This window comes from Haemaphysalis longicornis, unplaced genomic scaffold (assembly GCF_048455015.1).
Source record: "Haemaphysalis longicornis isolate Haplotype H1 unplaced genomic scaffold, Haemaphysalis longicornis Haplotype H1 scaffold_7, whole genome shotgun sequence".
In the NCBI taxonomy this organism is placed as follows: Eukaryota; Metazoa; Arthropoda; class Arachnida; order Ixodida; family Ixodidae; genus Haemaphysalis; species Haemaphysalis longicornis.
Window position 1 is genome coordinate 166,203,108 of NW_027526422.1, and position 72,089 is coordinate 166,275,196.

The 72,089-nt window shown below is 48.2% G+C and overlaps 2 protein-coding genes across 2 annotated transcripts in view; both read right to left on the reverse strand.

Moving 5' to 3' along the window:
* Positions 1-879: 879 nt before the first annotated feature.
* Positions 880-40,946, reverse strand: LOC144146644 (glycoprotein-N-acetylgalactosamine 3-beta-galactosyltransferase 1-like). Its single transcript, XM_077678581.1, has 5 exons — positions 40,828-40,946; positions 7,527-7,705; positions 6,624-6,942; positions 3,449-3,806; positions 880-1,002 (listed from the first exon to the last, which is right to left on the reverse strand). The coding sequence occupies exons 1-5, from the start codon at positions 40,944-40,946 to the stop codon at positions 880-882; spliced, it is 1,098 nt and encodes a 365-aa protein (XP_077534707.1).
* Positions 40,947-46,175: 5,229 nt separating this feature from the next.
* LOC144146645 (glycoprotein-N-acetylgalactosamine 3-beta-galactosyltransferase 1-like) overlaps positions 46,176-72,089 on the reverse strand; it is a 26,963-nt gene continuing 1,049 nt past the window's right edge. Inside the window, exons 2-6 of the mRNA XM_077678582.1 lie at positions 66,559-66,747; positions 64,796-65,114; positions 60,964-61,321; positions 47,852-47,938; positions 46,176-46,199 (exon numbers count right to left, since the gene is read on the reverse strand). Of these exons, the coding sequence (XP_077534708.1) occupies positions 46,176-46,199; positions 47,852-47,938; positions 60,964-61,321; positions 64,796-65,114; positions 66,559-66,747 (977 nt within the window). The remainder of the gene's footprint in view (positions 46,200-47,851; positions 47,939-60,963; positions 61,322-64,795; positions 65,115-66,558; positions 66,748-72,089) is intronic.

Here is a 72,089-nt window from a genome sequence, read left to right on the forward strand (position 1 = left end):
AAATCTAAATGTGCCTACCATAAAAACCAAAATCTTCTGAATAATTTTTGGCGCTTCTCCCTTTCTCAGTAGATAAATTTAAGAAACATTCAGCAAGATTTACCTCCGAGGCCACCATTGAAATGTACTTGTAAAATTTGAAGTTTCTACAACCAGTACTTTGGCTTGGTGTTCACATCAAACATTAGGCCTTTTCAGGCCGTCATGGGTGAAAACTTCAAGAAGTCTATTTCGCCCTCTTAGCAGCATCGGAGGGCAACACCCTTAAAACATCAATTGAGCATTTCTATGTGGAACTTTGATTAGCAAATCCCAGTGGATAAATCAATCACTAAATATTTATTGGAGAACTTTGTAACACCCATTATGTGACAAAATGCGAAATCGCTCCACTAGTGTTGGTTAGGGCCAAACTAAAAATATATTTTAAACATTGTTGTGGGTTACAGATATACGCAAAGAGTACTTCGATATGTGATCGGGTGAGCGAGATAATCACGAATTTATGAACACACCGAATCCCCCCTTTTCCTCGGTAAGGAGTACAATCTCGACAAATCCCGGCTTAGTGAGAACCTAAGCCGTGACACAACTGTACTCCCAAAATTTCAAGTCGTTATATCTAGCAATTTTGACTGGGCATTGATCAGTCAGTGAGTCAGTCAGTCAGTCAGTCAGTCAGTCAGTCAGTCAGTCAGTCAGTCGGGCACTTTTCTTTGTAGTATACATTTATAGTAAAAAATATTGCCTATTGAAATGAAAGCCAATGTCATATACAGAGGAAGATAATAAAGTCATTGAGTATCAGGAGCTGGTGGGCACCATCGTTGAAAACAATCGTCCTGGAGCTATAGCTCTTGCGGGGGCAAATCATCTTCATTAGAAATGCTGATTGGTCGCACCCAGAACTCGTACATGGTACACGAAAAACTCGTAGACGTACATTCTGCCCGGCTTGATGTAGTGGAAGCTTGCAGCGGTGTCGCTGCAGCAGTTGCGACCCTGCAGAAACAGCGTTCATAAATCAGCCGACGCGACTATAAACCGCACTAGGCATTTTCAGAAACTTCATAGACTGTAAAGAGCACTGTACAAAAAATTGATACCATCAAATCATGTTACAAAACCTTTGTTATAACCATATATTCCACGGAAGACATTTGACACAGATCTGCCTAGTTGGGAAGTTACGAGTGAGCAATCTAACTACAGACTCCAACCAAATGTACATTTAATTGAGAACCAGTCGCTTCGCGACCTACGTGGTTGCTTCCTCAGGGGTGTCTTGGGCCGCGCTGCAGCAGCATCTTGTATTCCCCTACAGTGGTCGTAATCACAGAAACCTATTGCCCTGGGGAGCAACCTATGCGTGTCAAAAGACAGAAGAGTTCCAAAGGGCGACTGAAGTTCTGTCAGGTTCAATAAATCTGGCATTGCTTAGGTGGAAGCCTCTTTCACCAGTTTGTTTTGTTTTTGAGAACTAAACAAACAGGGAAAACGTAGGACCGTAAGATGGCGGTTTGGGCAAAATATTTCGGAGTTTTATGAATTCAGGTGGATGGTAGGTACGGTATTCAGTAAACAAAATGAAATAAAAAGCGGTGGAGTGCCTAGATGTTTACAGCGACCAAGGTTTCAGTGTAACAAACGGACTGTCGCTCACCAGCTGGAATTTTTTTACGAATTGTGGAGAAGGCTGCTGTTGAACTAAACTTTTCAGCAGCGTATTTTTGTGTATTTCTGATCAAAGCTCTTATATGTACGCGAATGCTCTTCTTAGAATAAACAACGTAATTTCTAAAACACGATATAGATTAGTTGTCACCTTAAGGTCCTTTTTTTGGTTTGTTGCATTCCTTTGAATTTTGTTTTCATGCTTTCTTTTTAGTGAACAGTATTTAGTACTATGCCTCTTGCTGTGACCCCCTGTTCCGAGTTATAAATTAAGAATATCATAAGTGCTTTCAAATCCTGACGTCTGGCTTTTTATTGGTTTTTTCGGAGGCCTTTTAAGTTGCTAGCAATACCTCAGTAATTTTACGAATTCTGAGAAAGGTTCCGGACAAATTGTTGTTAGCCAGACAGATAAATTCCAACCTTTATCTGCACTTGTGATGTAAAATACACTACGCCTGTTTATTTTGTGAAACTTTTTTTTTCAAGAAACGAACAGTTATAATCGCATCTATACGAAATCTCTCCCTAATGGCTTCAGGTGAATATATTTGTGTTACTGCGTGCAGGCATGTGCCGGCTGTCTCCGAGTCTCTCCACTCCTCAGCGCCAGAGCTGCACGGAGCGCGGCAGCCACGTGCTCATCGGTTCCCATTACAGTGATCGCACTGTACGTTTTCATCCTAAAATACTTTTGAGGTAGTTTTACGAGAAAATTGCGGCAATTCAATATTTCAATGCCAACTTTTTCAAAAGTACTGCTGCATTACTAACAATCATAGTTGGAATCTATTCATCAGTTGTTAAACATGCATTGGGCCCATTGTTGTTCAAATACACGTGTTGTATTTTATTTATTCATGGAAGCTTATTGTTTGTCCACTTGTCTGCATTTGTGCACGTTTATCGCTTTCATGTGATTCTGCCTGGTTGCTGATAAATACTACTATTGATATGATTGCTGTTAGTATCAATACTTACACTTCACTGTGCCTATTTCGGTACGATGTGCAGACTCTTATTTCAAAGTCAGTATACCCCTTTCTGTAAAACATCATGTCACCGACGTTTACGCTATTCTGCTGGTGTTACGTAGCGATTAGTAGGTTTCTCGGTTGCGCATTGTTTTTCAATTTGCTCCTTTCTACAACCAAAGAACGCAGCAGTATCAAAACATCTTGGGAATTTCTCGTCAGGACACTGAATTAGTTGAAATGTTTTTTTCTAGTGGGTGTTGAAATTGGTACTGTTGTGTGCATAACTTGAAAGCCGGATGTGTGTGTTTATTAGCATAGCAGAACCACCATCTACATACCACCAAGAAAACAGAAGACACTGATCTCATAGAGACGACATCTACCATGAAAGAGATACTTGCGTTCTTGATCCGTTGTTGCGCAGCAAACAACCAAAAATGCCTTGTTGTTGTAGACCTACAATAGTTGGCTCTAAATGCGAGCGTCACAGTTTACAGCCTGTTGGATATCCCAACTGATACAGGCAACAAAATATTGGTTCAATTCGAGTATGAGAAACTTGTATGCGTAGGAAAAAATCGGGTGGAATCGTGTGTCTGCGGGAACTCAAGTGCTTTAATTATAATCCATTCAGATGGTGAAAGCATCGCGCTTATCGCATTGTTTTCGCGGTCTAGTGTCTCCACATTTTCTATTGCAATCGCTAATTTTCATAGCAGTAACTGTTATTCTGAACGAACCGGAATACTTAATATTCTGGATTTTAATAGAAGGAGGCTCCTTACGCAATCACGTACCGGCCTTATCGGGTGAGTGGAGTACCACCACAGCCAGAATTTTGGATGCAGAAGACCGGGTACCAGGAAACTCTCGAGGCGCACTGGGAAGAATCGGTGGCGGCCGAGCGCGTCACGAGTGTCTTCCGGCTGGATGCCAATGGGGCTCAGGCAGCGAGCTATCTCGACATCCTCAGAACCTTTACTGTCGGCACGACAGCGGCCGTACAGTGTCAGACCTTCCTGTATGATGAGTCTGAGCGCCTCCCGACTTAGCACGTACCCCGACCCTCCGCTCACGTAACCCCCTTTCACAAGTACGCGGAAAGGGTAGCCGAAGTATGCGGGCTTCGAAGGGTCCTTGTCCAAGAGGAAGAACCTGCATAAGGTATTGAAATTGTTTTTTTTGAGGCAGTCCATTGTAATAAATATTCAAGGGACAAACACTAAGCAGCCTGACGCACAACGTGAATTGTGCACGACAGCCCAAGTTCACCTTCTTGGCCATCAGTGGATCACAAAATTTCATAAGGTGATGTCTCAGTGACCATTGTTTTATAGATACCCTGGATTGTATTAAAAATACTGAAATAAATTCAATAAACACCCGCATGAGAGAGCTGGCAGATGAACCGTGTCCTTTGTAGCGGTCGCTTTAAGATGAAAGTTGTCTGTCCGACAAGTAGCCTGTTATACCTGGCCCTTTTCGACAGGTTGACTTACAGCAGTTTCACTTTCATGTGTTATACTGTTAAACGTTATTGTAAGATTGAAGGTGGAAGTTGAAACTACCCCTCATGCAATAACGCAACGCAACTTTTGGAGCCCTTTGTTAACATCCATTACGGGTAATCATCAGCGATTCAAATTTACCCTCACAAATGGGAAAACATGACGTGTAACACAGAAGCCTTTTGTGCACTGCAACATTTTCGCAACTGAGCATCATATTCAAGTAAATGCAACCTTATACCGAACCAGCTTCAAAGCAAGTGGGTGTTCGGGGTAAAAACGACGTTGTTACACCATTGCCGTTAGATACAGGCCTTCAATTCGGTTTAGGATTTTTCGTAGCATATTTTCAACCGACCTCTTGATTTTATCGCACCAGGCTGACATTTGCTGCCACATCTTATTACCATCCGTTTGGCAACTCTACAAAAAATCGGGTATATGACCTGCCTACCTTGTTTTTATTTAGATTAATGTTCATCAATCGACATTTCAATCGGAAGCACACTTTCGAAAGGCATATGATGACAAAAAAAGTCCTTCATACCCCGAATGCATAATTGGTGACGGCACTGTGGCACTCTTTCGAACGCCAGACGCAATTCAAAATTCTGAACGGTTTTCGTTGAAACCTTGAAAATACGGTAGCGCTAACAGACGCCATCGTTGTTGAGAAAACGGGCATTAACAGTTTAAGCTAAAACAGTTTGTACTCACATATCGACCCTCTTTATATTATATCACCATGACAGTATTTCACAATGGTTATGCACAAATTAATGCTTAACTCCCACGCGTTCACCCCGTGTCCGGCGCTCAAGGACCAATGTGCAACCGAAATTCAAGAACATTTGTTTAGCCCTGGCACGCAAAGTTCAGCAACACATTGCCAGGTATATCTGGGCTCTTCTTTGGAAGATAGATGTGAGATTACACATGAATCAGTATAAAATGTCTTGGAATGGCTAGGAAAGTTGTAAGAGGCGTGTCTGCCATGATGCACCAAACTTAAGAAGTTCGCCGCAGTTTATCCGCATGCGGCATACCAAACTTTGGGGAGCCTTTGTCAACAGCGCAGCATTCTGCCGTTTGTAGAGGTTTTCGCTAACGCACGTATGTGTGACTGCAAGAATGATTAGGATGTATTGCAGATTTCCTCTGTTCTCTGTAAGTTTTTGTTGCTGGTTGTCCTATTTTCGCACTAATGTTCATATTTTGTACTGTACACTAAGCATTTTCGTCTTTGTGGCACGCCATGTCAGTAATTCTATAATTTTTTTGCTAAGGTCTAAAGCGAGACAACAAAAGCTTGTAGCATCTGCTAAACAGCAACTATGGCAGATAGACATTGCTTCCACTTCACGCTCTGTGAAAATGGTGTCTTTTTCCGATTTTCTCGGGTGTTTCAAATTTTTTCCATTTATACACAGCACTATCCTCTTTCACGTAATTTCTTGTGTAATTTCATGTTTTTTTCCAGCCACCTCAGGCTTAAAACATGAATGCCCTGCTAGCGTGGAAGTGTTATTTGTGATCCTTATTCTGCCTAGAGTTCTATACAATACTCCGGTATTCATTTTGATTCTTTCTGACAACTGTGACTGCTTTCTGATTTTAAATTGAACTCCCTTGGTATACATTTTTGGTCACTATTTTAAACTAGCTTCCACACTGCTTCCTGCCACCACTTTTTCACCTTCACACAACGAAAGGGGTTCAATGGACACGATTAACGGAACACAAATCGCATCCCGAAGGATGTTCCTGGTTGTGCCACAGCGCTGGTGGTATTGGAAATTGGTCAGTGGGACCATCCAGGAATAATACAACATATTCCAGCAAAAACGGGTGTTTTATTATTCCGTGGACCGTTAACGAGCTCCTGAAGTGCCGGTGTCTTTGGGTTTTGCAATATTTTATTTCAAAGGTTACCGGTAACGTGTCATGCTGTCTTAATTTTCATGCCCAAAGAAATTGAATAACGAGGTGCTTAGAGCTGCGCTGCTCTGTCTATGAGCGTGTCGAAAAAAATTCAGTAAGGCAGCAATATTAGGAATACAATATTTGCAATATTAGCAGTTGTAACAATACAGCGTAGGAAGTGTTTTCAGTTAACTGCAGCAAAAACTTTCTTTAGGGTAGCATACTGAAGTGTGCCTCAATTTGGCATGCCATGTGAAACGTTTAGCATAATAAATGTGTGGAATATGAAGCTCTACAGCCTATAAAACTATAACCTGTATCCTATACAACTATGAAATTCTGCACCGTAATCTGTTAATGTGCCAACATGCTTGTTTTCTGAAGGCACTTCTAAGAAAACACAAAGCTACAACTTCATGCACAGTGGTCAGAAATGCCCGCTGTGATACCCGATGAATTTATTAGGACGTCGCACCATTACTCTATACGTATCAGCGAGTATGTATGAGTACCGATAGAACCATAGCAGTGTAGCACACACCTGAGATTCTCCATCACGACGTAGGTGTCGTCGTCCGCCTTGAGGAACCAGTCGTAGTCGTGGTAATGCTTGTTGTACAGCTCGACCAGTGAGGCTTTCGTCTTTGCCCAGAGGGCGTTGCGGTTCTCACTGACGCTCAGTTCGAGCGCTGACGAAAGTCCCTTGTCGGACTTTGTACTCATAAAGAAAACCTTGGTACATCGGCGTCCCCATGTGGCCGCTACATGGCGAGCCTTGAGCCGGATGTTGTTTGGATGCGTTAACACCCAGCAGAGCACGCGTACACGGGAGTGTAGAAGCTTGGCCACCCAGTCCGAAGCTGCGAGCAAAGTAGAGATACAAGAAACAAGCTCAATTCACAAGTCAGAGGTCCAACTGACTGACCAGGACGCCATCCTCCGGAAGGTGAAACAGTGGATTGCAGAGCGATGGCCGTCTTCCCTCCCGCAGGGTCACGAACACCTCCGTCCGTACTTTAACCGGAGAACGGAGCTAACCACTAGCCACAATTGGGTGTATTGGTGACATCGCATTCTTCTTCCCATGGCTGTGGCAGAACGCATGTTGCGTCTGCTGCATGAGACATACCCAGGAGCTGCGGCGCGATGCTCAGGAAGGGGAGCGACACGACGTGATACGATGACGCTTTAGTGAAAACTAGAAGAAGTGGCGCGAGCCAACGCAGCCACGAGAGCATGCGGCAGCTCGTGAAGAGCATGATGAAAATGATGATGATCAACGTCGTCTGCTAGAAGGGGTGAAGACGATGAAGTCACAACAGTCTCCCCCGCCGACAGATGACGCTAGGTTACTATTGACTCGTTAAACTACCTCTGGAGCTGCCAAGAGGAATCAAATCGAACCATCTCCACCTGCAGATACACTTGCCAATATAATACCCACCAATGTACAGGGCCGTGTTGTTCAAATCGTCGAAAATGGGGACGTGTGGCACTCGCGGAGGCACAATCTTCGGTACAGCGGTGGCGGGGCGAGGCTGCTGTTGTGGCAGTAGGAGGTCCACCAGCACAGAGGACAGCGCCAGGCCGAAAGCGATGCCTATGCCGTACACCACGTAGTCGCTGCATTCAGCGGAAAGGACGCGGCGGAGCCGTCGAAGCCATCTACTGTGTAGAACCAGGGGCAGCCCAGGGAACCGGGATCTCCTGTTGTGAGCCATGGGTTGATCGAGCATAGCGGAGGATAGAACGTGTAGTAGCAGACCTGCAATGCAGCCAAAGAAGATGTGTTTGTCGTAGATGGGTTAGAAGGGGTAAAGCCTTTTATATGGACGTGTCTTACGATGAACCGTGTTTTTATGTTGGTTTTATAGGCGAGATCCATTTTTGAGATGCTTTCACATGCAAATTTTGCCTGTATGTCTGTATATATATTCGTCTGTCTGTCCCTTCATGTAACGTTCTGTCCGAAACGAAATAAGTCCTAAAAAAGTCCGCATAAAGACAACCGTTTCAAACTGCTGACAGTGCTGGGTAACCAGGCATGTATCTTATTTTGTGCGGAGGAATTTTGTGCAGATTTGAGTCAAATTGTAAGCATACCAAGCGGCAAAACAGGCCAGGGGCCCTATTGTCGTTTGAAAAAACTCCCGGGGAAAAAAAAACTCCCGCTTCCAGATACCCGTCTATCTGCCACACTCCATTCCAACGAACTCAAAAGTGGTTGGAAATGACGCATACTTCGCTCCTAGTCGCACCAAGCTCGCTCGCCTCCGCGCTTCACCATTTCTTTCGAGGCTTCTCGTCTCCCGGATGAAGCATGAGGCCAGCCAGCAGTGTTTGAGGCGCGTAGTGTGCGACGGGGTCAACCACAGTGGAACTACTGTTCCCTAATCTTTCCTCGCCTTTCTAATATTTACTTTTCTCTTTTCTGTCCTAGCAACCCTTCAAATGTCGCTGCTCTTATTCATATCTGTGGACGCCATGGCCGACACGATGGATACGAAATGCTCGAGGGCAAGTGGGGTGCCAGCGCCGAGAATCGGGTTGAAACACAGCAGACGATGCACGCAGGCATTTATTTTTCTGCAAAGTGCGGGGGCATCGTGCATGCACCTGAATCGAATCCATGGTCAAGGGGGTTTTCAGTGTTGCCAAAAGAAGAAACCACCCTCTAAACTTATCAGTGAATCCCACCTTTAGAGTCCCACTACAATACCCTACATGACGCTACTGGATCCGCCAAAGCGGAATGAGGACCAACCTTTTGCCTGCTCGTTATTCAGAAATGTAATATTCCAATACCAACCGCAGCCATTAGCAGAGCCTAGAATGGCCCGCAAGAAAAGCACTGCATGGCTGGTATAGCATCTGTCTACTGCGTTGCCCTACATATATAAGGCCAGATTTGGTTTGTATTGGTCGGCCTCGAATGTAGACAGCCGTACAGGTATAAGAAAATTTCAGCAGCAAGGAACCAATGCCATTTTAACAGAGAGAGAGAAAAAACTTTTATTGCCCCTAGGGCTAATTCAGGGGTGACCGAAAAAGGAAGGTCCCTGGTGACTGTGGCAGCCCGAACGACGACGGCTACTTGCAACGCGTAATCAAAACTGCCCAAAACCCTCGCCAATTGCTCGCCATCTCGATATGGGGGGAATTGGTTGTGGGGGCATTGCCAGATGAGGTTATTCATGGTTTGGATCGCCCCAGAAACGGGGCAGTGGGATGAGCAGTACAAAGCGCGGTTCAACATGCGGTGCAGGCGGGAGATTCAACGGAGATCCGTGTACGTATGCACTAAGCACAATATGTGTACATCGGCAGGATAGAGCGTCGGGTGTGCAGAGGGGAGTAGACGGCGGGAGAGGCGGTAATGAGACTTAATCTCACGAAAGCAAAGGAGCCGACCTCAAGCTGACAGAGTTCCGTGGAAGGGATCAAGGCTAAGACCCGCTTGGAAAGCACAAGAACTCTCTGAAGGTCCTGTTGCTAATGTGTGGCCAAAACGATCGTGACATGGAGTGCTGCTTGGATATCGCCCCAACAAGTAATTGACTAAACAAAAATGGGCCCGCCCATCAATAATGCAGCAACCGAGTATCTTGACCGTCTGTTTATCCCTATTCCAAGAACGTGGGTGGAGTCCGGACCCCGGAGCATGCATTTTTGATGGAGGATAAAAGCTAAAACTACCCTGTGTGTATAATTAGGCGCACATAGGGAACCCCAGGTGGTCCAAATTAATCAGAAGCCCTCCACTACAACACGCCTGATCGTTCAGCTATAGCTTCAACGCGTTAAACGCCACACGCCTCAATAACTAATCATCTTTATCTTTTTCGAGCTACTGAGCCATCGCGGGTAAAGAATGACACTTTATTTATTTACTCATTTATTTTTTATTTTATTTATTTCTTTATTTTTTTATTTTTTTGTTTATGTATTTATTTACTCACAAATATGTAAGCCCGGTCGGGCTGTTACAGAGAAGGAACTACATCATACAATGACAATTATAATTTAACAACGAAAGATTCAACTGTGTAAACATTTTGAAAAAAATCTGCGGCAAGGCAGTTCCAGTCGACAACCGTCCTGAGATGAAAAGAGTATTTAAATGTGTCAGTTCTGGGTGTGTAGGGCATAATAACGTGTGGGTGATTGATTCGTGACGATGCTCTTCCTAGGGGACGCAAATAGAGATTATGGTTTAAATTAAGCTTATTCTTGTAAAGCAGATACAAAAATTTTAGTCGAGCAATTTTTCGGCGAATGGCAAGTTGAGGGAGTTTAACCTCGGTAAACAGGGGTGTTATTGACTGCCTCTTCCCATAAACAGAAAAAATAAATCGCACTTCGGGAGAAGGAGCAGCAGAGAAATTTTTTTCGGTCTCGCCGATGAAGGTCAAGGTGGCCTGTCCACCACCTTCAACGCTAGCCCCTTTTGGAGGGCGATTCTTCGAATCCTCCAATGTTCCCTTGGAGTATAACTCCTGCGTTTTTAAGCACGGGAGCCATGCCTCTGTCACGTGGCCCTTTGTAATTCGAGCCGTGGTAGCGCCTTGGCGTACGAGCTTTCGCGTGTTGATTATTCCAGTGCGCTTCTAGCTACTCAGAAACGGAATAGCGCGTTGGTCCGGTGAAACTACGCTGGAGGCTCCAAGAGCGATAAACATATCCAGCTTTCTCGCTCAAAACTCCGACATCAGGAACCTAGCAAAACCACTTCAGGGAATTGATATTTGGCACAAAGCAACTCAAAGTCAGCGTGAAGATTATAACACTGACAACTTTCAGCGGTTTCAAATACTGTTTATGTAATTCGCTGTCAAATCTTACTCCCCATGCAATTCTATGAGATAGTTTCCATGGCTCCGGAACTTAGTTGCGCAACTTGGGAGACTTTGAACTGAGCACAAAGCAAGTTTGAAGCCCCAATATTAGCCTCGCAAAAAACTTTACATTTCGCTGAATCACTACTAGGTAATCACTGTTGAAAGGACTGTCATGAGCGGGAAAGCTGCACATAAGTGAGCCACTTTCGCTTGCAGCTACACTTTACAAGAGAACACCCACCGTTGTACAGGGCCGTGCTGCTGAGGTCATAGGACCACGGGACGTGCGCCTTCGGAAGCAGCACAATCTTTGGTTCAGCGATGGCGGGAGGCACCGGCTGTTGTGGATGTAGCAGGTTCAGTACCCTAAAGCAGGCAGCCAGGCCGCACGCAAGGCCTATGCTGAACAGTGCCGCGTTATGGCACCCAGCGGGCAGGACGCGGCGGAGGTGGCGAAAGTGGCGGCTGCGCGGAACCAGGTACAGTCCCGGAACCCGGGATCCTCTGCTATGGACCATGCATTTTCTCGACCACAGCGGAGAACAGAGCGCGCAGTAGAACAGCTGCAACGCAACGAAAGTTGGCGACGACCTCTAAGACTTTTCGAAGCTTACATGTTTAAAGGAGCCGTCAAGACAATACACAAGTTTGGTTCTTTCAAAAGATTGCCTCATTAGACTCTTGTTTACACCACTTTTAACGCAAACTTGGCTCAACCAAGCTGTATTATTAGGAAAAAATGGAAAGGGGATGCGACCCATTGGCTCATTTCCCGCAACAGAACTTACGACATCATACCAGCCAGCTCTGCGATTGGCGGAGGCCGGGATAACCAAACCCAAATTAGGCAGAACTTACAAGCGTGTCGGACGAGCTATTTGCGCTTAAATTTAGGGCACATTGTTTTTATGTCAGTAAGAATCGCGGGATAAACAATTGATGTTACGTAACCACACGTAGACATAGCAGTACCGATGTGCACCGCTGTTGGTACTGCGCAAACTATTCTTGGTTTAGCTGCACACGACTGCGGGACTTTGGGGTTGGTTTAGGCGACACTGCCCGATTGACGCAAGCAACGGTGTCTTACGTGGCAATATTTGTCGAGCGATCACTCTGTTTCACGAAACGATTATTCTCACCCTGAATAAAAACAAGTCATGTTCAAATACGGTCAAGAACAAACCAGAGGCAGAAAACAGCTTGCCACAGTATGGTGGCGTCATCTTGGTTGACTAACAGTAAACAAGGCTTTCCAATGGGCTGCAGAGTGGTCGCTCCCTGGGATGTCACTGCAGGCCATTAAAAACACGATTTATGGAGAAAATCATCATTTTAACGTAAATTTATTCATTTCTAAGTGACTAAAACAACGTTTTCATCCAGACAAGCGCTAGGGACACTATAAAACACGAAATCTTTCGAACAAAACAAACTTGTATTTTGTCTTCGTGGCTCTATTATTATCTTGATGTTAATATTTTATTATTTTAGACAATGATACAGTGCCTAATTAGGCTCGAGCAAATGTAATTACACAATCTTGATCCTAGAAGCAACACAAAGAGGCAAAGACCAAAAATTACCGCGCGGAAAAAGCTGCTCAATTAATACATACAGATTTGGCGAATGTAAACACAGTGGCCGAAGACTGTGGCAAGATGTATTTCGCGAAAAAATATAAAAATTTATAAGTGCTTGTTCAGGCGAAGGAGGGGGTAAATTTAAAAGGGTGGCATTGTCTGGTAGGCGAGGACAAAGAGGGGTGAGAAATATTGAGGGATCAATTAAGGTGCTGTTTGCGGTTCCAAACATTCAAAAGAAATTTTAATCTCTCGCTTGTTCTTCGAGAAGCTTCTAGTGTCGGAATGTAGTTATTATGCATGAGTGTCGTGGGGGAATCGTGTCTTTGAAAGCAGTTGTAAATGAACCGAATATGTTGCCTTTCAATTTGCTCGAGTTTGACAATATTTTTTATGCGGCTCCCAGACTACTTAAGCGTACTCAAGGCACGATCGGATATAAGTGTTGTAAGCCAAATATTTCATTTTAGGTGGCGAGTTTTTAGTTTGTGTTTCAACACAAGGTGAAGCACAAATACAAGGAAAGTAGTTGAATCTTCTGAAGCTTTTTTAACACTGCTATGTGTCACAAAAAATTGGTGGTTGTATTTTTCACTCTGAAACATACGACCCTGCTGTGGAAAGCGGAGTGTGTTGTTTGTCTTTTATTTTTGGTTGTTGCATGCCCCCCCCCCCCCCGGAACGTGCACATGGTCGTCACGGCGACGCTGCTACTTGGGTAGGCAGAGACGTGCAACACATATTCTTGCCACTCCATTTCCGAGACACATGCGGCCCGTGGGGTAAAGCGTCGTACGTCGTGGTCCGCATCAAACATCAGCACCATGGCAGTAGGCAGGCCCGATGCCGTAGAACGGTAAAGTCCTATTACATCTCCTGGAGATAACTATCAGCCTTATTTGCTTCTGCATCGCGTTTGCATATCTTTTCTTTCGTTTCTTCATTGCTTACAGGAAACTTCTTCGACAAGCAGACTGCGGAATTTGTATCACACATCCATCGCAGGATCAGTGCTCCCCGTGACTGTAGAGCACTTGCTGTACTCACTCGTGCCGTCACATTCACCTGTCACACGGTATGACGTCAGCAGCAAACTCACTAGCTAACTCCTGTTCCCCCTGTTGAACCATGCAGAGATAGCGGTGCGGTAACCAAAGGTAACTCCCTCGTCTCCTGTACCGGTGACCGGGGCTTCAAGACAACACAAGCGCAAATGCGTTTTAACGGCAGAGCTGTTTATGCTTTTAGTTACGCCGTATTACGTTAACAGGAAAAAATACAAAGAAAAATATCGAAGGCACGTGAGCGTGCGACTCGTGAAGAGCGCCTGGCGTCAGCAAGCTCTACCTTCCAGAGGAGGAGGAGGAAACAACTTTTATTGTCAGACAGAGCGCGTTAAGCGCCCGATGGGGTGGCTCCCTCTTCACGGGTTCCATATGCTTCCAGGGCCGCCTGGCCCCTGTGGATCAGTCGGAGCTGGTCTTCCAGGGCGGGGCTGGATAGCAAGATCTCCCATCGCTCGTCAACGGTGAGGATAGTAGTCGAATTACTTATGGGTATAGGTGGGGGGCGGTCTTTGGAGAAATTGCACTCTCCTATGACGTGCTGGAGAGTGCCTAGCAGATTGCAGTGAGGGCATCTGTTCTTGTAGATTTCAGGGTACATTTTATTCTGGAGGCAGGGGTGAGGAAAGGAGCCTGCCTGTATTTGCCTGTATATTGCTACCTTCCAGAACACACTGCCCAGAGTTTGTGGTGTGATCTCTCGCGTGCTCTTGCAGCCAATTCACGTGAGTTCATGCCTTAAGTGGGCATCAGAGACTCGGACTTAACGTTACAGACGCCGAGGTCGCGAAGCCGGTTGCCGCAGGTTGTAGCTCGTGCTAACACGGCCCACTTTGGGAGAGATGTGAAAGGCTGGGGAGAAGACAATCCGGGCTTGCCAGTAATACAGAACTTTCAACGGAAAGTTTGGACATTCATGTGAGGTTGAACAGCCAGCTCTTTGGCGAAGGTAGAGGGGCCGCCAGCTGAGCGGTTCTTCCAGCCTTTCATCCCTATGCAAGCTGCGCGAACTTTACTTTAACCCGTCCAGCGACCGCCATTTTGTCTGTCGGATAACGAAACCGGTGTTTCGGCCATGTGCACTTAAATCTCTCGCTGTAACCCCCGTATTCAGAAAGCATACTTAACTTATGCCATAAGGACGCCTTTCGTAAGTGTCGGAAAAGGACCAGAATGAGGAAAGGCCGCTTTGTGTTTCACAAACCTTCCTTAAGGCGCACTTATCAAAGGCGCCCTTTACGAGGCACGCTAGGCTCCTGCGAACGAGGCTAGCGCGCGATGCGCCAGTCCGTACACGGCGTTTTGGCGGGACTTGACATGTGCGTCAATAGCGGTGAACGCTTCGTGGCGCCAGCTTCGAAGCGCCCAGATCACCCAGCTCCGTCCGCAGCCGGTACCCGCAGGGAACTTTAGGCTTAGAATCGTGGCAGAATACTGATCGCGGCTTGCGCTACTACCGCACATTATTATATATTGCGTGAATGTTCACCTCAGCATCATCCCCTTTCTCGCATGCGTAACTTGGTTTGCGCGATTAGTTCCATTCGGGCAAGCGCCAGCAAACTGTAGCTGCACCTGCTGGCGTCGTTCGACGAGCGAAGGCAACGCCATGGTGCCGGCGCTGGCCGCATCGCACACCGGCCGGGCCGGTGGGCCGTTGTTATGCGCACGGCCGCGTAAGGGCGGCGGACGTGTGCGCGGATCGTTGTTGCTCGCGGAAAAGCTTTATTGTTTACAGCTTTCTCAATTTCTCGCGTACGGCGCGCGAAATCGAACACCTCAGCCAAGCTATCGTAGTATTCTGCAATGTTGGTCGGGTAAAGGCTCACTTAAGTTATGTCGGGAGCTAACTTAAGTAGCACCGACCTAACTTAAGTAGAGGACCTAACTTAAGAATACTAGAGGATATCTACAATGGGTCTACAGCTACGATCATCCTCCATAGGGAGAGCAGTAACATACCTATAAGGAACGGTGTCATACAAGGAGACAATCTCTCCAATGCTATTCACAGAATGTTTACAAGAAGTATTCAGAACGTTGGATTGAGAACAGGTGGGAGTAAGGGTTAATAGAGAATACCTCAGTAACCTCAGATTTGCTGATGACGTTGCCTTGCTAAGTAACTCGGGGGACGAATTGCAAAGCATGCTTTCCGCACTGGGCGAACAGAGTAGAACCAAGGGCCTGAAAATTAATATGCAGAAAACTTAAGTAATGATCAATAACATGGGGACAGCACAGCGGTTTGAGATAGGTGGCGAGGCAGTGGAAGTGGTAAGCGAATATATCTACTTAGGCCAAGTTGTGACCCCAGATCCCAACCATGAGGCAGAGATAATTAGAAGGATCAGAATGGGGTGGGGTGCATATGGCAGACATTCTCAGGTAATGAATAGCAGCCTACCATTGTCTATGAAGAAGAAAGTGTATGACAGCTGCATCTTACCGGGCAGAAACTTGGAGGCTCACTAAGAGGGTTCAACTTAAATTGAGGACGACACAGCGGGCAATGGAGCGGAAAATGATAGGTGTAACATTAAGGGACAAGAAGAGAGCGGAGTGGGTCAGGGAGCAAACTGGTGTTAAAGACATATTAGTAGAAATTAAGAAGAAGAAATGGATGTGGGCAGGGCATGTAATGCGAAGGCAAGATAACTGCTGGTCATTAAGGGTAACAGAGTGGATCCCTAGAGAAGGCAAGCGTTGCAGGGGGCGGCAGAAAGTTAGATGGGCAGATGAGATCAAGAAGTTTGCGGGGATAAATTGGTCACAGTTGGCACATGACCGAGGCAATTGGAGAATAATGGGAGAGGCCTTTGCCCTGCAGTGGGCGTAGATAGGCTGGTGGTGGTGATGATGATGATGATGATGATGAACTTAAGTAGCGCGAAAGGCGCCCTTTGAGCATAAGTTTGGTTCTTGAAACGCGTTGAGGAGCCGAAAAGTGACCGAAGGGAAAAGTTCTACTTAAGTTAGGTTTGTGAATACGGGGGTAAAAGACTGAACGCGCAAGAGCGAACTCGAACGAAGCGCCCTCTCCACCCCCCCCCCACCCCCCCTTCCCTCCAGACACTGCATCCGCGTCCTTCTTCAAAAGCGTTGACGAGCCGGCGAGCTGTAGCGAGTGGCCCGATCGGCCGCGTCTTGATAGGCCGAGTGATCCTGGGCTGTGGTAGAGCCCCGCTTTGTGATAGCCTCTTCTGAACAACTGCTCCGCAACTTCAGCATATTTGAGACAAGGTCTGTGTTTTCTGGTCTACTTGATCCATAATGTACGCCCGCCGGCAAAATGGCATGCGAGCACGTGGCACAATGCATCGCCGCGCCATCTGACGTTGTATTTCTAGTGTCGAGACATCCATTTGCGCCGGCATATCCAACCACGCTCGCTATCCCGTCTCTTCGTTCGCTTCAAGCGGGAAAGCTGGCCACAATCGGCGTTTGGCGATAGGGGTCATTTTCTCTGCAAACATGCCTCGCTCGCACACGCGTCTTCGGCGGCAAACGGCACCGGGTGAAGTGCGCTTTCCTCGCTCTGCCCCGATCCGACAGATAGCATATACTGCATCGCTTCTTGGTATTTTTTTTAACTAGCCGTTGGTTGCTAACAAAGAACGCCCATGCGAAAACAAAACGGAATTGAGGCGAGAAATAGTTTATTTGAATACGGCGTGATGAGAGGGCGTCTCGCACACGTAGTAAACACGTATTGACTGGTGAAAACGCGAGTACACATCTGCGCATTCTTGGGTTGACGAAAAGAACACAAATAAAGAATCGCTTGCAATACGCCTTGCAAAACCCGAATACAGGACTAACCTTTTTTATGATTGTTTTGTAACCAGAACCGGCAGGGATTGGAACCACCTTCCGTCGTCTGTTGTCTCAATCACAGATCATTCAACTTTCCCTTTTGAAAATGCACTTCTTGGCAGTATTACCTGAGATTGTTTGCCATTTTCATTCATTCCTTCCTTGTAACTTAATTATTATTATTTTTGCAGTTTGTACCCTGTCCTCTCTCAAACGCCTGAGCGGCCCTGAGAGTATGTATGTACATAAGTAAATAAATAACTAAATAAATAAATAAATAAATGACTGACAAAGACACACCAAATTTACTTTTATAGAGTGAAAGAAACGCTGTCGCGCCTAAAACTAGGACATCACAATATCGTTGCAATGCGTCCTTTGTCACATTCAAGCAAATAGAGCAAAGCAGGCTTCACCCTCGCCGTCCGCAGCCGAAGCGCGTGCCGCGAGATGTGTTGACCATAAAAAGTGACACCTAGCGACAACAAGCCCTCTGTGCTACCAGCATTGCCGTTTGAAGCGAAACAAAAGACAGGGTAGTATACCAAGGTGGACACGCACCCGCACATCGTTGTGTTGGATTCAAAAGGGCAACGTCTGATGGCGCGGCATATTCATTTTGCCACGCGCTCGCGTGCCCTGGCTTATTTTGCAGCCGCGTGTACACTGCTGTTGTTGCGTTCCAAACAACGAGTATCTCTCGTACGTGGAGCTCAAATCGTGTTGTACTACCCTAATTTATTTTCGAAGGGCCATCCCCCTACTGGCGATCAAGTGTTCTAAACCGGCACTAGAAATCTGTATTGTCAATTTGGCATCATGAAGGCAAAGCCTCAAAGAGCTAGTGCTTTACGTCAAAGATGGTAGGTACGCCCTTTGCGTTAAAAGGCTATAAACAAATGACCGCACCAAGCTCCAGTCAGTAAAGCTACTTTGGGGTTGCATAATACAATGTATAATACAACAAATCCATAATACAACAAAAACAACTTGCCTCAGAGCTTTAGAGACTGTGCGCCGGGCTGCTGCTGCCGGTCTTCTTTCTTGTTCCGAACGGGATGATGATGATGTCTATTGCGTGCGGGGACGTGCCCTCTGACGAGCTCCAGAAAGTCCAAGTTCAAGAATTCGGCGCAAAAATTAAGGCAACGAAAATAAAGACAAATCACCACATAGTGGTATCCACAACAAGAAATAGCGCGTGCAAACGGATAAGGGAAAGAGGCGTCGGTACGTGAGGATGCAGCAAGGCTGGCTAGAACAGGGCCTGGTCTACTACTACTACCCATTATCTTCATCATCATCATCACCACCAGCGTAATCATCATCATCATCATCTCTACGCCCACTGCAGGGCAAAGGCCTCTCCCATTATTCTCTAGTTATCCCGTTCCTGTGCTAAGTGCGACCAATTTAACCCCGCAAACTTCATCTCATCTGTCCATCTAACTTTCTGCCACCCCCTGCCACACTTGCCTTCTCTAGGGATCCACTCTTTTTCCCTTCATGAATAACGCTTGTCTTCCCTTCGCATTACATGCCTTGCCCACGTCCATTTCTTCTTCTTAGTTTCCACTAATATGTGTTTAACACACGTTTGTGCCCTGACGCACTCCGATCTCTTCTGGTCCCTTAATGTTACACTTATCATCTTCCGTTCCTATTATTGCTGAGTCGTCCTCAATTTAAGTTGAACCCCCTTAGTGAGCCCCCAAGTTTCTGCCCTGTAGGTTAGTACCAGTAAAATGCAGTCACGTGGCTGTCGTTATCAACTCATTTCCCATCACGTTTAGGTATCACGCCTCGGGGACTGTGATACAGCTGCCACATTTCCAATGCATAGTTGTTTTTTAGGGACGGAGCCTCTTAGGGGCTCGGGCTGTCGGCATCTCTTGTTGTCGTCGTCGTTTTATGTAGGCACGGTACTAAAACACCGGGACACGACGCGGGCGGACATTCTGAGGCTTCATTTCCGTTCGCTATTCCGGCGGGGGAATATATCAAAATACTGCGCTTTGGCGAGCACAAGGCTGTCTAGTCAAGCAACAACGCCTCTCTGGTCGGATAGCGGGCGTATCGAGGTCACCACTACGTCTTCTTTTCTTGACATTTTTATGCTCTCGGGTACTTTTTCCGTGGGACGTATGCTTGTTTCGGAACTGTAGCACCGCAGTACAGGGCTTTCCCGAAAGGGGCATTTGACTTGTCAGACACATAAACGAGTGGACGAAACACTAATCGAGCCGATCGTCAACTGCCTGCCCAGCGGTGATACCGAAATGAGAAGTGGGGCAGGCCCGAACAAGTTCGGGAGCTATGTCAGAAACCGGAGGCAGTTAGCGTGCGTGAAGTGATAGCAAAGAATGAAGGAGTTCAACAAACTCGAACCAGAAAACGTGAGTTCCACAGCTTTCTGGATATATTCGTTCTCCCTCAGCACGTAAACGTGATCTTCATGGCTCTTTCTTGTGACTAGCGCTACGACGCTTTCATTCGGCGTTCATCTTTGCCGGTACCCTCCACACCTCAACCACATTAACCTGTTTCTCTTTTCGCCGCACGCATACGGCCTCGGTTCTTCCGCGCTGCCGACTGCATGCTTTATCCTTCCTGTGAATGCTTCCATCAGCCGGACCGTCTACTAGACGTCACGCGACGTCACCGGGCTGGGTTCGGGCATATCCGTCGTGTGAATCCCCCTGTAAGTGCGAGACACATGCACGACTAGGGCAGCGGTATAGTACACTATAGCAGCGGGTATTGCTTAGCCTTGTCTCCGCCATCGGGCGCTCTCGGGAGGACTTCGTTTCGGCGGCCTGAATTTGGATGTCGCCGCACTTTGGCACTGCTGGTGTGGGCCGTCGCATGCCACTCCCGCTTCCCAGTACCCGTCTGTCGGCCACACTTCCAGCGAAATTCGAAATTTTTCTGACACCCGATGACGTCGCTCCTCGTTAAAGCAAGCTCGCTCGCCTCGCTGCTTCAACGTTCCTTTCGAGGCTTCTCGTCCCGCGGACGCAGCATGACGCCAGCCAGCAGTGTTCGCAGCGTGTTCTGGGTGACGGGAACACCAACAGTGGAACAACTCTTCTCTTCTCATTCCTCGCCTTTCTAATCTTTACGTTTCTCTATTCTATCCTAGTATTACTACAAAATGTCGCTGCTATTGTTCCTATTTGTTCACGCCACGGCCGAGATGAGGAATGTGAAGTGCTCGAGGGCACGTATAGCACCACCGCATAATGTGAGTGCGATTAATAATATTGTAACGTGGCGGCAGATGACATGAACCATGAGGCGATGAAGTGATGTATTTACACGACTATTTACAGGCAGCCATTCCGAGCCCGGGCTTGCTGCGCCCCGCACCCATTTTCTTCTTCGTCGTCATTAGTGGTGGGCCATGCCGGCGCGGGTATTGTCCTGTCCCGTGACATCACCTCCCCGGTCGATGAGGACCGTCCCGGTCGACGACGAGGCAAATTGGCGATTGAATGCTGATGAGATGAAAAATGCAGTGACGAATCACTTGCCGCCACGGATGAGGATGACGACGTTGATGATGCCTGGCCCAGCAAAGCAATGGCGTCAGCCGTGACGAACCACCGAAGGTCCTCGAGCCACGTCGGACAGAAGGGCCGGGGAACACATCGTCGGCGCTTCTGGGTGGGCTGGTCTCGGCTGGTCTTCTTTCGGGTCTTTCGGGCTGGGGACACGGGGCGGGGGACATCGTCTTGTGCTGGTCTCGACTGGGCTGGGGCGGCCCGGCGTGGCTTCGTTGTCCTTGGCGGCTGCGTCCACGTCGATGCAATACGGTGCTGGGACCAGGATGGGGTTGACGAACCCGCACACTCCACCAAATGTAACGTGGCGGCAGATGACATGAACCATGAGGCGATGAAGTGATGTATTTACACGACTATTTACAGGCAGCCATTCCGAGCCCGGGCTTGCTGCGCCCCGCACCCATCTTCTTCTTCGTCGTCATTAGTGGTGGGCCATGCCGGCGCGGGTATTGTCCGGTCCCGTGACAATATATCTGTTGACGTCAACGCCGAAAATTGTGTGGAAACGTGGCAGACAATGCACGCTGGGGTTTTTTTCTGCTAGATGCGGGCGCAAAGCGCATGCGCAGGCACAGTAGCCATTGCCATAGCGGTTTTCAGTATTGCAAAATAAATAAATCGCCCGCTATACTTTTAATGAATACCACGCATACACTGGATGATTGGCCGATCCCCAGGTTTCACGTTAGTGGAAAAGGGGTCATTGTTTTTTGTGAGGCCACCACATTAGCTTCCAAAAGCGCCCGACTCCTGGCCAATACCCCAAGTTTCTTTTCTTGGAAAATATTCGGTCCCACCCGTCCTCCCCACCCTTTCTCCCGTCGCAAGGACTGACCCAAAACCTGACACACTACAGGCAACGTCCACTACAGCAACCTCGATTTTCGCCAGGATGAGGCACCTTCACAGGAGGGGGGAGGCAGCCGTGGCCCTATCCGCCCTCCACACTCAGCGATAACTAACCTGAAAAGCGAAAATACGGCAGCTGAAACTGGGGCCCTGAAACAAGGCTCCACTCCCTTCTGTTGCTGCACCTTCCGTTTCCCCTCTCACAGCATGCGGAGGAGCGGCTAGCTTTGTTTCAAGAACTGCGAAGGATAGCCGCTCCGCATGCCTCTTTGAACGTTTTCATTTTCCCGGAAGGCCATTGGATCACGAGGAGGGACATCTTTCGTTTGATCCTGTAATTTTTACGTGTCACATGCCTCAGCGAGTAATGGTGAATTCCAGCGCAAAGCGGTAAAAAGGTGCTGATCGGGTGAGCAATTGCCGGAATACCACGCAAGGCTAGGTCCACCCGTCAATAAACATCACCACCACCATCAGTGATGTTAACTTACTGACTCACAGTTCTCTTTGTCAACTCAAGAAAATCGTCTTCGGTGTAAAAAGTAACTATAGAATAGCTGCGGTGCAGCTCAGTTAGCCCTGTACCCCTGAATAGGTAGAGCAACAGCTAGGCTTAACCTCGTTATGCCTTTGTTTCACTTGGTTAAACTTTGGTTTAGCTGTAATTATTTTACTATTCGTCCAAAGAGTGGCTTTGTCTAAGGTTGCGGTCCTGCATTCGGTGTTTTCCGAGCCCAACGGCTCTTTGGGCGATATCCACTGGGTGGGCAGACCCCGCTTGCAGATGACGCCTCAAAGCCACCAGCTCCCTCCCAAGGCTCAGGGAATATGGCCCGCGCTCGCGCTCCTCCATCACCTGGCTATGGTGCTCACGGTGAGTCCCGTGGTCTGGTGCGAACCAGCAGCGGAGAGCGCATGCGCCAAGCCGGCAGTCGCGAACGCGGCCGTGACTGGAGTTCGGCCCAACGGGTCAAGTGTTGCGTTGCCAAGGGTACGGCGCAGCTGCTGTCAAATGAAGGTCAAATTTGCCGCGAGGTCGAAACCACTCAAAGAAATTAGTTTAAAACACATGGTTGAAACGGTGCGATTTGAACCCGTGTATCTACAGTAGCAGCCCATTGCGGACAGATGCGTTATTACCGGGTGTTTCTAATCCCAAACAAAAGTGGGTACCATTGTTTCTTTCTGTGTGGAACATACCCACTTAAGAAGTTTGCCAGAAACCAGTTGCTTACGCACCCGCTACATAAAACTTTGGAAACGTAAAAGGTCTAATGAATGCCTCGTGACACATGTGCCATGTCAGTACAACTTGTGCCCGCCAGCGGCACAACCCTGATTCCAGGGAGGCTGCGCCGTGTCCAGTCTTTGTGCCGTCGTATTTCACGTGGTGACAGGAGTATACAATACCACTGAAAAACGTGAAAACACTCAGTAGCACAGAAAAAAGACGTAGATATTATTCGCGCAAACTGAGAAAGAAATGAATTCGAAGAAAACGACGAAAATACGATGTTGCCGTAAAGTAATTGCCTATAATTAAAACTAAAGCTTTCGCCTTCAGAGCACGTTTGACGACTCCGGTGTCCCCAGATATTTTATTTTAGTGGAGAAGGGAAAGTGGAGATTCGGGCATCATCTGCTATCGTTGTTTTGTTTTACTCATTGATTGCTTAGAATTTCACTTTTAAGCTTTTAGCAGGCCCCCCCAAGCATCCCAGAAGTGGCAGTCCCCTTTCGGGTACGCTTCTGTAGAACATCACCATCATATTCCTCACCATCATTATCACTGTCACCATCATCATCATGCCTTTGGAATAAGATCAGGTCAGGTGGTCAGGTGGTCGTCCTGGGTGGTACCCAAGGGCCCTCATGTGATGACCTCGTGCTGCCTTGAGGACCGAGCATGAACCCAGGAGGTGGTCCAGGGTCGCTTCAGTGGCAGGGGTTTTACAGAAGGGGCATGTTTCTGCGGAAACCTGCGTCCTCCATGAGGCCTTCAACGCCGGGGTCAAAGCTGCGCCCACGCGGATTCTCCGAAGCGCTACCTCCTCGTGCCGGGTTAAACCGCCAGGAAGGTCCGACCCGCGCGGGGGAAGAAGGGCACGCGTGGAGCGCCGGAGAGACTCCTTGTGAATGATGAGGGTGTCACTCTCGACACATGGAGCAGGGGTAGCGGCCCAGTTACCCTCTCGGGATGGCAGGCCACGTCAGCGTCACAGTGTGCAGGTGTCGAACGTCTATTCCACAAAACTCGCACGGGACACGAAAATGAGTTCACAATGCGATGCGCATCACAGGTCAAGTCGAGCGACTTGGCGACGCGTCGGAGTTCCCGGACTGCCTGTGTGGAGTCTGTGTACAGGTGAAGGCACGACGGCGTGTTTATGCGTAATCGAGGATATAATGAGGATAACCCATCCCGGATGGCCAGAAGTTCTGCCATGATTGAAGGAAGAGGTGCCTCGGTGAGGTACGTGCAGGTCTGCTGCACTTCTGGATGAGTGGGGCACACAAGGCTGGTGTTTAGGAGATTTTGGGCCGTGCATGCATCGACGTACACTTGCATTGCATCGGCTGTGCCATTCGACTCCGAGGGTAAAGGGTTGGGCGGAAGTGACTGATTATGAAAACGGCGTAGCGGGTCAGTGGCCGGTTTTCTGTGGATTGGCTTTGGCTCCAAGGGGGAAGGTCAGGCGATTTTCGTAATATAACAGGTGATTTAGAATCGAAGTAGTAGGCCAATGCCGCAGCAACGGGAACTGTTTGAATTTTCAGACGACGTGCCCTCCTCCGCTGTTCAACAAGCTCGTTCGAGGTGTTCAGCTGGGCCTCCGCTTGTAGCATCGGAATTGGGGTCATACGAGGCAGGCCTGTGATAACTCGCATATCGTCTCGGTTTATACTTTCCAGTAGGTCCCAGTCCCTTCGTGTGAGATGCTGAAACTGAGCTTGGTATATCAGCCGGGGTTGAAAGACAGATCGAACTAGTATACGTGCCATGCGACTACAGGCACCGCCAGTCTTTTGTGAGATCCGTCGAAAGAGATAAAGCGTGTTGGAGGCTTTGCCGCGCACGCAGCGGATCCATGGAGCCGCGGACCCAGAGGCATCTGTTTCTACTCCAAGCACTCGCATTGACGATGCGGGATTGAGGGCATGGCCGTTTAAGGCCAAGGAGAGGGGTGTCTGGGAAAGACGACGTCGGCCCCACCTATTTGTGATCGACATGAAGGTCGTCTTTGCAGCCGAAACTGCCAGTCCAATCTTGGCACACCAATGCTCCGTTTTGACTAGGGCCACCTGGATGCCTGCCTGCTGTCTGTTCAAATCTGCATGTACTGACCAGACTGTAATGTCATCGGCGTAGCTTAGAAAAAAATGTCCGGAGCGGTAGCTAACTGCTACGCGAGGGGAAGGAGCGCCACATTAAACAACACTGGTGCGAACACAGCGCCCTGGGGTACTCCTCGCTCTGAGGTGAAATGCCCTACCCTTTCCTTACTGATTCGTATAGAAAATGTACGCCTGTCGGCGAAAGACCGCACCAAGTTGCAGACCATGACTGTAACTTTCAGCTGACGTAAGATGGTAGGGATCGCTGAGTGACTGACATGGTCATAAGCCTTTAGGACATCCATGGTTAGGAGCGTTCGTATGCTGCGAGCTCTGCCACCCAAAAGTACTATGTTCGAAAGATGTTCAAGGCCATCTTCTGTACCGAGGTGTTGGCGGAAGCCTATCTGAGCTGGATGATACCACAGGTAGCGCTCAAGCCTCCAGGACAGGCGAGTAGCGAGCATACGCTCCAGCAGCTTGCATATAATGCACGTCAATGCAATCGGCCTAAGGTCACTCATGCGGTCCACTGGCTTGCCTGGTTTTGGTATCGGCGCCACCTCCGCATGTTTCCAGGAATCTGGGAGCTCTCCTGAGCCCCAGATGGCGTTGAGTGAGTGAAGCATCTACTGAAGAGCTGGGCCATCAGCGTTTTTGAACACTTCATAGGTGATACTATCTGGTCCAGGAGCTGTGCGCAACTTTACCTGGTCGATGGAGACCACAAATTCCGCCATTGTAAAGGGCCCTTGTATGCTATCAATGTCCACCTGAGCTGGGCAGGCACCTGCTTCAGGAAGGTGGTAAAGTTAGCCGATTATTTGTGGTGGAGCCTGGTCGAACGCCGGGAAGAATGCTTTGGCTAACTCTGGGGCAAATTGTTTTGGCGGTTTCCCAGAGGAAAGGCGCGCACTTGTGGCAGGGTCCGGTGGTCATGCACCAGGTTCCATGCTGCTGAACGTCGGCCAGAATTGAGATGTCGTTGAGGACGGTCCAATGGACGCACACCAATCTAAGCACCTTTCTCTAGAAAGGCGCTTCTCGTGGCGGCGGGCAGCGGCTGCGGCACGACTTAAAGAAGCTCGCAATTCTGGAGATCCTGGATACCGGTTCACAGCCCGTTAAGCACGATGACGAGCTGCCCCTAATCGAAGGAGATGCACGTCAGGAACTGGCCTAGACACGTCCACCCAAGCTGTCCACGTTGTAACCTTAAGGGCGGCGCATAAAATAGGCACTGCATAGCATAGGATTCCAGGTCTAACACCCTCCTAAACAAGTCCCAGTCAGTCTTACGACAGCGGGGCCGTAGGCATCGTTGGTACCCTGGAGCTAAACCAAGACGTAGGGGATAGTGGTTACTGCCCCAACAGTGCGGCTAGGGGTCCCATGAGACCGGAGTTACGCCTGTCCACCAGGAAAGTTCCGGGCATAGGGGGGCGCGCGAGCATAATCCCAGCGATGTGTCGGTATGTGCGGAGCATTGAGTAGCACAAACTGCGGCCTTGTAAATGTGTGTCATACTGCCACACCACGCGCACTGGACGAAGGGTTACCCCATGCCTCATGAGGCGCATTAAAGTCCCCACCGACTAGCACAGGGCGTCCAGGGTACGTGCGGCGAAGGTTTGCAAGCCAGCCCATTTGCAGTCGGGGTGCACTGCCACTGTAATGACGCACGTAGCACGACACCAGGATCAGGTCTGTGCGGGGTAGGCGAACCAATACAGCAACCACTTCCTCCCACGCACTGCACCAAGACACCAACGGCACTTGAGTCTAAGGGTAACAGGTGGCTACGTACACCGCCACTTTACCAGGTGGACCAGATGCATTGCTGCAACGGCGGTCCGGAATGGTAGGTGAAGAGTACGCAGGAATCCCTTAATGCGTGGCATTGAGTTGGTCTCATGCAAGAGCAGAGCCCACGCTTGAAGTGTGCCCATGCGGAGACGAAACTGCAGCTCCCCTACCTTGGTCGCGAGACCTCTCCAGTTCCACTGAAGTACAGACTTGTGTCGTAGCGGGTTTGGGGAAGCATTCGCACCTTGAGGGGCCACTGAAGCCATCATGGACGTAGGTGCGCCACGAGAACCGTCGCCAGATGTTGCAGTTGCTCCGCTACAAAAGTGAGAAGTTCTGTGGCCGTAAGGTTAGAAGAATCAGGATGTAATTCCCGAAGCGGCGCTGAAGTGGCAGGTGGAGAAGCAGGTGCATCGTGGTGCTGTCCCCGTTGCGCAAAAGTCGCGCGACGTTGCACTGATGAGACAGTTGTCGAAAAAGGTGTTTCCTGGTGCTTCGCGCGTTGCGCTAAGGTTGCACGACGTTGCCGGATACGCTTCATTTCTGCTTCTAGCTCCGCCAAACGGTGGTCCAAAGTAGCCACGCTATCCGCGCCATCCGTAGTAAAAAACAATAGTTCCTTGTGGGTATTGCTTGGTAGTTGACGTCGCCGTTTCACCGCAGCAGCATAGGTGTGGTCACCGAGTGGTTGGCCCCCATTTGGCTCCGTAGATTCGTCACATTCGTGTTCTTCTGCTAATACTTCACACCAAAACAGCAGGTGGCCGCCCCAGAGTTTCCAATGCTCTTAGGTAAGTTCTTTTTCACAGCACATTTATGTTATACAAGAGGCAGTGAAAATGTAGGCTTACCTAGTCACTTTACTCACGGGGAGTGGGTTCGGTCACTTGCTTTTTACCTAACAACTTCGGAAACCTTCAACGCAAACCACTTGTTTAGAAAACTGATAATAGAAATTTTGTTGTGTTGTGTAATGTAGTTCTGTTCATGCCACCAGGTGGCGCACAGTGCTAAGGTGATCGAAGAGCTTGTATGGGAAGGTTGTAACAGGACCGCTGGATTGAGAAAAGGCGGAGGAATAGGTATGCTTGTAAGGCAGGGGGCTAATTGGAAGAGAGTGAAAGAAGACTGTAAAGACATGTGTGGATGGAAGGGATAGTGGAGGGTAGGGAGATGGCTTTAGGGGTGTCTTACCTGTGGACGGCTAAGAATAGCAAAGAACAAAACAAAAAAGTGGTGGCGTGTCTAAAAAAGGACGCCGAAGATGTGAAACATTCCGGGTAGGTTCTATTTGTAGGGGACATGAACGCCCAGATTGAAGATCTAGACGGGTACACATACTTCAAAGGAAATCTAATGCTAGATATGTGTGAGTACCAGAAGCTGATCATAGTAAACATGGTACAAAAATGCGAGGGTCAAATAACGTGGAAGTGTGGTAGGAGACAGTCGAGATTGACTACTGCCTTATTTCATAGGGACTTTATGAACGGTTGGATCGAATGATCATAGATGATGATGGGGGCCACAGTCTGGGCAGTGACCACAAGCACATAAACCTGTGTTTTGGGAAACTGGGGGGCGAAAAAACGGGTAGACCTGGACAGCGCACAAAGTTACACAGCAAACAAATTACGGTTATTCCCAAAAGCGTATAGGCTGACATAGAAAGAAATCCTGGAGAACAGTGGGAATATGTCAGGCTCATCAAGACTATACAGGAAAAAATAGTCAAGGCAGAGGGGGCCAATCGATGGAGAAGAAAACAAACACCAAAATCTGGTAGAACAAAGAAATCATGCCGGAGATAGAAAGGCATAAACAGGCGTCTAGAGAGCACAGGCAGGCCAAGAGGATAAGGGAGACATCAGGAGGAGGTGGACCTAAAATGGGAGCAGTATCAGCAAATGAAACAGGAAGTGCAGCACTTATTGCAGGCGAAAATTACGTGGGACAGCGAGCGATGGGTAGCGCAAATACACGGAAGGGATAGAGACGCGCCGAAAAGGTTTTGGAACCATGTGCAGGGATTAGGAAAACGTACGAGTCCCACAGAAGGCGGTACTATAGAAAACGAGCAGGGGCAGATGCTAAAGTGTGAGGAATCATTGGCATACCTACACAAAATCATCACGGAGAAGTTCAGTAAGGTGGATGAAGAAGCCCCGCAGCGACACAGCGATGCCGCGCCGGGTAGGCCGGAATGTCTGGAGATAGATGGGGACAAGCTGAAATGGAAGAGAGCAGAGGAAAAGGTCCCCAAGGATACCGCGGTAGGCACGGATGGGATACCGATGGAGTTGAGTACCCAGTTAGGGCCAAAGAGCAAGGGAAAGCTACTGCAAGCCATCAGAACAAGCACAGAAGAAAAGGCAGTGCCTGCCGCGTGGCAAATGAGCAGCATGAACTTAGTGTACAAGGTCAAAGGAGTCAGGAAAAACCCGAGCTCGTACAGGCCAGTAATCGTCACGTCAGTGCTGTACAGATTAGCAATGCAGGCAGTGAAGTTTGAACTAGAGCAGTGGGTGGAAGAAAATAGGATAATAGGGGCACTTCAAAATGGGTTTCGAAAGGACAGAAAGCTAGAGGACAACTTATACGTGGCAAGCCAATGCATAGAGGTGGCGAAGATGCAAAACGGACGTTTGTGGTTAGCCTTTCTGGACATTAACGCGGCGTATGATAATGCAGACAGGGGGCGGCTTTGGAGTATCCTGTAGAACAAGAGAGTTGGGGCAGAATTCATTAGCTTACTCAGGGAGCTATGCCGGGAGAACCACGGGCAAATAGTGTCGGAGGGGGTAACATACAATAAGCCTGCATACACCTACAAGGGTTTCAAACAAAAATGTCCTCTCTCTCCGCTGCTGTTCATGATCTACATGGCGGGGTTGGAAAGGAAGCTAGAAGTCAGCATGCTGGGGTTCGGCTTATCCTACATGAAAAACGGGTAGGTGGTGGAACAACGGGTTCCGGGACTTATGTATGCAGACGACATATTGGTGATGGCGGACAACCGGATAAGTATGCAGGGCTTGATGGATATATGCGGTGAAGAAGCGACGCACCTAGGGCTATCCTTTAGCAGAGAAAAATCGGGGATCAAGGCCTTTATAGACGGCGAGGAGCACAGAACAGTGTCAGTGCAGCAAGTAGAAATACCATTGGTGAAAGAGTATAAATATTTAGGAGTATGGCTGACCAACAGTGAAGGTTACACGCAGGCACATGAGGCTTACCTTAAGACGAAGGGAAAACGGAACGCGGCTATAATGAAGCATAGAGCCCTCTGGGGATACAGCAAATACGAGGCGGTAAGGGGAGTCTGGAAAGGGGTTATGGTACCAGGATTAACTTTCGCTAATTCGGTTCTGTGCATAAATCCAGAGACCCAAGCGGACCTAGAAATAAATCAGAGGCCGGTAGGCAGATTGCCCCTAGGGACCCACAGTAAAACTACAAATGAAGCGGTTCAAGAGGATATGGGCTGGTCGTCTTTCGAGGCGAGGGAGGCGCAGAGCAAGATAAAGTTTGAGGAGCGCCTTCGTGACATGGAGGACGACGAAAAATGGGCAGCGAAGTTGTTTGGATACCTGTATATGAGGAGCGTGGACACGCGGTGGTGACGGAGGACCAGACAACTGACCAAGCGCTACGGAAAGTGGGTAGGGGAAAGCGGGGCTTACACAACAGTTAAAAAGCAGGTAAAGGCAGCAGAGACGACGAAGCGGGCACAGAGAATGAAGCGAAAAAAACCCTGGAGACTTATAGGGCAGAGAAACGGGAAATTGAGAAGGAGGGATTCTATGGAAATACGAGAGACAGTGCGTTGCTCTGCGAGGCACGGGCAGGGTGCCTGAGAACACGGGAATACACGGGTAGCTACAGGCAGCAGGATGAAACGTGTGCATGCTGAAGCAGTGATCGGGAAACTATAGACCATATTGTCAGGAGATGCACAGAGATACGGCATTATACTGACATTCGTAGTTCTGAAATATTTTAACATTGAACATACAGGCAATCAGCGTGGGTTCTAAAAATGTTCAGAAATTTGAGAAATTTCTAAATGTGCGGTTCGTAGTAATAACATTACACTTCATTTAGAATTGCACACTTCGTGCAGCTTTGCTTGAAACAAATGTTATATTCTACACCTTCTATACTCAGAACTCTGCTATCGCGCACTGGGGTGGGGCACAAAAACGAAAATAAACAACGCCAAAGTAAATGTTCTACAAAAACGGGTGCTACGCATGTACTGCAGTTAAGATGGCTGCCCTGCAGATCTGTGAACGGCTCGGTATCTTGAGCGCTTGAGTATACTTCGAGCTGATGGGATAAATTATTTGAAGTAGTTTTCCACCGTACATAAAGTTAAAATACACATACGATAAGCGGCGTTATTTACCACTGTTCTGTTAGCGTAACACGCGACACTTTCCAAGAAAAAGGCCAAATTACGGAGAATAAACTCTCTTATATTAGTCGACCGAAATATTAAACTAAATTGCAAATTTTGTAACTTACAGCGCTTCTGAAAAATTATTTAAGAAGAAAGTTCAGCAACTACAACTATTGCTCACTGACAATGTGTGGTTAGTTGAATATCAAATACTTTTTGGTGTGTTTGTTTTCCTACTACTTACAAGTCTGTCTACACATTGATGAGCGTTTGTCCTGGGCTACTTATTACCGTGCATTTATAATAGGAGATATGCTGCCCCTCGCAGCGATTGTGAAAAGGTTCTTTTAAAGATGATAGTCTTTCTTGGGCTACTTGAACGACAAAATTTTGGTATGCCTGTATGGCTGTCTGTCTGCAACTGGATTGAGCCGCCCGGCCAAACTGAAACAAAAGTTGCACATAGGTTTACATCCCCGCAGCCAAATCCCAACGTCTTAGGGCGGTGGTAATAGTCATACGTGTCAAGATTGTTGAACAACAGAAAATTACGCCAATATGAGGCGAAAAATCCCATAAGTGCAGCGCTAGTTTATAACAACTTCATGAATGCTTTATTTTTGCGATAGCAAATGAAATACTGCATTCACTGCATAAAAATTCACTCCGTTGTCTGCTGTAGCCCACGCCCCTATAGTGTCTTGCGGCAGTTTAAGAAATTAAACCGAGTAAGGTATGATAGGTTCCACAAGATAGGTTCTACGTTCCACTTAAAGGGACACTGAAGTGATTTGTAAACAATGCGTGATTACGAGCGCAAATTGTAGTCCGGAGTCCCTAGGCCGTGTTTCGAGCACTCTGAGCACATTTGCGCGAATTTATTTTGTAGAAAAATCAATTCGAAAATGCTGTCCTCCTCTCGGCACTCTCGCCCATTTTCTGTGGCGTTTTCGTGTGACGTCAGCAGGAGAGGAGCTGGCAATTGGCTGCGCTACTGCACGGCTCGCCGACCTTCCGCGACCGAGTTAGTCGGCCCAACCTTTAGTCCGCCGGCCGCCGACGGGTCGTCGCAATTCGCTCGATCAGTTGAAACTAAGCCACAACACGTTTTGGAATGGAAGAATGTGCCTTTCTTTACTTCGTTAGTTTATACACCGTATCTAGCGCCAAGTCAAGGTCGCTTCACACAAGCGCTGCACAAGCGCACATGCGACGCTTCGCTGACTGGTACGCCAGTAGGAAAATATTAGGCCTCTTGAAAGGGGATAAGAGTCAGCGAAGACAATATAGGTACTAAGGAAATAAAATCAACTGATATTTTTACCGTACAGCGTAAACCTAGGGTGCGGGAAGCACTTTCTTGCGCTGGGCGAACAAGCACAGCGGTCAGCAGCACGACTACGCATCTGCGAACGCTTTTCCGTCTACGAAATGCAATTCCTAGACGTGAGGCATTGTGGAAACTCGGGGGACGCTTAGTGTACGAGCGCAATACAACAAATAGTCACCTAAGCTGCTTGAAATACTAAAACTAAATAAAAGTGTAAACTGGTTATACATTATATTCCTTATATTTCGGTTGTCGAGCAGCCTCCGCACGTAGCCTAGTGGTCTAGACTGCTAGGTATGTCATCGCGAGTGTTTTGCCGGTCGCAAGTTCGAATCCTCACGGATACATGCTTTTTTTTGTAGGTTAACTTTTTCATTTTTTGCCGATATTTTCTATACTTGGTTCATCTTTTTTTTTTTGCCGCAACGTTCATTGGTCCACGAACTAGTCCACAGAACTCGCGCAGGCTGGCACTGGCGCGCTAGCGAGTTCTCTTTGGCGTGCTGTTGCCGTAAGCACCGACTGCTTTCGGGCAGCGGGCACAGGCCAGAATCACAGACCCTTGGCCTGGTGCGAACACACTTTTTACGATACAGGCATGAGTGATGGAAGCACGAAATATGGGAGGAAAGCGGATGTATTTGAGCGTCTGCGGGGACGCGGAGGGCGTTCATGCACTGCGTAGGCCTCAGCTAGTGAATGCTACGATTCCAAGCCGTCCTGGGAGGCTTATCTTATGCATTTTACAGCCTACAACATGGCAGAAGCGCGGTACTACGATTACTGGGATATTGAGAATGCCCAACCAACGACGCCATCGGATGTCAAACATGTTGTTTTACAGAACTGAAACCGAAACCGAAACTTGTTTGATTGCTAACCTTGGGCATCGTCCAATCACGGTGCCGCCTCCTCTCAACGTCACAGCTTAGTTGGTGCGGGCGCCGCAAACAGCGCGTGGCAGTTTTTCTTCTTTCGCGTTGAAAAGTGTGCTAATTTGAGCCAGTCTACGCAGTGCAAGCAAAAACGGGAGCTTGACAAATTCACTTCAGTGTCTCTTTAAAAAGCACGTGGAGGGGGGCAACGTGGTTCTAGACGTTGAAGTAGGTCGCTTCTATTCACGCGTGTTTCCGCCGTACGGTAGCGCTGGCATCAAGCACCGGGCCTGCAGACGTCGAACACGGTAAGTTTAAATTGACTTGAGCATTCTTATAGCCCGTGTACCTTGGGAGGAGCGCGACGGGAGAGGAACCACAATATATTTGAGCGGGAAATGGATGGGAGGCATTTACCTGACAAATGTTGACAAAAGACAATGGCCTTTTGTCGACATTTGCTACAAAACGAGCAGATACGCGGCGGGCATATTTTTTTAGATGCATTCTTGTTTAAATATTGATGTTCTTTGCCTTGCGGATAGCGTTGGAACTTTCAATGACGATGCAGACGGTACAAGTACCGCGCGCAAAAGACGCATAGGAAGAAGACGAAGACGACCAGGCGCGGCTACAAGATGGACACTCTTTAGACGGTTCCCTGTACATAATGTAAATATATGTGCTTTCTACAGGCGACGACCTCCTCCCTTATCTCCCTGGACGTCTTCCACATGATGCCGAAACCCGGGACGTAAAGCGACACGACGAGGTGACCCATGCAGCGGAATTCAATTCTTCGACCGCCATGCTCACCCCGAAGCGAGGAGGAGGCGTCGAGACAGCGGAACCGGCTACGGATTGCCCAGAATAGCCTTCTAGAATTCAATCGGAAGCTTATTGCCGAGATATCGCCTACTCTAAAGCACAACAAAGACATGGAGGCCATAGTTTCGATAGCAAGGCTCCAGCACAGTGCCGACCCGCTTGCTGCAATCAGCGAGAAGCTGGATGCCCTTGCATGCCTAACTAGAGTCGACTGCCAACACGACGACGCTCTATAGTCGGTCAAAGCCCACAGAATCGTTGGCGCACTTCAACGAAGGCTTTACGGAGGAAATACACTTGCCCCTAAGGAGCCAAAATCTCACAAAAGAAGACAGAAAGCCACACCGACCGATAGATGAGTCCACTAGTACCAATGAAAGCAAGGGACACGGTGAGAATAACGGAACCCTTTACCCACAAATCACTTTAACGGCATCGGTGGACATTCCGATAACCGGTCTTCGACCCCAAGGATCTTCAAACGTGATTGCCTTTCCTGTACCAAAGACGGCATGCGCCTTTCTGATAGACGTGACTGAGGATTCGCTAGAGATACGCCATACAACTTTTCACCCTTCACTACGGCCTCAAGACGCCGTGATACCGCGTTCGCCCTCTCCACAACAAAGAGAAAGTCATAAAGTCTCGCAGCTAGGTGAGTCGGTCGCATCAGCGCCAGAAGAGGATATCGTGGATGACGCTCACGCTCCGGCTTCGGAAGGCATCACTGCCGACTCCTACGTGCACGAAGGGCTTGAGATCTTCCCTGCAGCGAGAATGTATTGTGCTGACTCTATGAGGAAGGACCTTTGTGAGGGGGCATTTCTGCGACTGCATGACGATGGGCTAAGCGAAAAAGTCGAGGCAACTTCAGCGGACGAGAGTACAGAGACACCACCACGAGGCAAGCCTGAAGTTGCCTCGACTCAGCAGCTACTACCACACGATGGCAGGGCCACAAGATACGAACTGCTGGAACGCGCTGCGCGTAAAGACTTATGCCCCTCGACAACCGCAAACCCTGAAAACGGATTGAGGGACCCTACTAAACACCACACTTTCGCTCCTCCAAGAAAGAGGCCAGACAAACATGCTGCCACAGTCATAATGACGTCGAACATTCACGAGGCCACTAAGCCAATTCGGAATTAGAAGAAACATGGAGGACGTTGTAATATATTGCGGAAGAAACCTGGAGGACATTGCGTTAGGCGCAAACGCACGACGTCACTGAAAGTACATTGGAAATCAGTGCCCATTCTTGACCACGCGAACTGTTGTGCCTCTGACCGATTCCTGGACGTAGCCATTATAGAAAAAAACAGATCGAACGTTCGAAGAAAGGCAAAGCGTAGAAGAAAGCGAAGACCGAAGATAAAGAAAAAAGACAAAATCAGACATCGGCTGGATACAAACGAGATACTGACTAAATATCTCCGACTAAATATCTAAACATCATATTTGTTGACAGTAGCTGCAAGACTCTGCTTCATCTCGCTTACACGAACTCTTGTGCGGCGGGAGAATGTTGGAACTTTCAATGACGATGAAGACGATGCAACTACCACGCACAAAAGACGCATGGGAAGAAGACGAAGACCACCAGGCGCGGCTACAAGATGGAAGCTCTTTAGACGGTTCCCTGTACATAATGTAAATATATGTGCCTTTTATTGACGACGGCCTCCTTTGTTGCCTCCCTGGACGTTCTTCCACAGATAGTATTTAAGACGATTTAGTAAAAAGACGCTAGTTTTTGTCAGCTGCCGAAATTTCGAATTATTTTTTCAGTATGTTTGTCTGTCTTACTGTCTGTCGATCGTTATTCGCCGGTCTTCGAAAAAAAAACATGAAATGTGTAAAAAAACACACACACGTGGTGCAACAGGCTGACATCATTCAGTCAACCTTCTCCTGTTCAGCTACGCAACGGAAGCCTGAATTGGGCCATAAAGCGGCCGCCCCACTAACAGCGATGACTAAACATAGAAATGGCAACGCCGGAGACACGTTTTCGCGCTATATGCGTAAGCACAGCACTTTCACCAGTCCAGAACCAATGTCCCTATTGCATGTAATAGTTCTGTATAAGCCATTCCATGTCCTGTCATAGAAAGCAAGACATTTGTTAAGTTTTTCAACAATTTGTGAGGTTGCCAGAATTGGTCCCTCAAATGCAGCTAACAAAGATGTTTATTTTTTTTCGGTGTTCCTATTGATTCTTGAAGCGATAAAGTGAAAATATTTCACTCATATTTACACTGGCCAATTTTTAGCTGCTCGAATGAAAGCTAGTTCAGTATTACGCAGCAGGATGTAGAATATTAATAAAACTAATCACGCAAAACCAGTAAAGAATCAGCAGTTTATATCTTAGGGAAGGGCTGGACTATGATTGAAATTCCAGTTAAACGAAATATTCAGGCGGAACGGTGGACACATTTCTCTACCAATAGCGGTGTTACCCGGGGATGCCAGGATGAGCCACTATACTAATTACACGCATGGGCGTACTACTTACTTATGGGAAGTAATATTGTGAGCGTGTGTAAGCGCAGTCAACATTACTGGACAATTATTGCGCTCTGGGACACTTACGTGCTGTGGCCAATCGCCGTCAGTCGGTAGGCCCAATCCCTCATCTGTGCATACCCATTATCATCATCATCTGTACATAATCATCGTCACGAGTGGCTGATGCCATTGAGTCACCGACGGTCTCATTAAACCTAGTCCGCTGGTACTGGTGCCGACTTGTGCCGGGTCTTCCGTCTCCTTACAAGTGGTGGAGGGTGCTTCTTTCGACCCTGACCTAGCTGCACCCCTGGAGCTCCGTTCAGGTCGCCTTGTTCAACCGCCATCCAGTCCAATGGACCGAGAAGGCGCACCGAATGCTGCCGCTCCTACCACGCCGGCATGGATGGTGACTTGCCGCCAGCGCGACCCTCCCGGCTTCGCTGGTCTTCGTGGCGAAGACGTCGAGGAGTGGCTTGATGAATTCAACCGAGTCAGCCAATTTAACAGGTGGGACGAGAAGTTCAAGCTCGATAACGTAGGTCTCTCCCTGCATGAAGTTGCAAAGACCTGGTACCGCAACAACGAACATACCATAACTGATTGGGCCTCCTTCACTGAGAAGATCCGCCAGATATTTGGCACACCGTCTGCGCGTTCAGATGAGGCAAAAAGAAAACTAGATGCCCGCTGGCAGCGTCCAGACAAGACATTTTTGTCTTATATTGAGGATGTGCTAGCTCTCTGCCGTCGGGTGAACCCAGACATGGCAGAGGCTGACAAAGTTCGCCATCTACTCAAGGCAATCGCGGAGTTCGCCTTTAACTCGCTTGCCCTACAAAATCCGTCTTCCATGGAGGACGTACGAACCTCGTGTCAGCGCCTCGACCAGCTACAAGCGATCCGCCTGCAGCCACGGCAGGAATCAGCTCGTCTTCCTCCTGAGTCGGAGCTTCGTGCTCTCATACGCGATATCATTCGTGAGGAACTCCAAAGGCAAGGCCCATCGTGCCCTCATGGTGGCCGGTGTGCTCAGCCTGCGACTGATTTGCGGGGGATTATTAAAGAGGAGCTGGCGTCGATGACGTGTAGCCCACGCTGTAGCCCCCCAGTGGCTTTCGCCGCACCCTCGTACGCGGACGCAGCTTCGCGACCCCCGGTCTCACCGATCGGAGTTCCTGCACCTCCGCCAATGTTCGAACAGCTCACAGCGATCTCCTCAGCGGCCCATGCGTCACCAACATATTCCAACTGGCGACCGCGTATGGATTTCCGGCCTAACGAACGCCCGGTCTGTTTCTATTGTGGAATCCGCGGCCACATCTCGCGGTTTTGCCGACGGCGCCAGCAAGATGAGCGGCGAGGCTACGCGCCCTACGAACGCGACGTTCGCTACAGCTATGGACCTCGACGACATGGAAATCCACCTCACGACCGCTCCCCGTCGCCTCAGTTTTCCCCAGACCGTTCGCGCCGTCAACTGGATCCCAGACGCCATTCCCCTTCGCCCGGACGTCGTTTCGTCTCGCCTCTTCGCCCCGTTTCGAACGACGCCAACCACCTTCCGGAAAACTAGATGCTGCAGTTTACGGACGGAACTGCATCGTGCGAACTGTCTACAACTCCTCCGGCGCGTCCCTCGAACATTTTGCCTGTAATTGTGGAAGGAATTGTTGTACAAGCTTTAGTGGACACTGGTGCCAGTATCTCCGTCATGCATAGTGATCTGTGTGACCGGCTACGAAAAGTGAAGACGCCCTACTCTGGACCTTCATTGTGCAGTGCCAATGGAAATGTCATACAGCCTGCCGCATCTTGCACAGCACGTGTCGTCATCGGAGACGATTGTCACCATATTGAGTTTGCCGTTTTGCAGAATGCGCCCATGAATTAATTTTTGGATGGGACTTTCTTTCTTCAGCTTCTGCGGTTATTTCCTGCGCCAACCAGCCATTCACATTTCCAGCACAGAACCTTCCCCTTCACCAAACTCACGACAGCAGAACTTAACCTTACGGACGGACTGCTTTTTGCCGCCGGGTTGTGAAAAAGTTCTTTTGGTGTCCTCGAGCAGCATTTCCGCAGGTGATGTGATAGCGTCTCCATCAAGCCGTATGCTTCCCCGAGGAATTGCGATGTCCACATGCCTCGTCCGTTTTTCACAAGGATCTGCAGCCTTGGCCGCTGGGAACACCACCACAGAGCCAATTTTGTTGCCTAAAGGCATGACCGTCGCTGCTGTGGTTGACAGAGAGCCTGTTTCTGTCCTGTCCAACGCAGTACCACCTTCGCGTGCGTGTGACCTTGCTTCTTCGGGTGGTATGTCTAGTATCGCTGCAACCATCAGCGCCGACCTTACTTCTGAGCAAACAGAACAGCTGCTCACGGTACTGGTGAAGCACCTTGCATCCTTTGACGTGGTTGCTAACACACTCAAACGGACGACTGTGACCGCTCACCGAATTGAGACAGATGGCTCAGCGATTGTACGCCGGCGACCATACCGCGTCTCTTCTCACGAAAGAAAAATTATTGAAGAGCAGGTCGCTGAGATGCTCAAGCGCGGCGTCATCCGCCCATCGTCAAGCTCTTGGTCATCGCCGGTTGTGTTAGTCGAGAAGAAGGATGGATCAGTTCGCTTTTGTGTCGACTACCGTGCACTAAATAAGATCACTCGAAAAAACGTTTATCCGCTGCCCCGCATTGACGATGCTTTGGACAGTCTTCAAGGAGCGGAGTACTTCTCGAGTCTAGATATACGCTCGGGATATTGGCAGATCCCAATGCACGAGGATGACAAAGAGAAGACGGCGTTTTCCACCCCAGACGGGCTTTTCGAGTTCAACGTGATGCCATTTGGGCTCTGTAACGTGCCTGCCACGTTTGAACGAATGATTGACACCGTGCTTCGTGGTCTTAAGTGGAAAACTTGTCTCTGCTACCTGGACGACATTGTTGTTTTCTCAGGTACATTTCACCAACACTTACGCCGTCTGGACGAAGTACTGAGTTGTCTTTCCAATGCGGGACTGCAGATAAACACAAAGAAATGCACTTTCGCCAGCAAATCTATCATAGTATTAGGCCACGTCGTGAGCAAAAAAGGAATTCAACTGGACCCCGAAAAGATTTCGGCAGTTTTAAATTTTCCCCGTCCACAACAGCAGAAGGAACTCCCCAGCTTCATCGGCCTCGCATCATACTTCCGCAGATTTATACAAAATTTCGCAACAGTTGCTTCCCCGCTACATCACCTTCTACGCCCTGGCATCCCTTTCGTTTGGACAGACGATTGCGAACGGGCTTTTCAGGCCCTCAAAGACGCCCTCACGTCGAACCCCGTCCTTTGCCATTTTAACGACAGCGCTCCCACGATCCTACACACGGACGCCAGTGGGCAAGGCATTGGTGCCGTCTTGCTTCAACTAGACGCCCAACAAAAAGAGAGAGTTGTTGCATATGCCAGTCGTTCGCTTACGGTGCCAGAAAAAAACTACAGCATAACGGAAAAGGAGTGCCTCGCCGTTGTTTGGGCAATTCAAAAGTTTCGCCCTTACTTATACGGCAGGCATTTCACTGTCGTTACCGATCACCATGCGTTGTGCTGGCTGTCGACACTCAATGTTGGAAGGAATGCCTGCCTGGCACCACGCGCATGACGACAAGGTCATGGCGCGAGGCGCGGGGCGTGAGAGCTTTATTCTCTTCACTATGCTACACGTGCGGGTGTAGCAGATTGTCCCACATCCTCCCCTCTCTAAAAAGGTCACGGTTCCAACCGCGATGGCGGAATTATGCACCGGCCACTCTTGCTGTGAGTATGGTCACTGCTTGTGCATAATGGGTTCCGCGGGACTGTCTCTTGTTGCTGCAACTCGTTGGAATGTTGAGGCATTGCGACCAGGTGAGTTCTGTTGCGGCGAACAGATCCATACTCCGTGTCGACCCAGTAGGACCTCGGCTCCTCCGCTTGCTCTGACCGTGCCAAATTTTTTAAGGTCCACGATCCATACGTCAGTGTCGGGGTCCAAGTCCGGAAGGTCTCGTGCCCCATGCCGGATATTGAAGTGGTGCTGTTGCTTTTTCCTGCTTTCAGCCTCGTATGCCCTCAGCCTGTCTCTGTCCGGGAGGCAGGGGACTAGGCTGTCCGCAGAAGCCGGCAAAGTAGTGCGGAGTCTCCTACCCATTAGGAGCTCAGCGGGAGAGTAACCATTCTTGAGTGGGCTCGTCCGGTACGCCAAAAGCGTTTTGTAGGGATCGCCCGTCTTCTCGAGGGAGCTCTTGATCACTTTTACGGCAGCTTCCGCGAGCCCGTTGCTTTGAGGGTACCGGGGACTCGATGTCACGTGTTTAAAACCGTATTCTTTGGCGAAGGCTGCAAACGGTGAGTCAGGTCCCCTTGAAAATTGTGGACCGTTGTCACTGATGACCACTTCGGGAATTCCATGCCTTGCGAAAATTGACTTGCAGTGAGTTACCACTGCCCTCGCATTCAGGCTCGTGAGTTTGGCCAACTCGGGATACCTTGAGTAGTAGTCGGTGACGATTAGCCACCATCCTCCTCCAATGAAGAACAGGTCGACGCCGACTCGCTGCCAAGGCCTGTCAGGAAATTCTGTCGGCTGCAGCGGCATCTTCCGGTTAGTCCTGTGCTGGAGGCAGGTCCGGCAAGACTTGACAAGATTCTCGATGTCGGTGTCAATCGTAGGCCACCAGACAGCATTTCTTGCTCTCGCACGGCACTTGTCGATGCCGAAATGGCCCTCGTGCAGTACGCGGAGAGCTGACTCCTGTAGCTTTTTGGGCACGACTATCCGAAAGCCATGCATCAGGATGTCGTTGACTTCGGTGATGCTGTCCTTATGTGGCCAGAATTCCTTAAGGTTTTGTTTTAGGTCTCGACGGCTCGGCCAACCCTTCTGCGTGAATGCACGGAGCTGGCGGCAAAGTTCGTCGTGTTGTTGTTCCTGTTTCAATTCGTCCAAGGAAGGTGGTGAAACTGGGAGCGTAGATAACAGCTGACCCACGTGTCCTTCAATCTCTCTCTCGAGCTCATTCGTCTCGCCGTGGCTTACGGGAGACCTCGATAGGGCATCAGCTGCGGTCAGTTCTTTGCCGGGGACGTAAACGACCTCGTAGGCGTAACGCATTAAGCGCATCCGCATCCTCTGTAGACGAGGCGTTAAGTCGTCGATGGGTTTTGAGCCAAAAAGCGCAACTAGGGGCTTGTGGTCGGTCTCAAGGCAAAACTTCATCCCAAAAACGTAGTCATGGAACTTCTCGCATGCCCAGACGAGAGAGAGACCTTCCTTTTCAATCTGAGGGTATCGACGTTCTGTTTCCGTAAGTACACGAGAGGCATAGGCGATAACAGCGAAGTGGCCGTTCTCCTGCTTTTGGCGCAATACGGCGCCGAGACCGTAGGACGACGCATCCGCTGTGATCTTCGTCGGCCTGTCGTTGCTGTACACGGCTAGAACTGGGCTGGATGAGAGCAGTTTCTTCCATTTGCCGAATGCATCCTCTTGTGCGGCCTCCCAGATGAACTCCTGCTTTGAAGACAGCATGCTGGACAAGGGCTGGAGAAGTTCGGCCATGTTCGGTACGAAACGACCGAGGTAAGTCGCCATGCCCAGTAGCCGTCGAAGTTCAGTCTTGGAAGTTGGCCTAGGCATTTCTGTGATGGCTTTGAGTTTTCTCTCATCAGGTCGAACATGGTTGTTCTCGATGACGTGCCCTAAGTACGAGATTTTCGTGACGCCAAACTGACATTTTTCCTTGTTTAGGGTGACACCAGCGCGTCGAATCCGCTCGAGAGTACTTCGGAGTCGCTCATCGTGTTCCTGCTTGGTTGAACCCCAGATGAGAATGTCGTCCATGTGACAGGCGACCCCATCGAGGCCTTGCAGAATGTCACTCATGCGTCGTTGGAAGTGTTCAGGAGCAGAGCAAATGCCGAAGGGTAGACGGTTGAAGCAAAAACGACCAAAGGGCGTTATAAAGGTCGTGATCAATTTGCTTCTCTCAGTCAGCGGGATCTGCCAAAAACCCGAGGTTGCGTCGATTTTCGAGAACCATGCGGCTCCTCGAAGCATGCCAAGGGTGTGTTCAACAGCTGGGATGGGATGCCACTCGCGGAGTACAGACTTGTTTAGTTCCGTGTAGTCTACACAAATTCGGAGTGCCCCCGAAGGCTTGAGTACGACGACCATTGTCGCGCACCATGCTGTGGGTTGCGTGACAGGAGTAATTACGCCAACTTCCTTCATTCGTTGTAGCTCTGCCCTGGTTTTTTCGTAGAGTGGAAGTGGTACCCGTCGTGGAGACGTCAGGGCAAACGGAGTTGCGTCAGGTTGGAGCACGATGTCATACTCCTGTTGCAGCTTTCCGAGCCCTTGGAAAACGTCGGGAAAATCTCTTTCTATGTTTAAATCCAAAACAGTGTTCACAGACGGGAACAAGCCAAGGTTGGTGATGGCTGGTTTGCCAAGTAGGGCTGTGCGCAGACCGGGTAAGATGTAGACGTTTTCTACGCTTTCTCGGCCATTGAGCTTGAAACGAAGCCTTGCCAGTCCCGAGATGCGCAGAGTCTTTCCATCTGGACCCTGAAGCCTCCGGTCGGGGGAAGTCAGAACGACGTGCTTGAAGAGCTGTCGGAATTGTCGCTCCGGGATAACAGTCTCATCCGCTCCCGTGTCGATTTTGAATACCAGGGTCTGGGACTCGACGAGGGGAGAGACTTCCCACCTGTATGAAGCCGTCGTCGCCATGAGGCCCAGGAAACCTGGCTCCTGCTCGGTGTTCTGAAGAGCATTTGTTGAGCGGCAGACGGTTTGGAAATGGCCCTTTTTCCCGCACTTCTGGCAGACGCAGTCTTTGGCAGGACAGATGGCCCTCACGTGACGCTCTTTGCCACACCAGCCGCATGATTTCTTGAAACGCCTCGGGTGGTGTGTGGTTGGGGGTGGCGTTGCAACTGGGTCTTTAACGGGTCTACTACGCCGTACTTTCAGAGCGTCGAGGTTGACAGCTTCCTTTGGCGTGCCCGATAAGAGTTCTGCCTGCTGCTGTTGGACTGCTTCATTCTGACGAGCGATGGTTAGCGCCTTCATTAGGTCTAAGTTGGGGTCAAGCTGCAGAGTTTGCGACAGTTTATGGTTCTTGAGGCCCACGACTAGTCTGTCTCGAATTAACTTTTCACGGAGCTCCCCGTAGTTACAAGAATCTGCTAGTGCGTGTAGGGCTGTTGCGAAATCTTCGACTGACTCACCATCCAGCTGGACTCGGGTGTTGAATTTCGCCCGCTCGTAGATGATGTTTCGCCGAGGTATGAAGTAGTCCTCGAAGCCCTTAAGCACTGCGTCGAAGTTCTTCTGTTCGTCAGTAGTCAGCTTGAAGGTATTGAAGATGTCCTCTGCCTGGGGTCCCATGAGGTAGACCAGTGCATCCACCTGGCATTCTTTGGGTCGATCGCTGAGCCCTGAAGCAGCCCGGTAGCGGAGGAAACGTCTCTTCCATTGGGGCCAGTCTGACGGTGAGAAGGTGAACGGGTCAGGTGCCGTGATCTGGAACGAGGCCGCGCTGCCGTTCTTGTTGGCCATCGAGGGTGAGTCGCTCGCGAAGGTCGCACGCAGGTCTGTAGTCGAGGGAAGGCCCGTAGACGAGGCAGAAGCGGCTTCAGAACGAGGGTTGGTTGGGTGTGCTGACGTGTCGTTCAGGCGGAGAGCAGCGGTCAGCACATCCCACTTCTGACACCATGTTGGAAGGAATGCCTGCCTGGCACCACGCGCATGACGACAAGGTCATGGCGCGAGGCGCGGGGCGTGAGAGCTTTATTCTCTTCACTATGCTACACGTGCGGGTGTAGCAGATTGTCCCACACTCAAGAACCTTTCCGGACGCCTTGGCCGTTGGGTTCTTCGTCTGCAGCAGTACAGTTTTACTGTTACTTATAAGTCCGGCAAGAAGCATTTGGATGCGGACGCCCTTCCACGTTGCCCGTTGTCCAAATCGCCAGCCCCTGTCTCCGCGTCGACGCAGCCTGTCCTGCCCATCGCACCCATTCCTTGTGCCATGGTTGAAGACACTCTCAACTTATCGGCCTTGCAACGTGGCGATTATTATTGTCGCCGAATCATAGAAAGACTTGAAGGCACCGCACGACCACCCAACAGCCGCTTACGTCGGCAGCTCAAGAACTTTCAGCTCGTTAGTGGAGTTCTTTGCCGTTACAGCCATCACCGTGCAGGCAGTCGATGGGTCACTGTTTTGCCTCGGATGCTCAGGCCAGTCATTTTAGAGGCATTCCACGATGAAGCGACCGCTGGACACCTTGGTTTTGAGAAAACGTACCACCGAATCCGCAGTCGTTTTTTCTGGCCTGGAATGTCCACAAGTGTGGCAAAATACATTTCATCATGTGCCAAATGCCAACATAGGAAACGCAGTACGTCTTCCCCAGCTGGTCCGTTACTACCAGTTCCCTGTCCCCCTTCTCCTTTTGATACGGTGGGCATTGATCTGTATGGACCAATGCCACGCACACCCACCGGCTACCGCTGGATTGCAACGGCGGTCGACCATTTGACCAGGTACGCGGAAACATCACCTCTGCGATCTGGATGCGGTCAAGAAATTGCAGATTTCGTACTTCAGAGCATCATCTTGCGCCACGGTGCACCTCGCGTGCTTTTGAGCGACCGAGGCAAGGCATTCCTTTCTCAAATTCTGGCTGAAGTGCTTCAAGCAGCAAATACTGTGCATAAAACTACCACTAGCTACCATCCTCAAACCAACGGCATCACCGAACGATTTCATCGTACCCTCTCCGACATGCTATCCATGTATATTAAGCCGGACCACACTAACTGGGATCGAATTCTTCCTTTTGTTACATTCGCCTACAATTCGGCTATCCAGCGCACCACTGGCTACTCACCTTTCTTCCTGGTTTTTGGACGCTCCCCCTTTTTCATCATTGTCACGGCTTTCTTTTCTGCCCCGGACTCCCTTTCCGCCCCGTTTTCTGACGTGTTCATCTCTCGGCTTAACCACTGTCGTCACTTGGCCCGTCTTCACACTGAACTCACACAGCAAGAACGCAAAAGCCAGTACGATTCCACTCACCGCTCCGTTCACTTCCGTCCTGGGGACGAAGTATTACTGTGGACGCCACTACGCTCCCCCGGTCTATGCGAGAAGTTTTTGCATAGGTACATTGGTCCCTACATCGTAGTTGAGCAGACATCTCCTGTAAACTATCTGGTGTCTCCGGCAGCGGCCCCTACTGACCGCCGACGGCGAGGAACTGAAATAGTGCACGTCTCTCGCATGAAACGTTACAACCAGCGTACATCGGGACTCTCGGCGACCAGGAGGCCGCTTCCAGCCGAGGGGGGGATATTGTGAGCGTGTGTAAGCGCAGTCAACATTACTGGACAATTATTGCGCTCTGGGACACTTACGTGCTGTGGCCAATCGCCGTCAGTCGGTAGGACCAATCCCTCATCTGTGCATACTCATTATCATCATCATCTGTACATAATCATCGTCACGAGTGGCTGATGCCGTTGAGTCACCGACGGTCTCATTAAACCTAGTCCGCTAGTACTGGTGCCGACTTGTGCCGGGTCTTCCGTCTCCTTACAATATGTTTAATGTGTAAAGAGTTCCCATCAGTAATACTTCTGTATACAGTAACATGCGGTCCTACGGCAGGCGTGTGGTGGCAGAAATTCCCAGCAGATGAGGGCCGCTAAGTTATGCAGCAAAATTGAACTGCTTTGAACGTCGAAGAAAGTACAAATTAGAAAAAAATGTATCGCTTACGGGTTTACATGCATCATGAGAGAAAATTGTTAGATTAGTTATTCGACAATTTTATGGGCAGCATGTGTAAGGGAAAACAACATTGATATATCAATGGGCTGTACAGTTGTCGAGAAGTCCATGAAAACAGGTAAGTTAAAGAAAGTACAAACTCTCCCAAATACATGGGAGTTAGGGAAACATTTTCAAGACCCATTTTTAAACATTTGAATTCATCACGTGTATCAAGAAAACATTGCTCGATATCTAAGTGGCACTACCATAAAAAGAAAAATGTGTGGAAACCGTTTTGGGGGCTTCTCCCTCAGTCAGTAGATCAATTTTAGAAAAATTATATTCAGCAAGATTTACTTTCGAGGCCATAATTGAAATGAGCTTTTGATATTATAAGTTTCTACAACCAGTACTTTGGCTTGGTATTCACATCAAACGTTAAGCCTTTTAGGGCCGTCGTGTGTTAAAACTAATAAACATCCTTATCGCCTTCTAAGCAGCATCAGAGGGCAAAACCCTTAAAACAGCATTTGACCATTTTTATGCGGAACGTTTTTAGCAAAACCGAGTGAATAGATAAAGCAGTAAATATTTATTGTAGAACTTTGTAACACCTGTAATGTTACAAAATGTGGAATCGCTTCAGTAGTGTTGGTTAGGGCGAAACTAAAAATACATTATAGATATTTTTATGGGTTACACATATACGCAAAAATTTCTTCGATACGTGATAGGGTAAGCGAGATAATCACGAATTTATGGAAACACCGAATCCCCTCTTTTCCTCGGTTAGGAGTACAATCTCGACAACTCCCGGCTTAGTGACAACCTAAGCCGTGACATAAATGTACTCCCGAAATTTCAAGTCTTTATATCTAGCAATTTTGACTGGGCATCGATCAGTCAGTCAGTCAGTCAGTCAGTCGGGCACTTTTCTTTGTAGTATACCTTTATAGTAAAAACCAATATCCTATTGAAATGAAAGCCAATGTCATATACTGAGGAAAATAATAAGGTCATTGAGTATCAAGAGCGAGTGGGCGCCGATGTTGAAAACCATTGTCCTGGAGCTATAGCTCTTGCGGTGGAAAATCGTCTTGGGTAGAAATGCTGATTCGTTGCACCCAGAACTCGTACATGGTACACGAAAAACTCGTAAATGTACATTCTGTCCGGGTTGCTGTAGTGGAAGCTTGCAGCGGTGTCGCTGCAGCAGTTGGGACCCTGCAGAAACAGCGTTCATGAATCACCCGACGCGACTATAAACCACACTAGGCATTTTCAGAAATTTCATAGACCGTAAAGATCACTGTAGAATCATTTGATACTATAAACTCCCGTTAAAAAACCTTTGCTCTAACCATATATTTTTTTAATGCCATTGAAATTGTCATGCACCTGGATTCGAACTATAGTTCTTCTGCACGCGAAGCGGATGCTCTACTTCTACGCCAAAAAAATTCCGCGTATTGGTGGAATTGCAGAATGGGGCTAGGGGTGCGGCCTGAACCCGGCGACCATTCCCGGTAACGCACTCCCTCACCAGAGTAGGATTGGCCACCCTGGTGTATTAACGGCCACAACCTCCCATGAATACGCCAATTAACCCACGGCCCTCAGTCTCGAGTGGCTGGGACGTAATTGACCACGGCGGTGGTCAGACCTGTGACGCAGGAGATGGTGTTAAGAATACCTGGACCCGGACAGGCCGCCTGTGGAATCGGAACCTCGCAACATTTGCAACGAGAACGTTATCTAGTTCTGCGAGTCTAGAGTTGTTGTTCGGGGAATTAAAGGGCCTTAAATGGGATGTCATAGAGCTCAGTGTGGTTAGGAGGACAGGTGAAGCCACTACGGCGTGAAAAATGAACACTTCCTATGTTACCGTGCTCTAGTGAACAGAAGAAAACTGGGAGTGGGATTTCTAGTCAATAAAAGCATAGCTGGCAACATAGAAGAATTCCATCATATGTCGGCAAGACAGAAAGAACTCACTCAAACTCAATCACAATTTTTTTCATTCACGCTGTACTCAATCAAACTCAGACTCAAAAAGCTCGCCTGTTCACAAAATCACTCCTACTCACTCATCAAATACTCATTTGTAGTCATACTCAATTGTACTCAAACTCATTTGTCCTCACGAGTATTCGTACTCAACCTGTACTCATGAGTACTTAATCTGTACTCATGAGTACCCATGAGTACCCACGTTGTACTCATGAGTACTCAATATGCACTCATGAGTACTACTCATTCTGCACTCATGAATACTCAATCTGTACTCATGAGTGCTCAATTTGTATTACTTACGAATAATCAACTTATCTGCACTGTTAGCTAGGTCGTATCTGGAATGGAAGAATAAATAGAAAAAAAACAAAAGGTTTAATTGATTATAAAAACACAGGTTACATATATATCAGGAAAGAGGAAGAAAATGTCTGACGCGGTGCACTGTCGTAGGGCGACTTACTGCGCGAAGGCACGTACATGTCAGAGAGCGAAACGGAACGTAAGCACTCGCGTTGCGTCTGGCGTCTCCTCTTATTCTCAGGAATAAAAGAACGAAGTCTGGGCCGGGTCGGGCTCAGGAGAGCTCGGGGTTTGTCGGTGCCGTCGTGGCCGTAAACTGCGGTTTTCTGCGTGTCTTCGGGTGGCAGCTTTTGTCGTCGGTTTTCGTTTCCAAGCGCGCTGATACTCTCGTAATCGGGCTCCGAATCCGATTTGTGCCTGCCCCCTGGCACAATGAAGCGTTCGCGTAGATTGACGTCCGTTTGTGTCCAGATCACTGTCTGCTCATTCACAGATGCTCGATGCTGGCGTTTGTTTTTTGTTGTTCCATGTACTAGAAACTTCGTTAAGAGGGTGTTCGTCTCGTTGAGTTTCGGTGAATTTCAAATCTGCTTGATTTTATTGTGTGTGTGCCGTAGAATTCACTTCGCCAGACCTGAACTTGACAGTGTTTATGGCGTTGCGTTATCCGCGCCGCTTCAGTCGGCGATTGTGTTCGTGTAGCTCGTCGCGTGCTTGATGCATGTGGGGGCGTAGTCGTCCGGTTTGTCCGGTAGCGAGCTGCGCTGTGTAGGGATGGCATAGTTCGGCCCGTTGAGGACGTTGCTTGAATGGACGTGTGCGTTGCTTATGGTGCCGGAGCCGTTTGGAATTTCGTTAAGTGTGCGGTAGCGTGGCGTTTTCGTAGGGTGGCATGGCTGATCGGTCAAAGTCGTTGCGGCTCCCTGCTCGCAGTCGCCGTGGTTGTTTCGGAAGTGAAACCGTTGTGGTGGAGAAGCGGGCGTAGTTCATGCCGTTCGTTCGGTCCCACATTCCTTGGCATCGCAAGCGTTATTTCATCGTTAGGGCATTCGATGCCTTCTTTTGGATCCGGTTCATTCGTTGCCGTTCTTGCCGCTTCCGTGTCGTCCCTCAGGCCCTCGTCTTTTGCCTGTCGTTTCGAAAATGCTATAATCGCTATCTCTCCCATACAAGCAGGCTCCGTTCGTCTGCACAAAATGGTGTTTGTCGTGTGAGTTTCGGTCGGAGCGCGGGTGCCGGGGATCTTGTTCGTTCTTGCTCGGACATGCCGCATGCGCTCGCCGTGTCGTTGGTCCTTGACGGACCTACCTCCACGAGTGTTATGTCGTCCGTCCACTGGACAGCGGGCTGGAGCAGCGGGTGCCGCAGAGCTCGTACGTTCCGGTAGGGTTGAACCGCGTGTGCTGGGTCTTTTGTTGCTTGTGGCCAGGTGATTTCTGCGGTTGTAACATTCGCTGGCCAAGTCCGGATAGCAGCAGTGGGAGCGGAGGATGTCGCGAAAAGCAGTTTCCTCCGTGTGTGCTGGCTTGGTGGCGTTTCGTGCGCTGTGCATTACGTTCGTCGTGGTCAGCTCCACTGGTTCAAGTTGGATGTCGTCCGTCGCCTCTGGTGCGTTTCGTGCGCTGTGCGTCTCGTTTTATCTTGGAAACGCCCCTATTATTGGTGTGCGGTCGTTCGTCGCGTACGGTGCATTTCGGCCGCCATGCGTCTTGCTTGCTTGTCGTGGCCATATCCACCAATCCGGATGTGATGTCGTTGGTTGCGTGGACCGGCGCCGGGACAGGACGTGCGAAGAATGTGCGTACTGGCTCCGTTGCGTTCCGTGCTCTCAGCGTTCCATTTGTGTACGTCTGTACCGGGAGAGCGGGTGCCAGGAACGTGGTGCCTTCTGGCTTGTGCACGCTGCGTACGTTGCGGGTCTCGTTACTTGTTGCTGGAATGACCTGCGCGTGGGCGATGTAGCAGAGCAACGTGTGTTCGTGATCTCACCAGAAATGCACTGACCTTCGATGCGTTTCCGTAATCGTGGCGATTACCTGGGAGAGGTCCAGTGTGCACGCAGTCACAATTTTGCATGCGTCGTCTCGTTCGTGTGCGTGCCGTCGTGTATTCTGCCTGTGCCCAGATCTCCTGCAGTCTAGGCACTCTTGGAAACGTGCCGCCGAGTCTCGCCAGTTGTCTCTGAAAAGTTTCTCGTTCGTCACGCAGCCTCCTGCTCTCAAACAGCGCCGCTTTCAGGTTCCTCTGCCGTTTGTTGTCGGAGGCAGCCTGAAGTAGCGTTGGCACATTCGTTCGTTTGGAGAGATGGCGACGTTCTCTGTTGTCCTCTAGAAGACGCGAGACGATGTCGTCCTTACGGCCAGAGCAGGGTAGCCCTCGTAATCTTAGTGCGCTCACCAACTGCTGTTTTTTCGCAGAGCATAGGACGTAGCGTTCCGTTGAAGGCAGCAGTGCGTCGACCACCGCTGACATGAAGATTGGTGTAAACACACATGCATCATCTGCAAAATATCAGCGGCCAATATAGCCTAGGAAAAATTTAAAATCAATTTTAAAGTGTGCGAAACGCAACCGAACAGCCAGTGGAAGACCTCCCGCAATCGACATTCCCTCGATATTTTGTAAATAAACAACATCAATACACCTAACGAGTTTGTGTTAGCCGCTTGCGCACTGCCGGCGTTTCTCGCCGACTCGCCGCTCCAATCGGAGGTCGGAGGCTCTGCTCTAGAGCAACGAATTACCCAATCGTTGGCGGCAGAGGCGCGGTGATTTTGTCGGCTCATCGAGCAGCTGGCCGCGATCTAAGTTCTACAGATTGCTTTTTATTAGACTGGACCCGAAAACACGCCGGGGACACCTAAAGCGCAGCGGGCGGATGAATGCATGTGAACATTTATTAACTGATATGTTATAAAGAGGTAGCTTTGAGGCGACGGCCACGGCTGCGAAGTGGTACAGGCCGGTGCAGGTAGCTCCAGCGATAGCTTGTTACTGCTGCACTAAATGGGACCCAAGTCCCAAACGTGGCAGCACATATGAGAAAGGAGTTAATAATTCGATGGCGCGTTGCATTAACACCCGTCGTCTGCATCGCCTACGAGAGCCGCAATCGAATATTCGCCGCCGTGCTAAGCCGAACGCATCTGTAGGCGGACCTGTAGGCAGACCGGCCGGCTGCTCCCAGCGCTATCGTCCCATCCACTGTATCGAGCGTCGCGCGTGGTTGCTAGCCGCGGCAACAATTTCCACTCGCAGAGCCTGCGTCATGTCCACGGTCGCTTTTAATTAACGGGGTCACAAGGTCAGTGCGTGGGGCCATTTGCAGAAACTGCCGGTGATGCGGATTCAACGGTGCAACGGCAGCTCTGCTCTGTGATATCTGTCCGACCGTCACTTGGTCAGCTTTGTTCACACAAAATATCGCGTTTCGCGGCGGCCGCTGAACCCAAAACTGCGACGGGCCGCATTGAAAACGCCACTAATAAACAACCCCCGCACGCTGTGAGCAAATTAGGTTTCCAAACGTGATTAGTAGGTCATTATATAGCTGCTCATCGCAAGAAAAAAACCGAGATGCAAAATTTTTGTGTCAGTGCCCTTTTTAAGGTAGCACTCGTAACACTTATTTTCGGTCGAACACCACAACAGCCCGCCACAAGCATCACACACACATATCAGCAAGGATTACCGCACAAAACATATCTTCTGTAAGAAAATACAACAACAGCCCACCAACCTCTTGCAAGCATTATTTGAGGTATACGTGCAGCTGCAAGCCCAGGATGTTCACCTCCAGCACAGCGTCCGGGCAGGGCGACGTCACAAAAATCGCAAACTGAGAAATAATTAGCTGCTTCTAGTTTGTCGAATCGAGAGACAGCTTCTCTTCCTTTATCATTAACGCACAACTTGAGGCACAACGAAGCAAGATAGAGGAATTGCGAAATGGGTCGACAAAGGGCGGCAGTACCTATCTTCACAAAGACAAGAGATCACGTCGACGTTACCCCTACTTCGCTCGTCCATTCCACTGCGTCGGAAGATGTGCTTCCAGCAGAACGCCAGCTGCGGCCGCTGGTGTTTCCCAGTCGTCTTTCAAGCGCCACCCCATAGGTGTAAAACCCCAATTATTTAATGATAAGTGACTCCGCAATTTAATATCAGTAACAACTAAGCTTGACACCCGTCACGCGCGGATTATAAGTTGCTGAAATGCAATGTGTGTATCAGCTCCGCTATGGTTTTACGTTCATTACTTGATTAGCTCTATTATAGGGCCGGTGTTGCGGTCACGCTTTGGTTTATTACGAAAGAGGAACGGGCGACTGCAATACCTTGCGCTACGCAGCGCGAAGTTTCAAGTTTCACGGCGCAGCCGCCACAAGTTCTCCCTCCCTGATGTGTTTACCTCTTGGCTAAGGCATGCGTGTTCCTAACGGGGCGCAGGGAAAGGTGTCAGGGTGGCGCGCCGCTTCTTTCTTTCCAGGTATGCAATCACGGTGCTAGGAAAGAAGCTGAGGGCAACAGCAATGGAATGCCTCTCTTTGGTCGATGGCGTGGGTTAACCGAGTTCAGAAAAACAAACAAACAAAAAAGCGGATTTTTCGCCGCCTTGTGCCGTCAATTGCACACCCTTTCTTTTTACTTTCACGCTCGCGCTCCCGGTGACGGCGCGCCAGCGAGGCGGCTCAGCGAAGAGGAAAAAAAAATAGCCCTTCTGATGCATTTTTTTATTCTTACTTTCATGACGTACGGTTTCCGTAATAGCTCGAAAGCTCGGCAACGTTTTACTAGTTGTGTGCTCCACTGTACATATAAATAATGCACTGTCGACGCCGGTAGCGTCAGAAGCTCACGGCTGTCAGCCAAGCTTGTATGGCTACGGTTCCGTGTATAATTCATGTCTGTAAATAATTACTCCCGATACTCCATGTGCCTTCGAAGCGCGCGGCGTGCTGTAGCCTGAGACTTTCACTTTCACTCTCATATCACTTTCGTATTTATGTTTGGGTTTATATATCCCTAATGTTTTATTTTTGTTGAACAACGCTCATGAATAGGAAGCATGGTACCAGCTTTAGTAGCGAGGAAATATTTTGCGATATGAAGCTCTCGATCAATGAATATTTTAACTTTTGGCTTAGCGGCTGAATCGCGGGGCAGTTGGCCAGTTGTAGAGAGGGCACATTATGTAAATAAAGCTACTTAACGGCGACCCCGGTAGCTCCTATGTATACAGGGGGGCGTGATATTAGGCTGCAATAATAAATTATCTTTATGACGGACACAGACAGACAGACTGACAAGCCAACATTGTCGCACTCAAGTGGCCAAAGAACGGCTATCGTCTTTAAAACCAGCTGGAAAGAGACGCTGCCGCATTGCGCAACCGTACCCCTCGCAACCGCCGCCAGCCCACAAAGTAAAAGATTAACAGAAAGACGAAAACCAGCTACCGCGCGAAAAGCCAAAGAGGGAGGTCCCGCCGCGAGAAAGGGACAGGACAGGGGCGCTACGCGTCGTTGTGTCTATTTCCGTTAACAGCACGGTCAAAACCCACACGGGTCTGACCTTAATCACTAATTTTTGTATTCGTGCGTGTGCGGTTAACCCAAGGAGGTTACAATTTTTTTTTAACCTCCTTGGGTTAACCAGAGCGTCCGACAGAAATTTGCTGCACCATGCGACACGCGGACGGTGGGCCCGATTCGCGCCTCGCTCATAGAGCCCGCGGCAGACTAGACGCAACTTGGCAGCACACGGCGCCGCCGAGTCTGCTGTCTTTTTCTCATCGAGACGGCCGCACCAAATCATGCCTGGGACGACCGGCCCAAAAAAGACACGCAGCGATTAGATCCTGGAGACGGCACCGCTGAGTCGCCTCCTGTTTCCTGTCGTGGCTCGGCTGACGCAATCACTTCGCCTTCAAACTGCGGCCAGTGATAGTACTGATTGGAAAGATTTGAACTTCACGCGGTTGCGGTGGAATCCCGGGGGTATAAAACCAGCCCTGAAGCAGCGGCTGTGCGGCGGCTTTTCATCGGAGGCACTGAATTGAGAAGTGCTATCGCCTTTGTTTGAGCCATGTAACGCTCTTGTAAATGGCACTACACGAGACCATATTACTAGCGAACCTGAGCAAAATGTTTCCATACGGGAACCTAATAAAACCGTATGGGTGCATGAACATCAGCCAAATTGTCGCTTGAATACGCACAGCGGAATGGTGTGGAAAATTTCGGTCAGACAAACGTTACGAACTACGCAATCGGTTTGACGCGAGTTACGTAAATTAACTGCGACTGTTGAAATGAGCGGTTCGGCTCACGAAACGACTACACAGCGTGACATGCGTCTATGGAAACTTCTGAAGAAAAAAGGAACTGCAGTACGCCTAGTGCGTGCGTTGTTGCAGCCTCCACGGCCTCTCCCCTAAACAACTTGAAGGGAGCAAGCGCAATGAAGCCGCCACGGGTTAACAGGCCGCGTCAACAAAAATAACTGTGGGGGTCGACAGTGCCATAGGAGCAGAGCAACTGCGGCGGCGTTTCCCGCCGGGCCCTCACCCCCTCGTTTTTTCCTCTTCACGGTGACCCCTTTGTGAGCGACCGCCGACAAATGCTTACAGCACCAAACAGAGACCGGGAAAGGAGGGAGGGGCAGTTTTCGTTGTGTAAATTTACCATCCTTGACAATTAAGCTGCACAGCGGTACCCCTAACTGTTTGCGCCTCGTACACGCGCGTCCGGACTCGAGCTCGTGATAAAACTTGTTTGCACTAGTGTACTCACGAGTGCATATACTCAAGAGTGCAGGCACTCGCAAAACCAGTATTCATGAGTAGTGTGTACTCACGACTGCAGTGTACTCATGAGTACTGCACTCACGAGTTGTGGACTTACCCCTGTACTCACTCGTCATCATACTCACTTTTTTTCTGGGGGTGTACTCACTCATAATCGTACTCACTCATGAGTTTGAGTACAAATGAGTACAAAAGAGTGTACTCACGAGTGATTACGCCGGCCTATGAATTCTATAGCATTAACGAAAAGCCAGTAGGTCTTGTAATAAGGCCCAATAAGAGGTACAAACTGAGGCTGGTACAGGGCAACGCGCCCACAACAAGCCACGACGACGATATAGTGGAACGCTTCTATGAATATGTGGAATGGGCAATGGCTAAAGTAAAAACACATTATACCGTAGTTATGGGGGACCTCAAGGCTAAAGTAGGCAAGAATGAGGCTGGAGACAAGGCAGTTGGGAACTATGATCTGGGTTGTAAAAATAGCAGGGGGGACCAAATAGTCGAGTTCGCAGAACGGAATAACCTACGCATAATGAGTACCTGTTTCTGCAAACAGGAGAGCCGGAAGTGGAGGCGGAGAAGCCCGAACTGGGAGCATAAAAATGAAATAGACTTCATATTATTCGATAAACCTGGCCTCGTGAAGTATGTGCTAGGTGTAGAAGTGCTTGGAAGGGTAAGGTGTAGTGACCACCATATGGTAAGATCCCGAATTACGCTAGATTTGAGGAGGGACCGTAACAAGCTAGTACGAAAGAAGCGGAATAATGAGCTAACAGTAAGACGTAAAGTAGAAGAATTCAGGGTCGCGCTGCAGAACCGATATTCAGCTCTTACTGAGGAAGCAGAGTTTACGACACAGGAAGCCAGCGGCAACCGTACACGCATTATCACGGAGTGTTATGCATAAATCGGGGGCACGGTGGCTAAACAGGATACCTGTAAACTTTCCCAGGAGACGAAAGATCTAATTAGGAAATGGCAAACCATGACAATCTACACCCCAGCTGACAGACTATAACTAGCGAAGCTTTCGAAGTAATAAGCATAAGACAGCTGACATACGGAAGTATAATATGGAGAGGATCGAATACGCTGGAAAAAATGGAGGTAGCCTGAAAGCACTGAAGAGGCGTCTTGGCGTGGGGAAAAAGCAGATGTATGCACTTAAAGGCAAGCAAGGCAATGTCATCACAAATAGGGATAAAATAGTCACACTAGCCGAGGAGTTCTATAGGAATCTCTGCAGTAGCCGGGACATCCAAGATAATGCCGAACGCGAAAGTAGTTCAGAGGAGATAGACATCCCACCAGTAACGACCCATGAAGTAAGGACGGCTTTGAAAGAAATGAAAGGGGACAAAGCACCTGGTGAAGATCACATAACAGCAGATCTTTTGAAGGATGGCGAAGAAATTGTACTTGGAAAACTGGCAAACTGTATACGCAATGCCTAATGACCGCAAGTGTACCGGAATCTTGAAAGAACGTGAAAACCATCCTAATCCATAAGAAAGGTAACATAAAGGACTCAAAAATTATAGGCCGATCAGCTTACTGTTAGTCTTCTACAAGGTTCCTACCAAGGTAATCGCTAACAGCATTTCTGCAACCTTAGATTGCAGAATAAAGAACTGCAACCTAAAGAACAAGCAGTGTTTTGTAAAGGCTATTCAATAATGGACCATATTCACACGATGAATCAGGTGATAGAGAACTACGCTGAGTATACTGAACCCCTATATATAGCCTTCATAGGTTATGAGAAACATTTGACTAGGTCGAAACCTCAGCAGTAGTTCAAGCATTACGGAACCAGGGTGTCAATGAGCTCTATGTAAGAATACTAGGGGATATCTACAATGGTTCCACAGCTACCATCATCCTCCACAAGGGGAGCTGTAAAATACCTATAAGGAAGGATGTTATACAAGGAGACACGATCTCTCCAATATTATTTCCAGCATGCGCACAAGAATTATTCAGAGCGTTGGACTCGGAAAAGGTGGGAGTGAGCATTTATAGAGAATACCTCACTAACCTCAGATTTGCTGATGACGTTGCCTTGCTAATTAACTCAGGGGACTAATTGCAAAGCATGCTTCCCGCACTGGACAGAGTAGAACCGTGGGCCTGAAAATTAATATGCAGAAAACCAAAGGAATGATCAATAACCTCGGGACAGCACAACGGTTTGAGATAGGTGGCGAGGCAGTAGAAGTGGTAAGCGAATATGTCTACTTAGGCCAAGTTGTGACCCCGGATCCAAACCATGAGGCAGAGATAATTATAAGGATAATGGGGTGGAGTACATACGGCAGACAATCTCAGATAATGAATGGCAGCCTACCATTGTCCGTGAAGAAGAAAGTGTATGACAGCTGCATCTCACCAGTACTCACCTACGGGGCAGAAACGTGAAGGCTCACTAAGAGGGTTAAACTTAAATTGAGAACGACTCAGCGGGAAACGGAGAGGAAGGTGATTGGTGTAACATTAAAGGAGAAGAAGACAGTGGAGTGGGTCAGGAAAAACAGGGGTGTTAAGAACATCTTAGTAGAAATTAGGAAGAAATGGACTTGGGCAGGGCATGTAATGCGAAGGCAAGATAACCGTTAATCATTAAGGGCAGCAGAGTGTATCCCTAGAGAAGGCAAGCGTTGCCGGGGGCGGCAGAAAGTCAGATGGGCAGATGAAGTCAAGACGTTTGCGGGGATAAATTGGTCGAGTTAGCACAGTACCAGTGTAATTGGAGAATAATGCGATGGGCCTTTGCCCTTGAGTGGGCATAAATAGGCTGTGATGATGATGATGATAATCATCATATATTCTACGGAAGACATTTGACACAGAGCTGTCTAATTGGGAAGTTACGCTTGAGCAATTTAACTACAGACTCCATCCAAATATACATTTAATGGAGAACAAGTCGCTTCACAGCCAACGTGGTTTCTTCCTCAGGGGTGTCTTAGCCCGCGCTGCAGCAGCGTCTTATATTCCTTCACAGTGGTCGGAATTACAGAAAGCGTTTGCCCCGGAGTCCAAAGCATGCGTGTCAAAACAACAGAAGAGTTCTAAAGGGCGATCGAGGTTCTGTCAGGCTCACAAAATCTGCCATTGCTAAGGGAGAAGCCTCTTTCACCAGATTGTTTTGTTTTTATGAACGAAACAAACAGGAAAACGTAAGACCGTAAGCCGCAGTTTAGGTAAAATATTTCCGAGTTGTATGAATTCAGGTGGATGCTAGGTACGGTACTCAGTAAACAAAATGCAATAAACAGGCGGTAGAGTGCCTAGATGTTTACAGCAAACAGACAGTCACTCACCAGCTTGAATTTTTTTACGGATTGTGGAGAAGGCTGGTGTTGAACTAAACTTTTCAGCAGCGTATTTTTGTGTACTGCTGATAAAAGCACTTATATGTACCCGAATGCTCTTCTTACAATAAACAATGTAATTTCTAAAACACGATATAGATTCGTTGTCACCTTAGGGTCCTTTTTTGGTTTGTTGCATTCCTTTGAATTTTGCTTTAATGCTTTCTTATTAGTGAACAGTATTTTGTACTATGCCTCTGGCTGTGACCTCTCTTCCGAGTTATAAATTAAGAATATCATACGTGCTTTAAAATCCTGACGTCTGTGTTTTTGTTGGGTTTTGCGAAGGCGTTTTCAATTGCTAAGAATACCTCAGTAATTTGACCCATTCTGAGAAAGGTTTCGACCAAATTGTTCTTAGCCCGACAGATAAATTCCAACCTTTATCTTCACTTGTGATGCAAAATACACTACGCCTGTTTATTGACGTGAAACGTTTTTTTTTTTTTCAAGAAACGAACAGTTATATTTGCGTCTATACGAAATCTCTCCCTAATGGCTTCAGGTGAATATATTTTTGTTACTGCGTGCAGCCATGTGCCGGCTGTCTCCGAGTCTCCACTTCTCAGCGCCAGAGCTTCACGGAGCGTGGCAGCCACGTGCTCGTCGGTTCCCCATTAACAGTGGATCGCACTGTACAATACGTTTTCATCCTAAAATACTTTTGAGGTAGTTTTACGAGAAAATTACGGCAATTCAATATTTCCATGCCAACTTTTTCAAAAGTACTGCTGCATTACTAACAATCATAGTTGGAATCTATTCATCAGTTGTTAAACATGCATTGGGCCCATTGTTGTTCAAATACACGTGTTGTATTTTATTTATTCACGGAAGCTTATTGTTTGTCCACTTGTCTGCATTTGTGCACGTTTATCGCTTTCATCTGATTCTGCCTGGTTGCTGATAAATACTACTATTGATATGACTGCTGTTAGTATCCATACTTACACTTCACTGTGCCTATTTCGGTACCATGTGCACTCTTATTTCAAAGTCAGTATACCCGTTTCTGTAAAACATCATGTCACCGACGTTTACGCTATTCTGGTGGTGTTACGTAGCGATTAGTAGGTTTCTCGGTTGCGCATTGTTTTTCAATTTGTCCTTTCTACAACCAAAGAACGCAGCAGTATCAAAACATCTTGGGAATTTCTGGTCAGGACACTAAATTAGTTGAAATGTTTTTCCTAGTGGGTGTTGAAATTGGTACTGTTGTTGTGTGCATAACTTGAAGGCCGGATGTGTGTGTTTATTAGCATAGCAGAACCACCATCTACATACCACCAAGAAAACAGAAGACACTGATCTCATAGGGACGACATCTACCATGAAAGATAGCCTTGCGTTCTTGATCCGCAGTTACGCAGCAAAAACCAAAAATACCTTGTTGTTGTAGACCTACACTAGTTGGCTCCAAATGCGAGCGTCACTGTTTACAGCCTGTTGGATATCCCAACTGATACAGGCAACAAAATATTGGTTCAATTCGAGTTTGAGGAATTTGTATGCATTAGACAAAATCGGGTGGAATCGTGTGTCTCCGGGAACTCAAGTGCTCTAATTATAATTCATTCAGATGGTGAAAGCATCGCGTTTATCGCATCGTTTTTGCGGTCTAGTTTTACCACATTTTGTATTGCAATCGCTAACTTTTATAGCAGTACCTGTTATTCTGAACGAACCTGAATACCTAATATTCTGGATTTTAATAGGAGGAGGCTCGTTACGCAATTACGTACCGGCCTTATCGGGTGACTGGAGCGCGACCACAGCCAGAATTGTGGATGCAGAACACCGGGTACCAGGAAACCTTCGGGACGCACTGGGAAGAATCGGTGGCGGCCGAGCGCGTCACGAGTGTCTTCCGGCTGGATGCCAATGGGGCTCAGGCAGCGAGCTATCTCGACATCCTCAGAACCTTTACTGTCGGCACGACAGCGGCCGTACACCGTCAGACCTTCCTCTATGATGAGTCTGAGCGCCTCCCGACTTAGCACGTACCCCGACCCTCCGCTCACGTAACCCCCTTTCACAAGTACGTGGAAAGGGTAGCCGAAGTATGCGGGCTTCGAAGAGTTCTTGTCCAAGAGGAAGTACCTGCATAAGATATTGAAATTGTTTTTTTGAGGCAGTCCATTGTAATAAATATTCAAGGGACAAACACTAAGCAGCCTGACGCACATCGTGAATTGTACACGACAGCCCAAGTTCACGTTCGTGTCCATCAGTGGATCACAAAATTTCATAAGGTGATGTCTCAGTGACCGTTGTTTTAAAGATACCCTGGATTGTATTAAAAATACTGAAATAAATTCTATAAACATCCGCATGAGAGAGCTGGCAGATATAACGTGTCCCTTGTAGCGGTCACTTTAGGATGAAAGTTGTCTGTCCGACAAGTAGCCTGTTATACCTGGCCCTATTCGACAGGTTGACTTACAGCAGTTTCACGTTGATGCGTGATACTATTAAACGTTATTGTAAGATTGAAAGTGGAAGTTGAAACTACCCCTCATGCATTAACGCAACTATTGGAGCCTCTTTTTAACATCCATTAACGGGTGATCATCAGCGATTCAAATCCACCTTCACAAATGGGAAAACATGACGTGTAACAGAGGAGCCTTTTGTGCGCTCCAACATTTTCGCAACTGAGCATCATATTCAAGTAAATGCAACCTTCTCCCGAACCAGCTTCAAAGAAAGTGGGTGTTTGTGGTAAAAACGACGTTGTTACAGCATTGCCATTAGATACAGGCCTTCAGCTCGGTTCAGGATATTTCGTGCCATATTTTCAACTGACCTCTTGATTTTATCGCACCAGCCTGACATTTGCTGCCACTTCTTATTATCATCCGTTTGGCAACTCTACAAAAAATCGGGTACATGACCTGCCTACCTTGTTTTTTTTTTAGATTAAAGTTCATCAATCGACATTTGAATCGGAAGCACATGTGATGTGATAGGGTGTAAAAATCAAAAGACTATGGACAATGCACTAGAGGGGTGCGGCGCAACAAAGACAATGCTGGTTGAATGGTATTGTGATGACGAAGGGGAAAGAGGAGGAGGAGAAAGACCCCGTTGAAAATCGGAGGGCAGCGCAGCGCACTCGCTGTTAGTGATCAAGTCGTAAGGTTCTGTGGCCTGTCGACCGGACGGCCAGAACCACGGTGTCCTGCGTCTGTCGACCGGACAGTCAGGCACCACGTTCGCACCCTCGACAAGAGGCCGAGGAAGCATCGTGCCGCAGTTATCTGCATCCGCTGCTTCACCTGACAACACTGATGCCAACACTTCGCCTCTGCAACCACAGCGAGACTTGTTGAATCGTAAGACTGCACCCATTCCACTTTGTTTATCGGTTACCAATTGGACTGTTCCGTTGTCCGCATCATTTCTGCCTCCTGAACATTTGAGCTGTACTCTGTATCCGTTTGTGTGGCGCGTCCCGGCATCTTTATTGTCAGTCATAAATGTTCTTCCTCGCATAGTTACGAACCTGGCTGCAGTCTCTGATATGTACCTCCGAGTACCTCGTCTCGAGTCCTCGAAACCTTATAACATCACACACACTTTCGAAAGGCATATAATGACAAAAAAACGTCCTTCCTACCCCGAATGCATAAGTGTTGACGGCACTGTGGCAATCTTTCGAACGCCAGACGCATTGCAAAATTCTGAACGGTTTTCGTTGAAACCTTGAAAACACGGTAGCGCTAACAGACGCCATCGTTGTTGAGAAAACGGGGATTAACAGTTTAAGCTAAAACAGATTGTACTCACAATCGACCCCCTTTATATTATATCACCAGGACCAGTATTTCACAATGGTGTTGCACCAATTAATGCTTAATTCCCACGCATGCACCCCACGTCTGCTGCTCAAGGACCAATGTGCAACCGAAATTCAAGAACATTTGGTCAGCCCTGGCACGCAACGTTCAGCAACACATTGGCAGGTACTTCTGGGCTCTTCGTTGGAAGATAGTTGTGAGATTACAAATGAATCAGTATAAAATGTCTTGGAATGGCTAGGAAAGTTGTAAGAGGCGTGTGTGACATGATGCACCGAACTTATGAAGTCCGCCGCAGTTTATCCGCATGCGGCATTCCAAACTTTGGAGAGCCTTTGTCAACAGCAAGCATTCTACCGTTTGTAGAGGTTTTCGCTAACGCACGTATGTGTGACTGCAATGATGATTAGGATGTATTGCATTCCTTTGGGAATCAAGAAGATAGCAGATTTTCTCTCCTCGGCAGATTTTCTCTGCTCGGTGTAAGTTTTTGTTGCTGGTTGTCCTATTTTCACACTAAAGTTTATATTTTGTAGTGTACACTAAGCATTTTCGTCTTCTGGCACACCGTGTCCGTAATTCTATAATTTTTTGGCAAGGTCTAAAGCAAGACAACGAAAGCTTGTAGCATCTGCTAAACAGCAACTTTGGCAGATAGACATTGCTTCCACTTCACGCTGTGTGAAAATGGTGTCTTTTTGCGATTTCCTCGGGTGTATGAAAGTTTCCAATTATACACAGCATTAACCTCTTTCACGTAATTTCCCATTTAATTTCATGATTTTTTCCAGCCTCCTCAGGCTTAAAACATGAATTCCCTGCTAGCGTGGAAGTGTTTTTTTGTGATCCTTATTCTGTCAAGAGTTCTATAACAATACTCCAGTATTCCTTTTGATTCTTTCTGACAACTGTGACTGCTTCTCTGATTTTAAATTGAACTTGCTAGGTAGACATTTTTGGTCACTATTTTAAACTAGCTTCCACACTGTTTCCTCCACTTTTTCACCTTCACACAACAAAAGGGGTTCAATAAACACGATTAACGGAACACAAATCACATCCCGAAGGATGTTCCTGGTTGTGCCACAGCGGTGGTAGTATTGGAAATTGGTCAGTGGGACCTTCCAGGAAAAATACAATATATTCCAGCAAAAACGGATGTTTTATTATTCCGGGGACCGATAACGAGCTCCTGTAGTGTCGGTGCCTTTGGGTTTTGCAGTATTTTATTGCAAAGGTTACCGGTAACGTGTCATGCTGTCTTAATTTTCATTCCCAAAGAAATTGAATAGCGAGGTGCTTAGAGCTGCGCTGCTGTCTCTATGAGCGTGTCGAAAAAATTTCCGAAAGGCAGCAATATTAGGAATACAATATTAGCCGTATTAGCAATTGTAACAATATAGCGCAGGAAGTGTTTTCAGTTAACTGCAGCTAAAACTTTCTTTAGAGTAACCTACTGAAGTGTGCCTCAAGTTGGCATGCCATGTGAAACGTTTAGCATAATAAATGTGTGGAATATGAAAGTCTACAAAATATAAAAGAATAGCTTATAGCGTATACGACTATGAAATTCTGCACCGTAATCTGTTAATGTGCCAACATGCATGTTTTCCAAAGGCACTTCTAAGAAAACACTGAGCTACAACTTCACGCAGAGTGGTCAAACATGCCCGCTGTGATACCCGATGAATTTATTAGGACGTCGCACCAATACTCTATAGGTATCAACGGGTATCTATGAGTAGCGATAGAACCATAGCAGTGTAACTCACACCTGAGATTCTCCATCACGACGTAGGTATCGTCATCCGCCTTGAGGAACCAGTCGTAGTCGTGGTAATGCTTGTTGTACAGCTCGACCAGTGAGGCTTTGGTCTTTGCCCAGAGGGCATTGCGGTTCTCAATGACGCTCAGTTCGAGCGCTGACGAAAGTCTCTTGTCGGACTTTGTACTCATAAAGAAAATTTTGGTACATCGGCGTCCCCATGTGGCCGCTACATGGCGAGCCTTGAGCCGGATGTTGTTTGGATGGGTTAACACCCAGCACAGCACGCGTACACGGGAGTGTAGAAGCTTGGCCACCCAGTCCGAAGCTGCGAGCAAAGTAGAGATACAAAAAACAAGCTCAATTCACAGGTCAGAGGTCCACGTGCTCAACAATGGTCAGTAAGTGTTTTAGAAATTGTTGTGCAGTATTAAAGTCAATTAGCAGGATCTGAGATATCTAAACATCATATGCAGACGTACAAGAATGACGTTAGTGACACCTTCTTACACTTTATCTTTTTTCTTACCAAATTTGTATGCCTCAGGGCGCTGTTCACTAGTGGAAGATAATGGATACTGGAGGGACTCAGTGAACTTATCTTTAGTGTTATGTTACATTAGGCTAAGTGACCTTCACCTCAAGGATATGATTTTCAATCTTGCTGCATCTAATTTAGTCGCAAGCTTCCGTCGCTGTCGCAATGCAGGGGTATTCCACCAAGAGTCTACATTTTCTTGGACACGTGTCATTGTCCTGCCCAAGGCGATATCTGCAGTTTTATGACACTTACGAGCCAATGTTTTAAAGATACGATACGGACGTGCTATGAGAACGCATGGCGCATTCATTCAAACGCACACAGGCACAAGCAGTTACTTAATCCCAACCGCTCTTCACTGAGTGAGGACCGCAAGACGCAATAATTTTCCCGCTCGGTACAATGAATTGTTCGCGCTCTTTTTTCCCCAGACCATGAGCCACTGTCACGCGTGAGGTAAGGAATCACGTTCCCGGTTGATAGGAGAGTCATGGTGATGGTGGTGGTGGTACAGCTTTTATTGATCCTAAAAGGAAGGAGTATAAGGCTGTGGTTAGCCTCCCAACTCCAGGAAGGCCTATTGTCTGGGCTTCCTCGAGTGCGCGCCACACCAGGGCGACCTGGCACTCCTGTGTGGAGCTATTATATTCATTCGACGCTGTCGGTTTTCGAGTTCCGTATCGCCGCACTCTCCGGATGACCACATCAGTCTATTATGAGTGGCAGGACCATAATGCTTGTAATCAATGTGCACTGTACAGTGAGGAGCTGGAGCTAAAGCGATAACGATTAGTTGGACCGCGCCAGCGCATTTGCAAGCTTTTTGGTTCGAAAAAAGCCTACATCATATTCTGAGATATTGTTTCTGCCCTTTTGCTGACCGTTGGATGAAATTGTCACCGTCGGTTGACAAACAGGAATTGCTCTTAGAAGAACTGCCAGTTGGGCTTGTTGGTACAGATTCATGATTGTAAAAGCACTACTTGAAAACGACGACGAGGGAAGAAACACAACACGAAGCACTCGTGTTGTGTTTCTTCCTTTGTCGTCATTTTCAAGTAGCGCTTTTACAATCATGAATGAATTGCTCGTAACAAATCAATGGGGCAGAAGTGCCGGATCACATACTCGGATAAAGAACTTGTTGACTCGTTAAACTAACTCTAACTGCCATGAGGAATCACATCGAACCATCTCCACCTGCAGATACACTTGCCAATATAATACCCACCAATGTACAGGGCTGTGTTGTTCAAATCGTAGAAAATGGGGGCGTGTGGCACTGGCGGAGGCACAATCTTTGGTACAGCGGTGGCGGGGGGAGGCTTCTGTTGTGGCAGTAGGAAGTCCACCTGCCCAGAAGACAGCGCCAAGCCGAAAGCGATGCCTATGCCGAACACCACGTAGTCGCTGCATCCAGCTGAAAGGACGCGGCCGAGCCGTCGAAGCCATCTACTGTGCTGAACCAGGGGCAGCCCAGGGAACCGGGATCTATTGTTGTGAGCCATAGGTTGATCGAGAACAGCGGAGGATAGAACGTGCAGTAGCGGACCTGCAATGCAGCCAAAGTAGATGCGTTTGTCGTAGATCTGTTAGAAGGTGTAAAGCCTTTTATATGGACGTATCTTACGATGAACCGTGTTTTTTTATGTTGGTTTTATAGGCGAGATACATTTGTAGGTTTATTTAACGCGCAAATTTTGCTCGCATTTCCGAATATAGGTTCGTCTGTCCGTCCCTTCAAGTAACCTTGTGTCCAAAATTTGAAATATTCCCTAAAAAAGTACGCATAGAGACACCCGTTTCAAACTGCTGAAACTGCTGCGTAACCAGGCATGTACCAATTATTTTGTGCGGAGGAATTTTGTGCAGATTTCAGTCATATTGTAAGCATACCAAGCCGCAAAACAGGCCAGGGGCCCTATTGTCGCCTGAAAAAACTCACGGGGAATTTGCCATGTTTTTTGCGTAGGCACTGCGTCATCAATGAGTGACGTGATGCACCTATAGCTATAACGTCATGCAGTGTAATTTGATGCTTTAACCATAAGCACCACAACCAAGGTGTCAAATATTGCGCATAAATATATAGCAACACCTGGCATGTACTATAAAAATTAAGAGAGTAGCTGGCGCTGGCAAGAGAAACAAAATTTCCTTCCACAAAATTAGCGTCAAAATTGGCGTCAACATCACAAGGCGATCGAGTAACGTTGACCCAAAGCGAGCGAAAGGCGGATGTTGAGCTAAAGAACATCGCGCATTTTTTTTTCCTGTCCTATTTATTTCTTTGAATTGCTTATAGTAATATAGTTGGGCTCGCTACTTCAATGCGAGCTTTGTTACGTTATCACCTCCTGGCCACTACCGCCGCCTTGCTATAGTCTGCTGCCATGTTGTAATCTTATGGCGTGATCCTAGGAAGCGACTGTCGCGACCATCGCTTGTATGACGCATACGGGGAGGTTGTGGAGAAACATGGGTTTAAAGTACAAATAAAGAAGACGCCGGCCACGAGAGAAAATAAAACAATGATGTTTCAGCACCCTGAACGCAACCTTTTTCACACTAAAAGCAGAGACAGAAAGCTAAGAGTTTAAGTAGGATGAAGCACGTGACCTAAACACCTTGCGTAGGTGGGGGGGGGGGGGGAAGATTGCCGTCAGTGCGGTTCAGAGTGTTGTTGTTTGTCTGCATCATTATGGATTCAAGATGCAGCTTAGGGGCGAAGTCCTTCTCGGTGGCGACAACACGTGCCTTGCCCCAGTCTATCTCATGGTTAGACGATTGTGCATGTTCCGCGAGGGCATTAGTGGCACACTTTCCCTTTCTCTTCGTCATTAGAATGCTCTTTTAACCGTCTTTCGAAATTTCCAGGTTCCCCTATGTACACTCTATCACAGTTCGTGCATGGCACTTCGCACACAACACCGAAAAATCGGTCTCTTGGTAATCTATCTTTCACTTTCAAAACAGCGTCCTTTAGCTTCTGCTTAGGAACGTGTGCAACGTGCACGTCATATATGCGCAGGACGCGAGCCAAAGTCTCGCTCACTCCCCACACGTACGGAATGCTGCACCTTTTTGAGCATCTTTGTGAGGCTGCAGAGGCGCGATTCAACTTCTATTCCACCGAAGTCACGAAGGAATACGGGTAGCCAATTGCAGACGGGTCACAACGTACACGTTTGACGTCAGCCGAGGGGTCAGCAGCCGTGGAGCAGATAGTGCGGGAACGTTGCATTAAAGACGACACGACGGACCTCTTGTGCGCTGCAGCGTGCACCGATTTGAAGCTCAATTATCGTCCCGTGTGCGTGCTCTTTCTAAACACAGCAAAAGAAATTCTAGTACCATCGCGTTTGCTTAGAACGTCCAAGAAGGGCAATTCCCCGTTGTTTTCTTTTTCCACTGTGAACTGAATCGAATCTTTATTGCAGTTTAAGGGATGCGCAAACAAGTCCAAATTTTCTTTCTCAGTTATGAAAAAGCAGTCATCAACGTAGCAAAGGAAAATCCTCGGGACTGGTGTGAAGGACAAAAGCGCTCGTCGTTGTACAGACTCCATTGTCAAATTGGCGGCTATTACCGAAATTGAAGCCCCCATGACTGTACCGTGAACCTGTTTGTAGAAAACACCCTTAAAAACGAAGTACGTGGTCGGCGTCCTCTTTATTATTTACTTCAATGTCACTCCCGACCATACAGGCATCCGTCTAAGCCTCGATTTCAAACATGGGTTTATTCCGTTTGCGCTCAGCTACGCACCAACAGGTGGATTTCGAGCTAAAGAAGATCCAACAATCTTTTTTGCCGTATCTTTTTATTTCTTTAAACCGCTTTCAGTTACGTAATTGAGCTGTCTGATTCTCTGCAACCTTTGTTGCATTATCGTCTCCCCGGCCACCACCGCCGCCACGCTGTCGTCTGCTGCCATGTTTCAAGTTTATGGCGTGATCACAGAAAAAGACGGTCGCTACAATCGCTTGTATGGCATATAAGGGCAGCGAAGCGCTACGCCTGATAACCGCGGAGCATGCCGATGTCGCCGATTCAGTCATTCGTCAAGCGTGACTTCAATTTTGTTTTATAGTCAATTTTCTTTTATATTTTTTTCTCTTTAGTTTGATCATGTGACCCAGCAGTTTACGAGGAGTGTGGACAAATGCCATGCATTTCGTGGGTTCTCTTTGTCATGGAGGGGCTTGTACTGCCCTTTTATGTTGCTGTTACGCCAAACAAATAATTTCTATTCTATTGCGAAGCATAAAAGCAAACCACGGCACGTTATTTGTGCGCTTCGTTATCGCTGGCTTGGAAACAATCAGAAATTGTATTCCTTTCGGTAGAAAACATGCTCTAAACCACGTGTCAGGTGACATTGCGGCCGGTGCAAATTCGCGGTATTTTCACTGCGCCGGTCGTCGGTGAAATTTTTTGCCTCATTTCACGGCGACACCAGACGCCATTTCCAAGCTATTACGTAATATTACGTCACTTTTACGCAGGCTGAAGTTGCATGTGTGTCGTGAACGTTCCCGCCAACTGTTTAAATTACATAGGCCTTGTCAGCCAATCACAGAGAGGGCGTGAAATACAAGCGCTGTTGTTGTCGAATAGCAAGGACAGGCGTACGTTGTCATGTCCACTGCATTTATTCTAGCTTTTCTTTGCCGACCAAGAATTATGCGCTTTCAACAAATAGAAATAAGCAAACTATACAACTGGCCCCCATGTACGTCATAAAATGTGAAAATGACAAACACACACAACCGCTTTGTCAACTGCAAGCACGTGACCAAATTAAAAGCCTATCAGAAAATACTTCCGGCAAATTCACAGTTCACTCTGAATTTGTGGAATCGACAATAGGTCACTCGATCGCCTCGTGGTGTTGGCGCCATTTTTAACACGAGGAAATGTTTTTTTTTTGCAAACTTCAGCTGCCGTCATAATTTTTAAAATACAAGGCAAATGCTTTTATATCTTTCATGCGCAGTATTTGATAGATTGGTTATGATTTGTTTTAGCTAACCGTCAAGTTAAACTGCGTGTCGCCATATCTATACGTGCATCACGTCACTGATTGCTTGCGTGTTGCTTACGAAAAAAAACTCCCAAGCATTTCCCCGAGGGTGAACATGGTTAAGTGCGAATGCACGGGTGATGCTATGAGGGGGAGTAAAGTTAAAATCCGTTGGCATTCGCCCGTGAGCGCGCGCGAGCCGACCCACGGAGGTCTGGCAGTTTATCGCTGCATATACACCATTTTCCTTGCTAGGGGTGGGCGCCGCCATTTGCTTTTTCTGACCGGACGCTAGCGCCGTCTATGAAGCGACCGCCGAAACTTCCGCGCTGGGCTGTTAAGTGCTCCGTTCTTTCCGTGCGTCTGCTCGGTACCCGTGCATTACCAAGTGAACCGTAGTGGTTTGGCGTTAAGTTAGCGGTTGCAGTGCTTGTGTGTGTGTGTTCTGTTTTAATCATCTGCGGACGGATTTTAGGTCTTCATTTGCTGCCAGAGCGGAAAATGCCGATCCCGGCTGTTGCGAGCAGCAGTAGCAGTGTGGTGGTGGTGCCGGTGGTGCTCCGCCGTTCCGCGATGCAAACGTACCGGTATGGCACCGACTGACATAGAAATCGATATCGGGGAGTAAATACGTGTTTTCAATGCCACCGTGCTCGTTATGTTCACCGATTAGTCATGTTTCTGGAAGCGCGGACGTCGAATGCGAAGCGCGCACAGCATATGCGGGTCACAGTGATCCGTGCTCGCGATGGACTTTCGACGAGGCGATTGCTACGCTGTTGACATTGCACTGTAATATAATCTTTCTTAACTAGACTTATGACGGTTACTGACGAAACGAAATTACCTGGGCGGAAAAATAACACGACCGCACAACCAGTCAAATTACTATTCGAAGGTTGAGCTAGGGTCGACGTTCGGGAGAGTTAATTCTGGTTGATCATGATCGTGATTATGATTGACCTAACTCTGCGCAGCGCATGTGGCCTGTCGCTCGGAGCCCACCTTTGTGGAACCGCTGCTTGCAACTGCTTTACGCGATCAGCAGTAACTGTTTTGTAATTGTAGTACTTCAGATTCCGTGACAACGCAAAATGATTCGAAGGTTTTCCTTTGACCGCTTTGAGAACAGGTTGAGCTATTTTCCAAATGAATCTTTCACGTATCTCGCGCTGCGCTTCCACATTGGGCTGCCTGCTTATCCTGCTATCGACCGGCAGCGTGCGATGGAGAAAGTTGTCCTTTCATATCGTTTGGCAGTGTAATGCGTTGGCCTGAAAAAGTAAACAAAACGCCGTGATTTTAAAGGTTAGATTAGATGAAAAGGGTATTGTTTAATGCCAATCGGCTGTAATGATCAAACAATATATGGTATTTTAAATTGACTACAAGGAACCAGAAGTTATTGTAATGTTGTATTGTATCGGCGCTCGTGAAAGATCCCCAGGTGGTCAAAATTAACCCGGAGCCCTCCACTACGGCGCGCCTCATCACCCATGAAGCGTCGGGGCGTTAAACACCATAATGAATAAATTAATCAATCAACCAATCAATCAATGCTGTATGGTAAAGGATAAAGTTGCTTCTAACATTTCAGGGGGTTCCGTTCCCTGTCGCAGCTTTGCGTGTGAGAAATGGATTTTGCTCCGTCAGTTTGCCGTTAAAGTGCACCCAACAAACCCTGGAGTTGGTCGTTGGTACAAAGTCGTTGCGATTTATCAGCGGCATCCACCAAT

What these genes read in the sequence shown, in the direction of transcription:
- LOC144146644 (XM_077678581.1), bottom strand. Translation starts at nt 40,946, where the DNA reads ATGGGGCACGAGACCTTCCGGACTTGGACCCCGACACTGACGTATGGA. An exon ending in TCCTACTGGGTCGACACGGA is followed by an intron (nt 7,706 to 40,827) that starts GTATGGATCTGT and finishes CGCTGAATGCAG; the next exon opens with CGACTACGTGGTGTACGGCA. An exon ending in CCACTCACCCGATAAGGCCG is followed by an intron (nt 1,003 to 3,448) that starts GTACGTGATTGC and finishes CTGTTTCTGCAG; the next exon opens with GGTCGCAACTGCTGCAGCGA.